The following is a 72,089-nucleotide window of genomic DNA, read 5'->3' on the forward strand; positions in this document are numbered from 1 at the left end:
AACATGACATTCGCAATTCATAGGTTTGCATTAATTGACCTTATGATACTCACACACTAGTTAGAACTTCTGATTTTGGTTCTGGTTCTGAAGGAGGGTCGCTGGACCTGAAATGTTAACTCTGATTTCTCTGCACAGCTATAATCAGACCTGCTGAGCTTTTCCAGCAATTTCTGATTTTGTTTCTGGTTTTGATCCCTTCCTTGAGGATGAATGTAGTTACATTGCAGGCAGTTCAGAGAAGCTTGACTACATTAACTCCGGCAATGAAAGTCTTGCATTATGAGGAACTATAGAACAGTTTAGGCTTCACTCGGTAGAGTTTAGAAGGATGAGAGGAGATCTAACTGAGGTACATGAGAAGCTAATGAGGATAGAGTCAACATAGAGTCAATGTTCTGGATCAGTGGTGCTGGAAGAGCACAGCAATTCAGGCAGCATCCAAGGACGGGCAAAATCGACGTTTCGGGCAAAAAAGGGCTTTTGCCCGAAACGTCGATTTTGCCTGTCCTCGGATGCTGCCTGAACTGCTGTGCTCTTCCAGCACCACTGATCCAGAATCTGATTTCCAGCATCTGCAGTCATTATTTTTACCTCATAGAGTCAATGTTGCCCCTTGTGGGGCAATCCAGAGTGCAAGGTCATAGCTTTAGGAAAAGGGGCAACAGAGAGGAAGAGAAATAACTTCTATCCATGGAATTCACTTCTCCAGATTGTGGTGGATGCTGGGCCATATATATATATGGAGGAGATAAATTAATAGGTTGAAGAATTATGGAGAGCAGGCAGGAAAGTAGAGTTGAGGTCAAGATGCTATGAACCAGCATCATATTGAATGGCAGAGCAGGCTAGAAGGGCTGAATGGCCTACACTTGTTCCTAATTCTTATGTCCTTATTACCTAAGATATTTGTGAATGCTGCCACCAATCCGCTTAGACAGGAAAATCAAACGGTATTGAGTTTTAACAAAATATAACCTACTGCAGGATAAGAATTAGCTACAAGTTATGTGAGTGAGTTAGACATTTTTCATTCATTTATGAATATGGGTATCACTGTTTATGCTGGGCTTTATTGTCCACAACCATCCATTATCACAGTGGGGAGACTTCAATTTCACAGTTTGATTGGCAACTATAAATGGTGACAGACTCCATGAAGTAGGGTAATAAATAAGTTCCAATGCATGTTGTTTCAAGGGAGTGTGCACTTCACTGAAATACTTGTTGTTAAGATTAGATTCCCTACAGTATAGAAACAGGCCCTTCGGCCCAACAAGTCCACACCGACCCCTCCAAAAAGTACCTACCCAGACTCACTTCCCTACGTTTGTGGGTGGCACGGTGGCACAGTGGTTAGCACTGCTGCCTCACAGCGCCAGAGACCCGGGTTCAATTCCCGACTCAGGCACTCCAATTGGGTGCTCCAATTCCTTTGGGTGCTCCGGTTTCCTCCCACAGTCCAAAGATGTGCGGGTCAGGTGAATTGGCCATGCTAAATTGCCCGTAGTGTTAGGTTAGGGGTATGGGTGGGTTACGCTTCGGCGGGGCGGTGTGGAGTTGTTGGGCTGAATGGCCTGTTTCCACACTGTAAGTAATCTAATTTACCCCTGACTAATGCACTTCACACCATGGAAAATTTAGCTTGGCCAATTCACCTAAGCTGCACATCTTTGGACTGTGGGAGGAAATTGGGGCACCCAAAGGAAACCCACACAGACACGGGGGAGAATGTGGAAACTCCACACAGGCAGTCGCCTGAGGTGGGACTCATACTCAGGGCCCTGGTGCTGTGAGCCACTGTGCCGCCTGCTTGTTGAAGGAATGTAAATATTGTAAATAGGTTTCCATGAATGTTTTTATTTAACAGACTTGAAATCTTTAATACACAATCAAACATTTACTAAATAAAACTCATTTTTATTGCAGCTCTGCATGGCTGCTGAGGTCTGTTCATGGTGGATGCTCAGTGAATTGACTTTTACTGGAAAGACAAAAGTGGTACATGTGTTGGCATAAAGGGCCATATGTGTGTGTGAGTAGAGGAGCGTTGATAGACACAGAGGACATGAGGTACCATGGGGGTGGTATAAGGGTATGAGGTGGTATGATTAGGTGTGGGCGGGGCATGCAGAGTGTCTGGCAGCATCAGGGGGTTGGAGGTGGGGGGTGCATCAGGGCTGACAACTGGATGTCGGTTTTATACTTTATTCATTTTCACTTGAGACTTCAATGCAGTACTAGCGCATGGGGGAGGCAGGTTTTCCACAGAGGCCACTGTGGGTGGCATGGTGGCTCAGTGGTTAGCACTGCTGCTTCAGAGCGGCAGATTCCAGCCTCGGGAACTGTCTGTGTGAAGTTGAGAAATTCTTCCATGTCTGTGTGGAGAATTTAAATCTGCCGTTCCTTTTCCCCCAATCCCAAAGATGTGCAGGTTTGGTGAACTGGCCGTGCTAAATTGCCCATGGTGTTAGGTGCATTAGTCAGGGGTAAATGCAGGGTAAGGGAATGGTTGTGGGTGGGTTACTCTTCAGAGGGTTGGTGTGGACTTGTTGGGCCAAAGGGCCTGTCTCCATACTGAAGGGAATCTAATCTAATCTGTGCGTGATATCCTACAGCCCCACATTGGGCCTGTCAGTCCTGACTTCCAAAATAGCGTGGTATAACTCCTGGTACCTTGTGAATTTTGCCAGTGATATCAATATATAGCAGAGGTTAAAGTTTGAGATACTTTGCCTTGAAGTAATTGATTGCCACCATGTCTTCTTAATCTTTGCTTGTCTTTGGCTTATCTAGTGATTAGTTGAAAAGTCACATGACACCAGCTTATAGTCCAACAGGTTTATCTGAAATAGAACATAGAACATAGAAGAATACAGCGCAGTACAGGCCCTTTGGCCCTCGATGTTGCGCCGATCCAAGCCCACCTAACCTATACTAACCCACTATCCTCCATATACCTATCCAATGCCCGCTTAAATGCCCATAAAGAGGGAGAGTCCACCACTGCTACTGGCAGGGCATTCCATGAACTTACGACTCGCTGAGTGAAGAACCTACCCCTAACTTCAGTCCTATATCTACCCCCCCTTAATTTAAAGCTATGCCCCCTTGTAATACCCGACTCCATACGCGGGAAAAGGTTCACACTGTCAACCCTATCTAACCCCCTAATCATCTTGTACACCTCAATCAAGTCACCCCTAAACCTTCTTTTCTCTAATGAAAACAGCCCCAAGTGTCTCAGTCTTTCCTCATACGATCTTCCTTCCATACCAGGCAACATCCTGGTAAACCTCCTCTGCACCCGTTCCAGTGCCTGCACATCCTTCCTATAGTATGGCGACCAAAACTGCACACAATATTCCAGATGCGGCCGCACCAGAGTCTTATACAACTGCATCATGACCTCAGGACTCCGGAACTCAATTCCTCTACCAATAAAAGCCAGTACGCCATATGCCTTCCTCACCGCACTATTTACCTGGGTGGCAACTTTCAGAGATCTGTGTACATGGACACCAAGATCCCTCTGCTCATCCACACTACCAAGTATCCGACCATTAGCCCAGTACCCCATCTTTTTGTTATTCTTCCCAAAGTGAATCACCTCACACTTAGCTACATTGAATTCCATTTGCCACCTTTCTGCCCAGCTCTGCAGCTTCTCTATATCCTGCTGTAACCTGCCACATCCTTCCTCACTGTCAACAACTCCTCCGACTTTCGTATCATCCGCAAACTTGCTCACCCAACCTTCTAACCCCTCTTCCAGGTCATTTATAAAAATGACAAACAGCAATGGTCCCAAAACAGATCCTTGCGGAACACCGCTAGTGATGGCACTCCATGAAGAAACTTTGCCATCAACTACTACCCTCTGTCTTCTTCCATCCAGCCAATTCCTAATCCAAACCTCCAACTCACCCTCAATGCCATATCTCCGTATTTTCTGCAGTAGCCTACCATGGGGAACCTTATCAAACGCCTTACTAAAATCCATATATACCACATCTACCGCTTTCCCCTCATCAACCTCCTTCGTCACCTTTTCAAATCACAAGCTTCACCTGACGAAGGAGCAGTGCTTTGAAAGCTTGTGATTTCAAATAAACCTGTTGGACTGTAACCTGCTGCTGTGTGATTTCTGACCTTGCCCACCCCAGTCCAACACCGGCACCTCCACATCACGGCTAGCAATTAATGATAACATATGCACCAACATAGAGTATCTATAGAAGAGGATCTCTTCATAGATAACAAACAGGTTTCTTGCCATGATGGCAGTCGATACAACTACATTTGGTCAAGGGTAATTGCCAGGGCCTGAGGGAGCTATTGCAAAATACTTCTGCTCCCTCCAAAAGCTAGAGTCGAACTCCCTGTGTCCACTACCGACTGTATGTGACCTCAGTAGAATGGGTGGATCTAATGTAACATGAACTTTAACTCTCATTTGCCACAGTGATGTTGATTTCTATCTTCAGCAGGTTATTCACATGGATGAGGCAATACTTACGAAAGCTCCTATAACATAAGAATTAGATACGGGGGGGGTAACATACGACTGAAATATTCATAGATGCTTGTTGCTGCATCTGGCATAAATAAATATTACAGCCACAGGAACGTCAAGACCTCGGCTAATACTCAGCTCTTGACTACAACCTGCAGCACATTTCCATCAGTATGCTCAGCTTCAAGTGGCCCCGTTTAAGATGGAGACTGAGATCCTGATACCAGCAGGTCGCACGGTGATGATATTGTGGGCAGGTCTCTCAAAGGAATACTGCACACTAGCTCTGAGGAAAGAGAATGTACTATAGCCAGGTTTATGGATGGCGCAAAATAATTAGGGGGTGAGGTGGTGAGGATGATGCAAAGAGTTTGCACAGGGATATAGACAGGTTAAGTGAGTGGACAAGAACTTGGCAGATGGAATATAGCATGGGGAACTGTGAGGTAATGCACTTTGGCAGGAAGAATAAAGGAACTGAGTATTATTATAATGGAGAAAGGCTGCAGAAAGCTACAGAAAAGAGGATTGCGGGAGTCCTCATCCACGAATCACAAGAAGTTAGCATCCAAGTTGGACTGATTTGGCTAAAGGTGTTTCCAAGGTGGATGACTCAATGAATCTAGGTTCAGCTAACAATGGGGAAGGCAAATGGGTGTGGCACGGTGGCTCAGTAGTTAGCAATGCTGCCTCACAGTGCCGGGGGCCATGTTCAATCCCTGCCTCGGGCAACTGCCTACTAGAGTTTGCACGTTCTCCCCATGTCTATGTGGGTTTCCTCCGGATGCTCTGGTTTTCTCCCACAGTCCAAAGATGTGCAGGTCAGGTGAGTTGGCCATGCTAAATTTCCTGTAGAGGAATGGGTCTGGGTGGGTTACTCTTCGGGGGGTCAGTGTGGACTTGTTGGGCCGAAGGGCCTGTTTCCATACAGTAGGGAATCTAATCAAATGGAATAGTGGCCTTTATTTAAAAGGGAATGGAATATAAAATAGTGAGGTTTTGCCAAAATTATATACGACACTAATCAGACTGCATCTGAAATATGATGAACAGATTTAGGTCGCTTATCTAAATAAATATGTACTAGCAGTGGAGGCAGTCCAGAGAAAGTCCATGAGGTTGATACCACATATGGGCTGCCTGTCCTTTAAGGAGAGGCTGAGTCAATTGGGCCTGTAGTCATTGGAATGTTGAAGAATGAGACATACCTTATTGAAACATGGAAGATTCTTAGGGGACTTGACAGGGGAGATGCAGTAAGGTTGCTTTCCTTGTGAGATTAGATTAGATTCCCTACACTGTGGAAACAGGCCCTTTGACCCAACAAGTCCGCACCCATCCTGCAAAGAGCAACCCACCCAGACCCATTCCCCCGAACTAATACACCTAACTCTATGGGCAATTCAGCATGGCCAATTCACCTGACCTGCACATCTTTGGAGAAAACCTGAGCACCCAGAGGCAACCCACACAGACACGGGGAGAACGTGCAAATTCCACACAGACAGTTGCCTGAGGCTGGAATCGAACGTGGGTCCCTGCTGCTGTGAGGCAGCAGTGCTAACCACTGAGCCACCGTGACCAGAGGCAGTCATTACAGAAAACGTGGTCACACATTTAAATCAGAGATGAGGAGGAATTTCTTCTTTTAGATGGTAGTGAACCTGTTTAACGCAGAGGGCTGTGAGATTGGGTCCTCAAGTATATTCAAGGCTGAGACAGACAGAGTGTTAATCAGTAAGGGGAATCAAGGCTACGGGGAAAAGGCAGGAGAGTGGTTTTGAGGATGGTGAGATCAGCCACGATCTCATTGAATAACAAAGTAGACTCAGTGGACTGCACGTCAAAGAGTGTGGTGCTGGAAAAGCACAGGGGTCAGGCAGCATCCGAGGAGCAGGAGAGTCGACGTTTCGAGCATAAGCCCTTCATCAGGAATGAGGCTTGTGGGCCGGGGGGCTGAGAAATAAATAGGGGGTGGGGCTGGGGGAAGGCAGCTGCGAATGTAATAGGGAGATGGAGGTGGGGATGACAGTGATAGGTTGGACAGGAGGGTGGAGCAGATAGATGAGATGGAAGATGAACAGGTAGGACAGTTCAAGAACGTGGTGCCAAGTTGGAAGTTTGGGATTGGAATAAGGTGGGGGGAGAGGAAATGAGGAAACTGGTGAAACCAACATTGATCCCGCGTGGTTGGGGGGTCCCAAGGTGGAAGATAAGGCGTTCTTTCTCCAGGCATCTGGTCGTTAGAGTTTGGCGATGGAGGAGGCCCAGGACCTACATGTCCTTGGTGGAGTGGGAGGGGGAGTTAAAGTGTTCAGCCGCCAGTGGGGTTGGCTAGTGTGGGTGTCCCAGAGATGTTCTCAAAAACAATCTGCAACGCCTCATCTTCCACCTGTGACCCCCCAACCACACAGGATCAATGTGGATTTCACTAGTTTCCTTTCCTCCCCCCACCTTATCCCAATCCCAATGTTCCAACTCGGCACTGGCCTCTTGAATGGTCCTACCTGTCCATCTTCCTTCCCACCTGTCTGCTCCACCCTCCTCTCTGACCTATCACCTTCACCCTCACCTCCATCTACCTATTGAACTCTCAGCTATCTTCCCCCTCCCAGCCCCACCCCCCTCCCATTTACCTCTCAGCCCCCTTGGCCCACAAGCCTCATTTCTGATGAAGGGTTTACGCTTGAAACATCAATTGTCCTGCTCCTCGGATGCTGCCTGACCGGCTGTGCTTTTCCAGCACTACACTGTTTCACTCTGATCTTCAGCATCTGCAGTCCTCACTTTCTCCTCCTTAATATGGCCTACTGCTGCTTCCATGTTGCGTGGTCTGATGGTCTCAGTACAACTAATCCTTTCAGACCAATTACTTGGTTCAGCACCTGCAAACTATCAGCCTGAAAGCTTGAGCAGCCTTTTAAAACATTATGTTTGTGGAGCCAGAGATTCTTCTGAATGTACACAAGCAACATGCACTCAGAATGTAGAGGTGTTGGCCTCATGATATTATCGCTTGACTATCAATCCTGAGACCCAAATAATGTTCTGGGGAGTTTGGGTTCAAATCCCACCATAGCAAATGGTGTAGTTCAAATCTAGTAAAACTCACCAATTAAAAGCCTAACAAAGGTCATGAAATGACTGGGGAGGAGAATGTCCATTTGGTTTTGAAAAAGAGTCACATGTCTTGGAATGTTAACTCTCTCCACAGATGCTGCCAATCCTGCTGAGTTTCTCCAGAAGCTTCTATTTTTGTTCCATCCGGTTTACTCACGTCCTTTAGGGAAGGAAACATCCCATCTTCACCCACTCTGGCCCAAACGTGACTCCAGACCCACAGCAATACAACTGACTCTTAACTCCCTTCCGGGCAATTAGGGATGAGCAATAAATGCTGGCCTAGCCAATGAGGCCCTCATCCTGTGAATGATTTTAAGAAAAACTAAAAGTCTAATTCCTTCCATGGAATGCAGCCTCATTAATTCTTTCATTTTCAGTTTTTTTATTTCAGAATTGCAGCATCAATGGTGCTTTGCTTTCTTTAGGAGACGCTTTATACCTAGTGAAGGCCAACCTTTCAATCATTTGTAAAAAATTCTATCTTACAGCATACAATTTATTGTCAGTTGCAGAGTGAATAAGAGGTGGGAGACACATCATCTTAAATTTGTCTATTTGGCAGCACATTGTGAATTATTCATTTGCACGCCTACCTGCTTATTATATGTAATATGTAATAACATTGCTCTTTGAAACAATTTTCCTTTCACTCTGTATTCATAGAGTCATAGAGCTGTACAGTATGGGAACAGACCCTTCGGTTCAACTTGTCCATGCCGACCAGATATCCTAAATTAATTGAGTCCCATTTGCCAGCATTTGATTCATATCCCTCTAAACATTTTCTTTTCATGTAGCCATCCAGATGTCTTTTAAATTTTGCAATTCGCATTGTATTCACCAAATAGAAGTTTATAAAATCGTGAGGGGCATGGATAGGATGAATAACCATGTATTTTTCCCAGGGTAGGGGAGTCCAAAACTAGAGGGCATAGTTTGAGGTGAGAGGGAAAGATTTGAAAAGAATTTGAGGGCAAACTTTTTCACACAGAGGGTAGTACGTGTATGGATTGAGCTGCCAGAGGAGGTGGTGGAGGCTGGTACAATTACAACATTTAAAGGGCATCATAAATAGGAAGTTTCTTAGAGGGATATGGACCAAATGCTGGCAAATGGAAGTAGCTCAGTTTAGGATATCTGATTGGTGCAGATGAGTTGGACCAAAGGGTCTGTTTCAATGCTGTACAATTCTATGACTCTATGTTTTATTCTATGATTCTATGTTTTTCAGCAAATGGTCATCACTGACATCTCCAATCATGGTTTTCCAACTGGGAGCACAGTTACAGAATGAACCTGAACTTTTGGGAGGGTCATTGATAATATTCCTGAATGCCCAGCCAGCTTTAAGTGTCATCTGTTGCCCAATATCACAAAGTCTTGTAAATTTACACAGCACACCGTTAAGGTATAGCACTAACGTTTGATTAACAGGGACGTGAAGTACAAGACCAAGACATTTACGGGGTTAAACTTGGATAATGTGACTCTAACTGGAGTCTTGTGTCTAATTCTGGGCTATACACTGTGAGAATGAAATTAGAGAGAGTGCAGAAATGATTCACAAGAATGATTATAAGGATGAGGAACTTTATTGAGGCCGATAGACCCGAGAAGTTGGACACTTGAAGAAATTGAGGGGAGACTTGATTGAGGTGAAGGAGGAGGTGTGGTTTTTCAGGTAATTGGCAAGTGAAACAATGTTGGCATGAGGAGAAACAATGAAAGTAACTGAGGGCTGGAATGCACTGTCTGAGAGAATGGTGGGGGCAGATGCAAATGAGGCATTCAAAAAAGAATTGGACTGTTATCTGAAAAAGGAGGAACATGCAGGGTCACAGCAGAATTTCCCCAGGGCAGGATTGACTGGTACACGGAGTCATATTTTGAAGATATTAGGTGGAAAGTATAAAGGAGACATCAGAGGTAGGTTCTATACGCAGAGAGTTGTGAATGCATGGAATGCATTGCCAGCTGTGGTGGTGGAAACGAAGTCATTGGGGACATTTAAGCGACTGCTGGACGTGCACATAGATAGCAGTGAGTTGAGGGGTGTGTAGGTTAAGTTATTATATTTTACGTTAGGATTAAGTCTCGGCACAACATCGTGGGCCTAACGGCCTGTTCTGTGCTGTACTTTTCTATGTTCTAGAATTTGGGAGAGTTGCTCTGGATAGATGACTTAGTCAGAGAGATGGTGCAGGCATGATGGGCCGAACAGACTCTTTGGCCCTGCAACCATTCTGTGAAGTGAACAAAACTCAGCACACAATGCTCAGCGCATCACGGACTCCCAACACGGTCACTCCTTCATCTTCCCTGTGCATCAAAAGCCTACACACTCCCCTTCGATAATATCTGAAACGGCATTCCCTGCAGACTGAGTGTGTTCCATCACTCCGAGATTCCATGTGCGGCGACTGGTATCAGCAAACCGATCGCGGCGTTGGCTTCCGATTCCGGAAGTCTCTGCTGCCCACTGTCACTGGACATCCGTGAAGAAGATTAGTGGGAATCCTTAAGCTGTACCCTGACTGTTCCCTGCTGATCAGTTACACTGTGTACTTTGCAAACCTGCTGAAATATAGTGGGGTTTTGAGTTTGTGCCTCACCATGACTGTGGATAATATGACAATGTGATGCACTGCTAAGGTTTCCTGCTTCAGTGAAGGATTTAGCCAGGATGAAAAAGACTTACACCCACAAATACTGGAAACAGCGAAGTAAGTTTTGTATCTCAATGAAATGTGTAATGACTCAGCGTGGCCTGTATTTTCTCAGCTCTCTTTACTCCATCCTCCCCTGACATGACAAGTTCCAGGTCACTTGCTCCACTGAACTGAGCAGGCCTCTGTGACAGTGGGTTCTTTCACAAGAGAAGCCCCTGTCTTCAGTCTTACATTTGCTTCATGTGTTACATTTCACTTTCACCAGACAGTCTGAAACGAGTAAGATATACGTCAGGAGTCAAGCACCAACTAAACGAGAAACAAAACAAAGGAGTCAGTCAGAAAGTCACAAAAAAAATGGTGGTCTTTAGTACAACACAAAGTCACAATTTCCACCTTTCTCCTCCCCCCACTGCCAGCAACTCTGGTGTCTCCAAAAGGCATTGTGTAGCTAGAACATAAGCACAAAGCAAAATAGACATTAGAGCACGCTTTTCTGTTCCTTTAGTCTGATCTGGCATTCAAAATCATCAATGGTTAATCTACTCCCTCAGTTCCACTTCCGACTCAAGTTAATCTTTTGTCTTACTTCCGTCACAAGACTGTCAATGAAATCCATATTGAAAGGAAGCCACAGAAATGGGCCTGAATCTGTTCATCAGTGGTCTCATCGTTTAGACCAGCTTCGTGGATAACAGTGCACTCTCAGAACTAACACCATGTGATTGGTGTTGGAGATCGATTGGTTAAGATGGAGGGCTCTTGTAGCTTTGGGACCACCCACCCTTCCTCTTCCCACGAGTCCAGGTTGAATGAACCTCAGACGAGGGGCGGTATTCTGTGCAATTGTGCTTCTGAACGCCTCCATTTCTGCCCCTGCCGTTTACTTTGGAAAGGGGAAGTGGACACTGTACTCCTTATGAAGGAATTAAGGTAAGCATCAGAAAACTATCTGAAAGCTGACAGATTTCCAAAACAGATTCAAGCTGACAACCTCCAAGAAGAAGCGAGGAGACAAGAATTAGATTAAACAAAAGTGAAAACAGCGAGAAATAATCTTTCCTGCATCTCATCTTAAGCTAAATCCTATTCATTCTCTTCTAATATTATCCTTTACAATACTGTCAGCCACACAACGTTCCAGACATCAGCATAGTTGTCCAGTGATGGTACATTAGCATTCAGTTGTTCAGTGTGTGATTATGTCAGTTTGGCACTGATCAGTGTGCTAAATAGATTATACTTGGGAGAATAGAAGTGAAGAAACTAGAAAAAGTTAGCAAAGAACATAGAACATTACAGCGCAGTACAGGCCCTTCGGCCCTCGATGTTGCGCCGACCTGTCATACCAATCTGAAGCCCATCCCACCTACACTATTCCATGTACGTCCATATGCTTGTCCAATGACGACTTAAATGTATTTAAAGTTGGCGAATCTACTACCGTCGCAGGCAAAGCATTCCATACCCTTCCTACTCTCTGAGTAAAGCAGCGTGAGCTGAAGTATGGAGCAGACATTTCAAAGCCTTATGAACAGAAACACTGACCTACGTAGAAACCTGACTCATTGCTGCAGAGATGTGAGATAAAAAATATACAACTTGTGCCTAATTATTTGTCTTAGTGACGTGGAGAACTGCTCCAGATTGCCAAGCCCTAGGCTGCTATGTGCAACTATGTTGGGTTCTGGCAATTTGTGTCTCCCAGGTTCTCAGAGCATGGCCTTGCTGATTTTCATTGTTGCAATAAAATGGATAAATAAATACTAATTTGATTTCTACTTTAGTGCCAGGAAGAAAAAGGATTTTGCAAAAAGAAGCATAAACTTTGAGGCCACCCCATGATATAAAGATTGAGAATCTCAAAAACCTGAATCGTCTTTTCTTTAGTTCCCTCATTATCAGAAGATGTCAGTTTCATAGAATCCCTACAGTGTGGAAGCAGGCCATTCAGTCCTTCGAGACCACACCTGACCATCCAAACAGCATTCCACACCCTCCTTGTAATCCTGCATTTCCCATGGCAAATCCCCCTGACCTACACATCTTTAGATTGAGGGAGGAAACTGGAGCATCCAGAGGAAGCTCACAGGGACAGCCTGAAAATTCCACACAGACTGTTGCCTGAGGGTAGTATTGAACTGGGTCCTGGTGCTGTAAGACAGCAGTGCGAACCACCAAGGGCTGTGCTGCCTTCATCCAAAGGTTAGGTGGATTAGACACATGTGAGGTTTCACGGATAGGTTTGAGGGTCTGGGTGGGATGCTCTTTGGTGGGTCAGTGCAAAATGATGGGCCAAGTGGCCTCTTACCTCACTGTAGGTATTCTACGATTACTATGTATAAAATATTAAGATGGCATAAACAAGATAAATGCATATATTTTGTTCAAAGCAGGGCAGGGCAATAGCGACAGCAGAAATAAAAGAATCCCTACAGTGTGGAAACAGGCCCTTTGGCCCAACAAGTCCACACCAACCCTCTGAAGAGTAACCCACCCAGACCAATTCCCCCTACCTTAACATAGACATCCCTGAACACTACAGGCAATTTATCATGGCCAATTCAACTAACCTGCACATCTTTAGACTGTGGGAGGAAGCCAGAGTAAACCCACTCAGACACAGAGAGAATGTGCAAACTCCACACAGACAGTCCCCTGAGGCTGGGATTGAACCCAGGCCTCTGGCGCTGTGAGGCAACAGTGCTAACCACTGAGCCACTGTGCCCGTGCTGTAATGATGAAAAGCAAATTAGAAACTGGTTCCCAGGTGAATATTTTCGATGAATCTATCAAGTAACAAAGGCAAAGAACATGTATTAGTTTGTTTGTCGGTGTCATCTTCCTTCTAGATGTTGAGCTGGTGAACAGCTACCTCTGACTGCCCTGTGTTGTCATGACACAATTTCCATAGATCAACCACATCAGGTCCATAATACCCTCCATCCATTTTTGTTCTGCTGCGGTCTCCTATTTTATCTGTGGCTCCATTACAACATTCAAAAGACATTTGGATAAATACATGGACAGGAAAGGTTTGGAGCGATATGGCCCAGGAGCAGGCAGCTGGGACTAGTTTAGTTTGGGATTATGGTCGGCATGGACTGGTTGGACTGAGGGGCCTGTTTCCGTGCTGGATGACTCTATGACCTTATGTTGACTATTCTCTTTTGTGTTCACATTGTGAATGCAGTTAGCTTATCAAGTCTCTTTGTTCGTTGTCTCTGTCTCCAAGGCAGACAACATGGATAACAAAACGTCCTATCCCGGCATTCATTTCCTCAGATACAGCTTCAGTTTCTTTGATGTTAACACATGGTTTGTTTTGACAAAAAAAAATTGCAGTGTTTAAAAATATGTTTGAATATAGCGATGGCTCTGATTCATTTAGATGTTTGAGAGGTCTACCCTCCAGCCCTCGAGGAAACTAGAGCTCTCAAAAACCAAATGGAAGGTTTGAGCTACAGGAAGAGGCTGAATAGGCTGGGGCTGTTTTTCCTGGAGCATCAGAGACTGAGGGTGACCTTATAGAGGTTTATAAAATCATGAGGGGAATGGATAGGATAAATAGCTGAAGGGAGGACTGCAGATCAGAGTCACGATTAGAGTGGTGCTGGAAAGGCACAATGGGTCAGGCAGCATCCAAGGAGCAGGAAAATCGACGATTTGGGCAAAAGCCCTTCATCAAAAGCCCTTCACCACTCTAATCTTGACACAAAATACCTGAAGTGTTTTCCCCAGAGTAGGGGAGTCCAAAACTAGAGGGCATAGGTTTAAGGTGAGAGAGGAAAGGGACCTGAGGGGAATGGTGCATGTATGGAATGAGCTGCAAGAGGAAGTTACAACATTTAAAAGGCATTTAGACAGGTAGATGAATAGGAGAGATTTAGAGGGACATGCACCAAATGCAGGAAAGTGGGACTGGTTCAGTTTAGGGATCCTGGTCGGCGTGGACAAGTTGGGTGAAGGATCTGTTTCCATGCTGTATGACTCTAAGAATCCTTGCACTGAGATTGCCGACTTGCTTGGTGCATTTTGAAATCATAGTCATAGAGTCATAGAGTTTTGCAGCTTGGTAAGAGCTGGTCCATCCTTATGACAGAGGTTCCTTTACCATCTCTTCAGACAGTGAGCATCAGAAATCCTGTTCCTCCTCCCCCAACCAGCAAATGCTGACACTCATGCATCCTGATGACAGATTAACAGATTCAGTCTGCTCCCACTCTCTCAATTGCATTGCATTCCAAAGTCTGACAATACACTGCCTCATTAACATTTTTGTACCTAGCCAATTCTTTCATCGTTTACCTTAAGTCAACTTCCCTGTGTTACTGAGTCAGCTGACAGGATAGATAGTTTGCAATTACTTACCTTACTAAATGCCCTCATAATTTTCACACGATCACCAGATAAAGGTCCAAGAGCAGGCCATTAGGATTATAACATTGAGAATGAGGTTCAGCCATGATCATATTGAATGGCAGTATGCTTTCCTTTATTGGACAGAGCATTGAGTATGGAGTTGGGAGGTCATGTTGCAGCTGTACAGGACATTGGTTAGGCCACTTCTGGAATATTGTGTGCAATTCGGGTCTCCCTCCTATAGGATGGATGGTGTGAAACTTGAAAGGGTTCAGAAAAGATTTACAAGGATGTTGCCAGGGTTGGAGGGTTTGAGCTATAGGGAGAGGCTGAACAGGCTGAGGCTGTTTTCCCTGGAGCCTCAGAGGCTGAGAGGTGACTTTACTGTCAGAGGTTCATAAAATCATGAGGGACATGGATAGAGTAAATAGACAAGCTCTTTTCCCTGGGTTGGGGGAGTCCAAAACTAGAGGCTATAGGTGTAAGGTGAGAGGGGAAAGATATAAAAGGGACCTAAGGGGCAACATTTTCATGCAGAGGGTGGTGCGTGTATGGGATGAGCTGCCAGAGGAAGTGGTGGAGGCTGGTACAATTGTAACATTTAAAAGGCATTTGGATGGGTATATGAATAGGAAGGGTTTAGAGGAATATGGGCCAGGTGCTGGAAAATGGGACTAGATTAGGTTAGGATATCTGGTTGGCATGGACGGGTTGGACCGAAGGGTCTGTTTCTGTGCTGTACGTCTCTATATCTCTATGATTCTAATCGATTGAAAGGGCCTCCTCTTGGCTTCTGTGTTTCCATACACACCTCCCCATCTTCCCTCCGATTCCCATTGTTGTGTTTGGCAAGCATCCAGCTGCTGATTTATGTCCAATCATATACAGCAGCCTCTGCGCCTGCTTGGAAATCATCTCCCAGCAGCAGAGCGGATTTTCATTCTGAATGACTGCAGGGGAAACCCAAACCTCTCCTTAAACCACTAGCGTCAGAGATTTCATTTTGTTCTCGGCTGGTGGCGATTTATGAGGGGATTGTTACTCCGGTAAGTAGGAGTGAAAGCAATGTCTGGCTGGGATTCATGCACTAAAGGGTATATTTAATAATTCCCCCCCACCCGCAATGGATCGTGGTGGTTGCCAATTCTTTACAGCTCAGATTGAGTTGCAAAGAAAGTGGGCAAAGTACTTTGCGTTCTCAGTCAATCGTCATACAACTCTATTCTTTGATCAAACAGAATTAGTTTGCAAATTTAAGGATATGTTTAGATCTACACGCACCTGAGCCTTTCAAGGAAATACCATGAGAGAGCAGGATACAAATGTCAGTGGAATTGAGTGGTGCTCAGTCCTACTTTCTTGAAACAGTGCCACATTCAATCTTTTGCTCTCCTTTACGCTACGGTTGCAACCGAATTTAAATCCGTTTAATCCTGCTCTACCAGTGGGGATGGGCTGTGGAGCAGCTTTCACATTGGAAGGTTGTTGGGTTAGTCCTGTAGGCCCCAGCTCAGCCCGTGTTCTCTTTGTACTAACAGGTTGCCTGGCAGATGGATTCACCTTATGAGAATGCCATTGGTTAATCTTGGAAAGCTGACCCAGAGTTCTGAAAGTCTTTCATTTTCAATTCGCAGCTCAGCTCCCACAGTGATGTCCTCTATACAAGCAGATTCTTTTTGTATTCTCTTGTTGGATAGTGTTGGCTGGGTCAGCATTTATTGCTCATCCCTAGCTGCCCTTGAGAGGGGGGTGGTGAGCTGTCTTCTTAAACTGTTTTAACCTTGCTGAAAAACTATTTTAAATGAAATATCCATACTTGGGTCATCAATTGTTAAAGCTGAAAAATGTGTTGCTGGAAAAGTGCAGCAGGTCAGGCAGCATCCAAGGAGCAGGAGAATCGACGTTTCGGGCATAAGCCCTTCTTCAGGGAGGCTTATGCCCGAAACGTCGATTCTCCTGCTCCTTGGATGCTGCCTGACCTGCTGCGCTTTTCCAGCAACACATTTTTCAGCTCTGATCTCCAGCATCTGCAGTCCTCACTTTCTCCTCATCAATTGTTAAAACCTGTTTCAATTTGAGATGCGCGAGTAGGACCTTGACTTTCCTGTAGCTGGTCATTGTAACAGTGTCCTGCCCATGTGCCCATGTGTCTGTCCTCGGCATGCTGCTGTGTTCCAGTGAATCACAGCGCAACCTGGAGGAACAACATCTCATCTTCAAACTAGTCACTTTTACAGCATTCTGGACTTAATATTGAGTTCAACACCTTCAGATTGTGAACCCAGTCCCATTCCTTCCCTTTCTTGTTACATTCTCTGTCACCATACCATCTCCCCCCTCCCCGAACCCCAGTGGGACTGTCTGTCCTTTCCAGTCTGGCAGTTAGACACACCATTATTCTGCCATTCTCACATTCTGATCACTTAACCCGAACTATCAATATCTTTTGTCCAACAGCACTCCAACTCCACCCCACCCGCAACAATCACATAAATGCTGCCCCCGTCACACTTCACATCAGCTCTGATGAAGGGTCATCTCAACTTGAAACGTTAGCTTGCTCTCTCTCTGTGGATGCTGTGTGACCCGCTGTGATCTCCAGCATTTGTTTTTTTTCAGGACAGATTTGCTTTGGATGCTGCCTGACCTGCTGTGCTTTTCCAGCACCACTCTAATCCAGACTCGGATTTCCAGCATCTGCAGTCCTCGTTTTTACCTAATAATTTGTTTTTCCCTCATCTCAAGATCTGCTTGTTTGCATATCTCAAAGAACTAATTAAAAAATGGAATGAATTTCTCCTTCAATATTACTCACACAGGCAATTCCATACAACCCAAATGACTCAGCTAATTACTGTTATTATAGACTAGAACAAGATGCCTTCAAAATATATTAAGGAGAGAACCTAGAACTTCACCTTTTCTTAAAGACAAGTGCCAGGTGTTTCTTTCCAAATGCAATTCAATTGGTTGAACTACCAGACTTGAAGCAAAACACCCTTTATTCAAACACTATAGTTAAAACACAATGAAAGAAAAAAAAAATTGGTTTAGCTGTAACTCTATTGAAAAAGTTAACGGAATAATAGACTATTGTACGACTAAACTGTAACTGTTCCAGTTTGGTAAGGCCTTTTCTGGAATACTGTGTCCAGTTCTGGGTTGTCCAGTTATTATGGACTAGGCCAGACCACTCAAAACATTCTTAAGCAGGAAGCCCCAGACCATACTTTTGCAACTTATTTTGTTAAGTGTACCATGAAAATTACCCAAAGTAAGTTAGCAAGGTTGACTGTTGAAACTTTATTGCTGGAACAGCACAGCAGGTCAGGCAGCATCCAGGGAACAGGAGATTCGACATTTCGGGCACAGGCCCTTCTTCAGGAATGAGGAAAGTGTGTCCAGCAGGCTAAGATAAAAGGTAGGGAGGAGGGACTTGGGGGAGGGGCGTTAGAAATGCGATAGGTGGAAGGAGGTCAAGGTGAGGGTGATAGGCCGGAGTGGGGGTGGGGGCGGAGAGGTCAGGAAGAAGATTGCAGGTTAGGAAGACGGTGTTGAGTTCGAGGGATTTGACTGAGACAAGGTGGGGGGAGGGGAAATGAGGAAACTGGAGAAATCTGAGTTCATCCCTTGTGGTTGGAGGGTTCCTAGGCGGAAGATGAGGCGCTCTTCCTCCAACCGTCGTGTTGCCATGGTCTGGCGATGGAGGAGTCCAAGGACCTGCATGTCCTTGGTGGAGTGGGAGGGGGAGTTGAAGTGTTGAGCCACGGGGTGGTTGGGTTGGTTGGTCCGGGTGTCCCAGAAGTGTTCTCTGAAACATTCAGCAAGTAGGCGGCCTGTCTCCCCAATATAGAGGAGGCCACATCGGGTGCAGCGGATGCAATAAATGGTGTGTGTGGAGGTGCAGGTGAATTTGTGGCGGATATGGAATGATCCCTTGGGGCCTTGGAGGGAAGTAAGGGGGGAGGTGTGGGCGCAAGTTTTGCATTTCTTGCGGTTGCAGGGGAAGATGCCGGGAGTGGAGGTTGGGTTGGTGGGGGGTGTGGACCTGATGTAGGAGTCACGGAGGGAGTGGTCTTTTCGGTACGTTGATAGGGGAGGGGAGGGAAATATATCCCAAGTGGTGGGGTCCATTTGGAGGTGGCAGAAATGACGACGGATGATACGCTGTATATGGAGGTTGGTGGGGTGGTAGGTGAGGACTAGTGGGGTTCTGTCCTGGTGGCGATTGGAGGGGCGGGGCTCAAGGGCAGAGGAGTGGGAAGTGGAGGAGATGCGGTGGAGATTTTAAACCAGGTTTTAAACCAGACAAAAATTTATTCACAAAATTACACAATGAAACACAAAGAACAGAATAAGGAACCCCTACAGAACACAGTCTATCCAAACTAGACTTAACTATGCTGTTCTGAATACACACCACAGTCCCACTAAGCAAACTACCTTAAAATACAGTAAAAAAGATGGAACGGATGCTTACAGGTTGAAGTTGGAAGGGCAGAAAGAGAGAGAGCCTCTTGACCCAGTCCACGGCTGAGCTTCTAACTGGTTCTGGACTGAACTGCTCAGCTAGACAGCTGACCACTCCCCTTCCATTATACTTGTCACTTCTAAAACATGACCACTGTGGCCTGAAGTCTCATCTGTTTACATATAAACAAAAGGCCCCTCAAAATCCTTTTCATCTCTGCACCAAGCTACTCTAATTGGAGCCCAGCCCGTTTACAACCCTCCTGAAAAATAATCAAGGACACAGCATCCTTGAGAAAAGGAACAGCTTTTGGCAAAAAAGGTCCAGCTTTGTGACACAGTTATCGGAAGGATAATATTAGGTAGGAGAGGCTTCAGAAGAGATTTTCCAGGATGTTTCCAGGTATGAAAGCCTGGTAGGCTGGGACTTTTTTCACTGGAGCCTAGGAGGTGAGAGGTGACTTTATAGAGGTTTATAAAGTCATGAGAGGTAAAGGTGAATGTTCCATTAGATGTCTTTTCCTTAGTTTGGGGGATTCAGGACTAGGAGGTACATTTTAAAAGTGACCAGACAGATACTTAAAAAGGACATGAGGGGCAAATCTTTTACATAGAGGATGGAATGAACTTCCAGAAGAAGTGGTGGATGTGGGCATAATCATATTTAAAAGACACTTGGATAAGTACATAAATAGGAAACGTTTGGAGGGATCTGGGTCAGGAGGAGGCAGGTGGGACTAGTTTAGTTTGGGATTATGTTTGGCATGGACTGGTTGGATCGAAGGGTCTGTTCCTGTGCTGTATGACAATATAATAACATCCCATACGTGCACCCTTGTCAAAGGCAAATTCAGAAACGTCTCACATACAACACCAGCAGCTGAAAGAGTTTCCCTAGGTTTTAGCTGTAACTAAAGAGAAAAAAAAAGCTTCCACTGCTACTGAAATGAAAAAGTTCTGATTCTATGGGAGCTTGACCCCATCCATTCAGTCTGCTTCTATTGTTCCAACTTTTATTTTTAAAAAACCCAATGCCTCAGAAGTTGTTTACTCTAGTGGGCCTTGTGCAGACTGCTTGGCACTTCTGCTTTAAAGGCTGTCTTAAAAAAAAAGAACAAAATACACCTCTTTAAGCCATAGTATCTTCACACTGTGTATGGTGCTGTTTGTATTTTGCCCACGTTTGTCCACATGAGAGACAGCAAAATGAAAAGCAAAATACTGCAGAAGCTGGAAATCTGAAACAAACAGGAAGCATGCCAGAGAAACTCAGTAGGTGTGGCAGTATTTGTAGAGAGAGAAAAACAGAGGTGATGTTGCAAGTCCAATATGACACTTGCTATAAAAGGGTCAAAGCTAGGGTTTAGGGTTAGGTTTGGACAAAAAACATTAACTCAGTTTCTCTCTCCTCAGATGCTGTTAGACCTGCTGAGTTTCTCCAGCAATCTCTGTGTGGATATCCCACAAGTATTCAGGTTCTTTGTGAGTAAGATATCTGAAGTTTATTTACAACACTATCTCTAAGGCTACAAGACTTACTGCACATTGTCTGGGTCCTATGTTTCCTGATACTATTGCACATTATAAACCCATATGATTAACTGAATACACTCAGTCCATTAGATAACAATCAAGACTAGATGTTGCTATGTCATGTGACTGTCTTAAAGGTACAGGTCTGTCTGCTCTGTGACCTATGCCACAATACAACAGCTCATATGGAATCTTCCTGTGTACAGAAATGACTGTCTTGTTTTCCATGCAAGTTGGCTGTTGCTGGTCTAACATTTATTGCTCATCTCTAACTACCCCTTCCGGAGGTGGTGGTGCACATGCCCTCTTGAACTGCTGCAGTCTATGTGGATGATAATGACCTTTGCAGCGGTTTTGATGGGATTGAGTGGCTAGGTAGGCCAATGATCAACTCTCCTGCTCCTCGGATGCTGCCTGACCGGCTGTGCTTTTTCCAGTGCCACACTTCATCGACTCTGCCCTCTGCCATGGCCCAGCGAGTCACCCAGTTGTATCAAATTGCCGACAAAGTTGAAACAATGAACTCAGAGAACCCGGCATTAACCATGGCATCAGAAACGCCAACAGCAAGCTCAGCTCTGTTGATACTACAAAGTCCATTTAGCCGGTAACTGAGGACTTGTGCCAAAACTTAGAGAGCTGCCCAATAGACCAATCAGGCAACATGAATGGAAAATGGTGATCTCTGTGAGGATATCTGAATCGCTCTAAAATAGAAAACATCGAGTATAGAGTCGGAAGAACAACACAACTTCGATTTTTTTCCTATTAATTAAACTGCTGCAGTCCATTAGCTTAAACAAAATAACGTAGGGACATTGGGCTGCAGTGAAAGTATTTGGAGTGGAATAAGGTCCCTTTAGTATTCTTTAGAGGGAGTAATATGAGATTACTCAAACGGGAAGTCACGGTAGCAGAGCTCACACCTGTGATATTTCCAAGGTCCCTGCTGCGCACATGTCCAGGAGCTGCAGATACTGACTGACCCTGGCGATGGAGCTGGATCTCACTGTGGGAGCATCCACAATGCTGAGATCATCATGGGCAACACCTTCGGCGTGGTACTCACAGCACGGCTAGAGACTGAAAAGGTACAATGGGAATGGGTGACCACGGGCAGATTAGAGGAAGGCAGGGAATTCAGGAGTCCCCTGTGGCTGTCCACCTCTCCAACAGATATACCAATGTAGATACTGCTGAGGGAGGTGACCTCTCAGGTACAACAGTGGGAGCCAGGTCCCTGCATCGTGGTGGCTCAGATACACTAGACGGGAAGAAGAAGAATGGCAGGACTATAGTGATAGGGGGGTTCAATATTCACGGGAACAAGGAAGTATCTCTAATGGCACAAAGGAGATTCCTGTACATTATGTTACCTCCCTGGTCCAGGGTAACTTAAACAGGTCATTCTGAAGGGGAAAGTGAACAGCCAGTGGCCGAGGTACATGTCAGTACCAACGGCATTAATTAAAAATAGGATAGAGGTCCAATAAATAGAGTTTAGGGAGTTAGGATCTAAATTAGAAAGTAGAACCTTAAAGGTAGGAATCTCAGTATTACTCCAAGTGCCGTGATCTGACAACCATTAAAGTAACAGGAGATACAGCTGATAAATAGATTAGATTACTTACAGTGTGGGAACAGGCGCTTCGGCCCAGCAAGTCCACGCCAAAGTGCAACCCACCCCCTACACCTAACACTACAGGCAATTTAGCATGGCCAATTCACCTAACCTGTACATTTTTGGATTTTTTTAGATTAGATTAGATTACTTACAGTGTGGAAACAGGCCCTTCGGCCCAACAAGTCCACACCGACCCGCCGAAGCGCAACCCACCCATACCCCTACATTTACCCTTTTAACCTAACACTACGGGCAATTTAGCATGGCCAATTCACCTAACCCGCACATCTTTGTGACTGTGGGAGGAAACCGGAGCACCCGGAGGAAACCCACGCAGACACGGGGAGAATGTGCAAACTCCACACAGTCAGTCGCCTGAGTCGGGAATTGAACCCGGGTCTCTGGCGCTGTGAGGCAGCAGTGCTAACCACTGTGCCACTGTGCCACCCACGATTGTGGGAGGAAACCTACGCAGACACAGGGAGAATGTGAAAACTCCATACAGAGGCGGGAATTGAACGCGGGTCTCTGGCACGGTGAGACAACAGTGCTAACCACTGTGCCGCACAGCTGGCTGCATATTATACAGGGGAGGAGTTCACTTTCCTGGGACTGATCCTGGGGATGATGACATTGGAACAGGCAAAGGGATTGGGATCCTGAGAAAGATGATGGGGGAAGCGAGGATAGAAACAACAGATAGAAAAGTAAGAAGCACCCCATAGTAATAAAGAAAGTGGGCCTTGGAAATATTATGTTGACCGACGATAGTCTATTGCGCACAGTTCTGTGTTCTTATCTATGAACGGATATGCTTGCCAAAGAGAGAGTGCAGCATTGTGGGTCTATCTACAGCACATGGACTGAAGAGATTCAGAAAGGCAGCTCACCACCACCTTCTCAAGGGGCAATTAGGGATGGGCAGATGTCCATCAAGTGTCTGGACCAGCAAGTGACACCCATGTCCCATGAGTGAACATTTTAAAAATACACATACTCACATATACATGCACTTGCTCCCAACAATGCCCATGCAAGTATATACACACATACAACCCCATTTAACAAATACACAGAAGGCCATGGATGCACACACATACAAAAATGAAGGCTCATGTGTGATCATACAGTTACGTGCACACATAAGGAGGGAGTGGTATAAAGATTTTATCACTGGAGGAGGATCTAAAACCCCAGGGCAATGTTCTGCTGATGTAGGTTTTGAAAAACACCATGATACATTGTGAAATTTGAATTCAATAATAATCTGGAATAAATAGCTAATCTAATGATGACTGTGTTAACCACACTTCATTGTCATAAAAATCAATCAGACTCAGTTACATTCTTTAGGGAAGAAAATCTGCCATCCTTACCTGTCTATATGTGACACTAGATTCACAAGAATTTTAACCACCCGATAAACAATTAGAGATGGGGAATAAATATTAACAATGCTCACGTTCTGTGAATGTGAATCGCTGGCAATTCTCCTGCTCCTCGGATGCTGCCTGACCTGCTGTGCTTTTCCAATGCCTCACTTTTCGACAAAGTCATGAGAGTTCTACTGGACTGCTCGCTCATCAAAGAGAGAGAAGTGGTTTAGCCCATGGGTCACCATGACTCTGGTGAGGGGAGAGGTTGAGAAGGAGAGTCCTTCATAGTAACCTCAGACATTGCTGGCATTGAACCCACACATTGGCATTACTCTGCGCCGCAAACCAGCTGCTCAACCCCACCCCACTCCTCCTTTAGACAATGGTAGACAAGTTGGGGGAGAATGATGGTTATATCAAACAAGAAATATCCTTTTTTGATTGTGAACACTTTTGAGAGTTATGCTGTGCATGAGGAAAAAGAAAGACATGGCCTCAGTTATATTTTACATAATGTATGAATACTTTGCATTCATTGTCAATTAGAAATTTTCTTTGCAACATTAAGGGTACTCTATGGATCGAGTTTATGGGAAGATTGCTAATGTAATAATACTGGCCTCAACCATCCCCCAGTCAGCAGCTCACAGTTGGACACAGTGCAGCAGTGAACAGAAGTTTTGAGAACATACCAGCTTGGGCAGTCAAAGTTGATTTTTGTTTTAATGACTTGTTCGAAGAGTGCTGCTATTCTCGGCTGCTGCGTATTACCTGTCCAAATGAGCTGCATATGTGGGCAGGTTATGAGGTGTCCTTGTAGCTTCCAGTCTAAAGAGCAGGGACATGCAGCTCCTGATAAACTATATCACTACTGGTTGAACATGGCGAGCAACTGGGACTTGCTGAGAACAATTTGCACGAGAACAGATTGGCAAAGGCATTTTCAAAGCCCCTGATCTATAGGCATGGCCATTGCATTGATCCATTGAGAAGACAAGACATCTGCTGCAGAGTACTAACCAAAGGAAACAGCATGCAGGGAGAGGAGCACAGCTGGTTGTAAAGCTCCACATCACACTGACCGGGATGTAGGAGTGCTCAAATGTGGGCTTAATTCCAGAAGGTGGGCAGTTGGGAGGGGGAGTGCAGATTTATCCCCCTTCCTGAAGTATTGCAAATTCCACCAGTAGCCAGTTCATAGAATTTGAGCTTTATTCACCATACTGAGTAAGTGCTGCAGTGTTGGAAGCGCTGTTTTTCTCTGATGAGACAGTGAAACAGATCTGCCCTCTCACATGCTAATACAAATATCCCACGCCACTATCTTGAAGGACCACGAATTCCTCTCATCGTCCCAGTCAATATTTATTGCTAAGGAACAGAGGGACAAGTATGAAGGAGGAACTGAAAGAAATCCTTATTAGTCAGGAAATTATATTCAGTAAATTGATGGGATTAAAACCCGCTAAGTCCCAAGTGCATCCCAGAGCACTTAAGGAAGTGGCCCGAGAAACAGTGGATACATTTGTGATCATGTTACAGCATTCTGTAGACTCTGGAAGAGTTCCAATGGACTGGAGGGTAACTAATGTAACCCCATTCTTGAAAAAAGGAGGGAGAGAGAAAATGGGGAATTATAGGCCGGCTAGCCTGACATCAGTGTTGGGGAAAATGCCGGAGTCACTCATAAAGGATGATGTAATAACTGAGCATTTGGAAAGTGGGGACAGAATCGGTCCTAGTCAGCACAAATTCACTAAAGGGAAATCATACTTGACAAATCTTCTGGAATTTTTTGAGAATGTAACCAGGAGAGTAGACAATGGTGAATCAGTAGCTATTGTGTATCTGGACTTACAAAAGGCTTTTGACAAGGTTCCACACAAGAGGTTAGTGAGGACAATTACAGCTCATAGTGTCAGAGCTAATGGATGGAAATGGATAGAAAATTGATTGGCAGACAGGAAGCAGCGAGGTGGAGTAAACGAGTCCTTTTCAGAGTGGCAGGCAGTGATGAGTGGAGTACGGCAGGGTTGAGTTTTGGGACTCCAGTTGTTCACAATATACATTAACGTTTTGGATGAAAGAATTGAATGCAATAGCTCTGAATTTGTAGATGACACTGAACTGGGTGGCAGTGTGTGCTGTGGCGAGGATGCTAAGAGGCTGTAGGGAGACTTGGACAGATTGGCTAAGTGGGCAAATACTTAGCAAATGTAGTATAATGCAGATAAATGTGAGGTTATCCATTTTGGCCACAAAAACAGGAAAGCAGGTTCTTATCTGAATGGTGGCAGTTTAGGAGAAGGTGAGGTGCAACAAGACCTGGGTGTCATGGTGATACAATCACTGAAGGTTGGCATTCAGGTGCAGCAGGCAGTGAGGAAAGCTAATGGCATGTTGGTCTTCATAGTGAGAGGGTTGGAGTATCAGAGTAAGGATGTCTTGCTGCAGTTATACAAGGCCTTGGTGAGGCCACACCATGAGCTTGGTGTGCAGTTTTGGTCTCCTAGTCTGAGGATGGACACTTTTGCTAATGAGGGAGTTCAGCGAAGGTTCACCAGACTGATTCCTGGGAAGGCAGAGCTGACAGATGAGGAAAGACTGGGTCGACTGGGCTTGTACTTGCTGGAATTTAACAGAATGAGGGGATCTCATAGAAATATGTAAAACTGTGATGGGACTAGAAAGGCTAGATGTGGGAAGAATGTTGGGGAAGTCTGGAACAAGGGGTCATAGTCTAAGAATAAGGGGTAAGCAAGCCTGGACTGAAGAATTTCTTCACTCAGAGATTTGTGAATCTGTAGAATTGTCTCCCACAGGAAGCTGGTGGGGCCAGTTCATTAGATATATTCAAGGGGGAACTGGACATGGCCCTTGTGGATAAAGGGATCAAAGGGCATGGGGAGAGGGCGGCAATGGGATACTGAGATTGCAGGATCATCCATGATCATTTAGAATCATGGTGCAGGTTCGAAGGGCCGAATGGCCTACTCATACACCTATTTTCTATGTCTCTATGTTATCCATTAGCCAACATTGCAAGGACAGCATGGTGGCTGAGAGGTTAGCATTGCTGCCTCACAGTGTCAGGGACACGGGCTCAATTCCACCCTGGGTTGACAGTCTATGCATTTGTATGTTCTCCCCGTGTCTGTGCGGGTTTCCTCTGCGTACTCTGGTTTCTTCCCGCAGTCCAAACAATAGGCAGATTAGGAGAATTGGTTACACTAAATTGCTCATAGTGTGAAGGGTTGTGTAGGCCAGTTGGACAAGACATGGGAAATGCAGGGATGAGGTGGGTCTGGATGGGATGCTCTTCAGAGGGTCGGTGTGGACTTAATGGGTCGAATGGTCTGCTTTCACACAATAAGGATTCTATGAACAGTGATTCTATGGTCACAAGCACATTAGCATTACATGGGATCTTGCTGTGCACTGTTTGGCGGCTGCGTTTCTTACATTACAACAGTCACCGTCCTTCAGAAGTGCTTCATTGGCTGTGAAGCACATCTGGAGGCTGTGAAAGTGCCACATAAATTCAGTCTGTCTTTCAATCCATGCCTGGTGCTTTTCCCCACCTCATCCTGGAAATGTTTCACATTTTAAGAATGCATCCAGTCCCCTTTGTGAATTATTATCGAATTGACTCCTGTCACTCCAACTCAGTTATTACAGCGCAAACACCGCCGGTCAAAACCTGTCTTTGGAGAAATGTTGGCCCTCTTGCCCATTAAATAATTCCTGTTTGAGATTCGAGCAGGAAGGGAAATGCAGCCTGTTGAGAGCTGGCCTTAATTGGTAATGAGCAGATAAACAATCAGCTTCCTTCTCTTTATTATGAAAGCTTCAGCATTCCCAATCTCAGGCAGTAACTGGATCCTGATATAATAGGGGGCAGTTCTGCACCATCACTGCCTTCCATTGTTCCTTTGCAGGGCTAGAATTTGCCCGCACAGGTCAAAGGTGAGTCTGCCTTCACATTTGGGCTTTTTCTTTGTACACAATGCTGTTTTTCATCAGGGCTCGCACAGAAATAAAACATTACATCTGATTCTTAATGGTCACACTAATGAATACTTGAACATATTATTCTGTGGTAAGCCCAACAGGAACATCCATAATCCTTTAATTATGGTTAAGAAGGTAACAATGAAATTGTTCCTTTTTAAGTACACGTCTCCTTCCCCCACTGAGCTCTATCCCTCCCCCCCACTCCCTCTTTAATTGGTTCGATGGAATGTGGATTCTAATATGCTTCATAGATTGAAGGAGGATTTAGGTTTCTCAGTAGCTGCTATTTTGTTTCCATACTTCAGATAACCACAGACCCCTGATCTTTAAGATTAGATTACTTTTTTAGATTAGATTAGATTAGATTACATTGCAGTGTGGAAATAGGCCCTTCGGCCCAACAAGTCCACACCGACCCGCCGAAGCGCAACCCACCCATTCCCCTACATTTACCCCTTACCTAACACTGCGGGCAATTTAGCATGGCCAATTCACCTGACCTGCACATCTTTGGACTGTGGGAGGAAACCGGAGCACCCGGAGGAAACCCACACAGACACGGGGAGAATGTGCAAACTCCACACAGTCAATTGCCTGTGGAGATTTGTTTTCTTCATAATTCCATTAGTTTTTCTGCTTCCCAAGACAAGAACTGCTTCATTTATTCCCTTGTTTCTAGCAAGGATGGTTCATCCCTAATTATTTAAGGCCCATCCCTAATTATCCTTGAACTGAGGTCATTCCAGAGCGTGGTTATTGAGACAACCGCACTGCTGATGTGTTTTAAGTCACAATCCAGCCAGGCCAGGTAAGGACAGCAGATTTCATAGAACATAGAACATAGAACATAGAAGAATACAGCGCAGTACAGGCCCTTTGGCCCTCGATGTTGCACCGATCCAAGCCCACCTAACCTATACTAACCCACTATCCTCCATATACCTATCCAATGCCCGCTTAAATGCCCATAAAGAGGGAGAGTCCACCACTGCTACTGGCAGGGCATTCCATGAACTTACGACTCGCTGAGTGAAGAACCTACCCCTAACTTCAGTCCTATATCTACCCCCCCTTAATTTAAAGCTATGCCCCCTTGTAATACCCGACTCCATACGCGGGAAAAGGTTCACACTGTCAACCCTATCTAACCCCCTAATCATCTTGTACACCTCAATCAAGTCACCCCTAAACCTTCTTTTCTCTAATGAAAACAGCCCCAAGTGTCTCGGTCTTTCCTCATACGATCTTCCTTCCATACCAGGCAACATCCTGGTAAACCTCCTCTGCACCCGTTCCAGTGCCTCCACATCCTTCCTATAGTATGGCGACCAAAACTGCACACAATATTCCAGATGCGGCCGCACCAGAGTCTTATACAACTGCATCATGACCTCAGGACTCCGGAACTCAATTCCTCTACCAATAAAAGCCAGTACGCCATATGCCTTCCTCACCGCACTATTTACTATTTTCCTTCCTGAAAAGACATTGGTGAAGCACGTGGGTTTTTGCAATAATTGATGATATTTTGATTGCCACCAATAGTTTTCAGTTAGACTAGTTTACCATACCCAAATGTATTAAGAAAGTTTAAATCTATCACATGCTGCAGCAGGATTTGAACCCATGTCCACAAAGGCATTAAAAACAAAAAAAAAACTAGGAGCAAGAGCAGGCAAGTCAGCCCTTTGAGTCTGCTCCGTTATTTGATATGCTTGTGGATGATTTCATCTCGGTCTCAACTCCACTTTCCTTCCTGTTCCCCACAAACATTCGACACAATACTCATTAAACATTTGTCTCCTCCTTAAACTTGCCCAATGTCCTGGTGTCCACCAAACTCTGGGGGAGTGAAGTTCACAGATCCATGAACATTTGAAAAAGGTAATTTCTCTGCGTCTCTGTTTTAAGTCTGTTACTCATTATCCTAAAACAATAATCTCTCGTTCCAGATTGCCCCATGTCCTCTCTACATCTACATTGTTAATGTCCTTTAGCATCTTACACACCTCAATTACACACCTCATTCTTCTAAACTCCAGAGAGAATATGCCTAAACCACTCAATCGCCCTTCATCTTTGGAATCAATCTAGTGAACCTCCTCTTAACTTCCGTCAATGCAACTGTATCCCTCCTTAAGCGAGGGAACACAACTTTTAATGTAATACTCGAAGCACGATCTCACTATGTAATTGTACAGCTGCAGCAACACTTTTATATTCACTTTTATATCCTATTCCTTTAGCAATAATTGCCAATTCCATTTGTCTTCCTTATTACCTTCAGACTAGTTTCCTGCCATTCATACACAAGGACACCCAGATCCCTCTGCACCAAAGCACTCTGAAGTATCTCTCCATTAAGGTAATAAATTTGGCTTTTTATTCCTCCAGCCAAAGTGGATAACCTTACATTTAGAACATAGAACATGGAACAAAGTTAAAAATCACAAACACCAGGTTATAGTCCAATTGGTTCATTTGGAAGCACTAGCTTTCAGAGCGCTGCTCCTTCATCAGGTGATTGTGGAGAATAAGATTGTAAGACATGGAATTTATAGCAAAAGTTTACAGTGTGATGTAACTGAAATTATATATTGAAAAAGACCTGGATTGTTTGTTAAGTCTCTCATCCTTTAGAATGATCATGTTCGTTTAAGTTCTTCCATATGTAAATCACAAAACTTTTTAAAAAAATGTTACATTCTCAAGTTTTGGGATTTGCATATGCAAGAACTGAAACCAACATGGTCATTCTAAAGGATGAGAGACTTAACAAACAATCCAGGTCTTTTTCAATATATAATTTCAGTTACATCACACTGGAAACTTTTGCTATAAATTCTGTTTCTTACAATCTTATTCTCCACAACCACCTGATGAAGGAGCAGCACTCTGAAAGCTAGTGCTTCCAATTAAACCTGTTGGACTATAACCTGGTGTTGTGTGATTTTTAATTTTGTACACCCCAGTCCAACACCAGCATCTCCACATCAGAACATCAAACAGTAGAGCACAGTACAGGCCCTTCAGCCCTTGATGTTGTGCCAACCTTTATCCTTCTCTAAGATCAAGCCCTAACCTACATAGTCTTCATTTTACTATCATCCATGTGCCTATCCAAGAGTCGCTTGCATGTCTCTAATGTCTCTGACTCTACACCATCAATGGCAGTGCATTCCACACATCCACCACTCTCTGTGTAAAGAGTATCCACTTTAAATATAAATTTCAGCCTATTCACCTAACCTACCCATATTCATTTATAAATTTCTTACTTCTTCATTTCTACCTTTCCACCTATTTTAACGTCATCTGAAAGTTTGTCTGTTTATTTTAGCATCCAAGTTATTGGATGGATTGTAAATAGTTGGATTCTGAGGACCAAACCCGATGACTCCCCATGATTATTTACAAACGAGAGGGATCGTATTGTTGAAGAGGAGAGTGTGAAATGGACTGGTAAGCTAGAGGAGATACTTGTTAGGAAGGAAGATGTGTTGGACATTTTGAATAACTTGAGGATAGACAAGCCCCCCGGGCCTGACGGGATATATCCTAGGATTATGTTGGAAGCAAGAGAGGAAATTGCAGAGCCGTTGGCAATAATCTTTTCGTCTTCACTGTCAACAGGGGTGGTACCAGGGGACTGGAGAGTGGCGAATGTTGTGCCTCTGTCCAAAAATGGAATAGGGATAACCCCGGGAATTACAGGCTAGTTAGTCTTACTTCGGTCGTAGGCAAAGTAATGGAAAGCGTACTGAGGGATAGGATTTATGAGTATCTGGAAAGACACTGCTTGATTAGGGACAGCCAGCACGGATTTGTGAAAGGTAGATCTTGCCTTACAAGTCTTATTGAATTCTTTGAGGAGGTGACCAAGCATGTGGATGAGGGTAGAGCAGTGGATGTAGTATACATGGATTTTAGTAAGGCATTTGATAAGGTTCCCCATGGTAGGCTTATGCAGAAAGTCAGGAGGCATGGGATAGAGGGAAATTTGACCAGTTGGATAGAAAACTGGCTAACTGGTCGAAGTCAGAGAGTGGTGGTAGATGGTAAATATTCAGCCTGGAGCCCAGTTACAAGTGGAGTTCCGCAGGGATCAGTTCTGGGTCCTCTGCTGTTTGTAATTTTTATTAATGACTTGGAAGAGGGAGTCGAAGGGTGGGTCAGTAAATTTGCAGACGATACGAAGATTGGTGGAGTTGTGGATAGTGAGGAGGGCTGTTGTCGGCTGCAAAGGGACTTAGATATGATGCAGAGCTGGGCTGAGGAGTGGCAGATGGAGTTCAACCCTGCCAAGTGTGAGGTTGTCCATTTTGGAAGGACAAATAAGAATGCGGAATACAGGGTTAACGGTAGGGTTCTTAGTGAGGTGGAGGAGCAGAGGGATCTTGGGGTCTATGTTCATAGATCTTTGAAAGTTGCCACTCAGGTGGATAGAGCTTGTAAGAAGGCCTATGGTGTATTAGTGTTCATTAGCAGAGGGATTGAATTCAAGAGTCGTGAAGTGATGTTACAGCTGTACAGGACTTTGGTTAGGCCACATTTGGAGTACTGTGTGCAGTTCTGGTCGCCTCACTTTAGGAAAGATGTGGAAGCTTTGGAGAGGGTGCAGAGAAGATTTACCAGGATGTTGCCTGGAATGGAGAATAGGTCGTACGAGGATAGGTTGAGCGTGCTAGGCCTTTTCTTATTGGAACGGAGAAGGATGAGGGGTGACTTGATAGAGGTGTATAAGATGATCAGGGGAATAGATAGAGTAGACAATCAGAAACTTTTTCCCCAGGTACAACAGAGTGTTACAATGGGACATAAATTTAAGATGAAGGGTGGAAGGTATAGGGGAGATATCAGGGGTAGGTTCTTTACCCAGAGAGTGGTGGGGGCATGGAATGCGCTGCCTGTGGGAGTGGCAGAGTCAGAATCATTGGCGAACTTTAAGTGGCAATTGGATAGGTACATGGATGGGTGCTTAAGCTCGGACAAATGTTCGGCACAACATCGTGGGCCGAAGGGCCTGTTCTGTGCTGTATTGTTCTATGTTCTATGTTCTATGTTCGATCAGTTAAGTTAACCTTGCCAACTAGAGAAAGACTCATTTATCCAGACTTCCTGCTTTCTGTTGATTAGACATACCTCTTTCCAAGTTAACTGATTATCCCTCATCTAGCCCACGAGAGCAGCCTCTGGTCCTTGTTGGTACTTTCAATATGAAGGCATGCAGAAGCAGCAGTATAATTCCAGAATATTGAGCTGGCTTAGGTCATAGTGAAGGGTACTAGGAGACGAAATCTATTGCACCTACCTTGTCCTTTCCCAATGTCCCACCTATTTTGAGAACACTTTCTAAAACTTATTTCTTTGGCTAATCTTTTTGTCATCTTTTAAAAATATCTCTTTCTCGGGCATCATGTCAATTTCTGTTTGACTGAATTTCTGTTTGGATGTTTACTCCGTTATTGCTGCCAAACAAATGAACCTGAAAGTATAGAATGCTTTTAAATGTTTTAAACCTCTATAAGATCATCCCTCAGCCTCCGATACTCGACGGAAAACAGCCCCAGCCTATTCAGCCTCTTCCCTACAGGTCAAACCCTCAAACCCTGGCAACATCCCTGTAAATCTTTTCTGAACCCCTTCAAGTTTCACAACATCCTTCCCATAGCAGGGAGACCAGAATTACATGATTTATTTTAAAACTGCATGTTATTTACAATCTGTCTAAGTGATCTGCAAGCAGGGACAGAGTGCGATATAGAAAAGTTCATGTATGGTCCTAAAATAGATCAGAAAGTGGCCAGTGATGAGGAGATAAAGAGTTTACAGATAGATTTTTAAAATTCATTCATGGGATGAGGGCATCACTGGCCAGGCCAGCATTTATTGCCCATCCCTGATTGCCCACAGGGCAGCTAAGAGTCAACCACATTGGGTCACATGTAGGCCAGGCCAGGTAAGGGATAGTAAATTTCCTTCCCTAAAGGGCATTAGTGAACCAGATGGATTTTTCCAGACAATGGATTCAAGGTAATCGTTTATACCCTTAATTCCAGATATTTATAAATGGCATATATTTTAATGCCATGTTGGGATTTGAACCCGGGGCCCCAGAATATTATCTGGGTTTCTGGGTTACTCGCAGTACTAGTCCAACACCTGCCCGTGATATCCAAATGCGAGGAGAATGGGCCAGAATTTGGCAAGTGGAGTTTAACTTGGATAAGTGCAAGGTTTGTCCATTTTGGGCAGAAAAGCAAAAGGACAAATTATTATTTAAATGGGAAGCAGATTCAAAGTATGCCATGCAGAGGGATCTGGGTATCTTTGAGTGTGGATCGTGGGTGTGAAGGTACAACATATAATAAGAAAGGCAAATAGAATCCTGGCATTAATCGCAAAGAATTGTGAAAATAAAGAAATGTTGTTACAATTATATGAGGTGTTGGTGAGATCACACCTGAAGTATTGTGTCCAGTTTTGGTCTCCTTACATGAGGAAGGATGTGGTGGCACAGGAGGCAGTTCAGAGGAGGGTCACCAGATTGATTCCAGGAATGAAAGGGATGTCACACAAGGAGCAGTTGCATAGCTTGGGTGTGTACCCAATGCAGTTCAGAAGAATGAGGGGGAATCTGATTGAGGGATGGAGAATGCTAAAGGGGATTGATAAAGTGGACATTGGACTGATGCTCCCTGTTGTGGGACAGTCTTGAACAGGAGGGCATGGATATAGAGTGAGAGGTGGTAGGTTCAAAGCTGAGGAGAAAGTGAGGACTGCAGATGCTGGAGATCAGAGACAAGAGCTGGAAAAGCACAGCAGGTCAGGTAGCATCCGAGGAGCAGGAGAGTCAATGTTTTGGGCAAAAGCTGTACATCAGGAATGAGGCTTGTGAGCCAAGGGGGTGGAGAGATGAAGGTTCAAAGTTGAGTTGAGGAGAAACATCTTCTGTCAGAGGTTTGTGAATCTGTGGGACTCACTGCCCCACATTGACTGGAGGCAGAATGATAAAGTCCTTACAGAGTGGAGGCAGGCCATTCGGCCCATCAAGTCCACACCATCCCTCCAAAGAGCACCCCACCTCCACCCACCCCTCTACCCCATCCCTGTAACCCTTCTTTTCACATGGCTAATCCACCTAGGCCACACATCTCTGGATACTATTGGGCAATTTAGTATGGCCAATCCACCTGATCTGTACATCTTAGGACTGTGGGAAGAAACTGGAAGAAACCCAAAATAAAGAAAGAAATAGATATATTTCTGATGAAAGGTGGGATAAAGAGCTATAAGAGGCAGGCAGGAAAGTGGAGTTGAGACCAGGATAAGATCTGTCACAAACATGTTAAATGGCAGACTGGGCTGGAAGGGCCAAATTGCCTATTCCCCCTCCAAACTAGTATGTATGTTTCTATTTAATCAAATCACTCATAAACCCCAGTTGCCCTGTCTGACAAACCCATATTACAGTAAATGTTGATCAGGTTTACATACTTAAAAAGAACTCCTAGTCATTACAAAGAAATCAGCTCTGAACACAGACAAATACAACGATGAAAGACTGTTGTAAAATTCTATTGGCTGAAACCCTTCTGAAATGCCTAACAAACATAAAGGCTGAACACAGACAGACAAACAAACATGATATGGACGGAGAAGAAAATACAGTCGGTTCTGCTGTAACCCGCGTTTGTTCAACACGAATTAGTTTTAACACGATTGAAGAATTTAGACAGTTATTCGTGGAGTGTAAAATTTCCTTCCCTGTATTGGCTATAACGCGATTCTGCCCCATTGGTTTAACTGGTGCAGCCATTGCACAATTTTCTTATAACGTGAGATCTCATGAGAACAGAGCTATCGTGTTATAACAGAACCGACAGTATTGGGGAAACACAGTTCCATTGCACCAGTCCACAAGTTTTGATAAGGCATCCCTTTTGTGTCCCAACTCTATCTGATCTACCTTTTTATCCTGTCCAAGTTTTTAAAATTATTTACTGTCGACACAGGGAAACTGCCACATTAATTGTTCAGATCAGTGTGGTGCTGGAAAAGCACAGCAGGTCAGGCAGCATCTGACGAGCAGGAAAATCGAAGTTTCAGACAAAAGCCCTTCGTCGGGGCTGATGAAGGTTTTTTGCCCGAAGTGTCAATTTTCCTACTCCACGGATGCTGCCTGACCTGCTGTGCTTTTCCAGCACCACTCTAATCTAGACTCTGACTTCCAGCATCTGCAGTCCTCACATTTGCCACATTAATTGTTCAGTTTTTCTTCAGTCACTGATTAGAAGCAACAGTTTTTGTAAATGATGGAAGGCAGTAGCTGGTTACTTTTCTTGATTTGGACTCAAACTTATCAGTACTCTCTAACCAACAGAACCAAGAACAGATGAAAGTATTAGCTGTTTTCTATAACAATCCATTGCAAAACTTACTCAGCCAGGATCAGCAATGAGTATTGCTTCGATTGATCCCTTTACGCAGAATCACCTACTCCTCACCTCTGTTTAACACCCGGTCTGGAGCCTGTCTGAGCTCTAGCATTTTCACTCCAGCTTGTCAGAGAAAAGCCATTTTCTCTGTCTAAACCATGCACCAACTCTGAAGTTTAAAAGGCCTGTCTGTCTCAGTAAGGCAGATGTAACTGTGACAGATTGCTCACTTTATTGAACATTCATAGTCCATTTACATTACACATTTTGTGTTGATGTTAAAAGAGTTTCCACTGCACATCAAGGGAAAATGTGTGTCATAACTCAGCTGTCTATTCTGATTTGAACAGGTAGATTTGTGACTTCTTTGAAGAGGTATTCGAATGTGTCTCAGGCCACCTTGCTGTTTACGATGAAGAAGGCCCAACACCCCACCTTCCTCGTGGAAACTCGGGATACTCGATAAAATCTGGCCTGGACACATCTTCAAAAATGAATTCAAGAAATATTCCAGTGACCAGAGATTCATTTAGAGCAGAAGAACCCCATTTGGTTCATCAATCCTGTGTCAACTCTGTGACAAAGCTAACTCATTAAAGCTAATTTCTCAACTTTTCTCAAGAGACCATTCTACAGAGAAGAGTTAGTCAGGACCTGTACCTAGGAGGTGATGGCTAGTGGCATCATTGTTGAGCTGTTAAATCAGAGACCCAGATATGGTCCTGGGGACTTAGGTTCAAATCCTGCTATGGCAGATGATGGAATTTGAATTCAATAAAATATCTGGAATTAAGAGTCTAACAACGGCCATGAATTGATTGTTGGTTCACTCGTATCCTTGAGGGAAGAAAGTTGTCAGGCCTACATGTGACTTGAGACCCACAGCAATGTGGTTGACACTTAACTGCTCTCTGGGCAATTTAGGGATGGTTAATAATGGCTGACTTAGCCAGCAAGGCCCTCATCCTGTGAATGAATAAAGGGGAAAAAAAGCCTCTCTTTTCCCATTGGACATTGAACCACAAGCTTCCAGAGCGCTGTGCTAATAGATGCCAGTTAGCCTTTGGGATTCCAGCATTCCCTCTCTTGGCCAAATTCATTAGGAATAAGAGTAGGCCATTCAGCCCATCGATGCAATCATGGCAATCGTTTTTTCGAACGGCATCCCCACTGTCATGCACATTCCTGATAATCAGAAATCTATCAACTGCTAACATGAATACATCCAATGTCTGACCGTCCGCAGCCCTCTATGATACAGAATTTCAAAGGTTCAAAATGCTCTGAGTAAATTAATTTCTCCTTATTTCTGACCTTAAGTGGAATGCCTGTTATTTTAAAATTTTCTTCCTGGTTTTAGACTCCCAGCTAAGGAAAACATCTTAAGTCCATCTAACCTTTTTAGTATTTTGAAGGTTTCAGTCAGATCACTTCTCAATCTTTGAAGCTTTAGAGAATACAGGCCCATTTTGCCCAATGTCTCTGCCAATATTCCGCCAATCTTGTGAAAAACATCAGAGTCATCCTACCATCCAAATTGTTTGCAAAAGATTAAATTACCTGCCCTCATAAAACTGATGAAAATTCATTATCAGCTAAGGTTGACATAGGGATAAATAACAAAATATTACCGCTGCAAATCATATAAAAGACATGTACCCACAAACATTATATAAAAAAAGGTAAAGTCACTACAGTCTTACTAGACCACTCTCTCATCAGTGAGGGAGATAACTGGTGGTGGCTTCACTTGACGGTGACCACATCTTAGTGAGGGGAGTGTTTGAGAACGACATTTCTTCACAGGAACCTCAGCTGGAGTAAAAATTGAATTGGCAATTGCTGGTGGCATCCTCCCTATGTTGCACACTACTTGCCAAGCCAACTGCTTTAGCCAACTCCATGGGAAGGCAAAACGAAACCTATGAATTCTGTGTGCAAGATCCATATTGCTGGAGTTCAAATACAGTCCATCCATCTGGAGTTTGTAGATATTCCAATTTGTAGGCAGAATTGCAGGACCAGCAATTGTAGGTCTACCGGCATAACATGACTCTACACTAGACAAAAGTGAGGACTGCAGATGCTGGAGATCAGAGTCAAGATTAGAGTGATGCTGGAAAAGCACAGCAGGTCAGGCAGCATCCGAAGAGCAGGAAAATCAACATTTTGGGCAAAAGGCCTTCGTTCCTTATGAAGGGCTTTTGCCCGATTTTCCTGCTCCTCGGATGCTGCCTGACCTACTCTGCTTTTCCAGCACCGCTCTAATCTAGACTCTGCACTTGACTCAATTCATAGAATCTTTCATCATTAGAGATTACAGCTGACTATTCAAGAAATACTTAAAGGACTGAATATGAAAGAAGATTAGAATGCTTCGTTCTCTTTGGAATTATCAGAGCTAATATCTCAACCTTCTGATTGATTGAGAAAGACAGATTTTCAGTTTGAAAAGGCTGAACTATCTCAGGACAAATCCAGACTTGAGAGTCCAGTCCAAGGTGATGAAGTTGTTAGGAGATAATTCAACTCACAAAGATAAATGAAGAGCTGAAAGGGTTTAGAAGAAAGTAGTCTGTAAGCCGTATTAAATCAATCCAACAAAAAATATTCCAACCTGCAGGAAGGTCTGGAGCAACTCACAGGTAAAACAGGTCAGGCTCAGCAGGAACAGATGCTGAAACATCAGTTTTAGCTGAAAGCAATGCTAAAGAAAATTACAGACCTCAAAGAACAGCTGGAGATACATGGTGTACACAAAAAAGTGCTGCAAATCACTGATGTAACAGCCCTTTCACAAGTAAATGTCAACAATAATGTGCTGGTGAAAGAACATAGGAGTTGGGATGTCATGCTGTCTAGGGTGTTGGTGAAGCCTCTTCTGGGGCATTGTGTGTGGTTCTGGTCACCCTGTTAGAGGAAAGATATTATCAAACTGCAGAGGGTTCAGATGTACTATGATGTTACTGGGAATGCAGGGTTGAGATATAAGAATAGGGTGGATTGGCTGGGACTTTTTTGCATTGGAGTGTCGGATTGAGGGGAGACCTTTTGGAAGTTTATAAAATCATGAGTAGCATAGATAAGATGAATAGCAAAGAAATTTTCCCTACAGTGGGGGAGTTTGAAACTAGGGAGCATATTTTTAAGGTGAGAGGAGACAGCTTTAAAAGGTACACAAGGGACAACTTTTTTACACATATAGTGGTTTGAGTGTAGAGTGATCTACCAGAGGAAGTGGTGTATGCAGATACAGCTACAACGTTTCAAAGACATTTGGATAGGTACATGAATAAGAAAGGTTTGGGGGGAAATGAGCCAGGTGCAGGCAGGTGGGACTAGTTTAGTTTGGGAATATGGTCGGTGTGGACTGGTTGGATTGGGGGTGGGGCGGGGGGCAGTTGCAGGGGGAGGAAGATTTCTGTTTCGTGCTGTTTGACTCTGTAACTCAAGCAGGACATGGAATACACCAACCAATGAAGCAACAAGTGGGGAGAGGTCCATTCTTTCCGGAAAGTAAAAGAAAAAGAAATGGGAAAGGTTGGACAATTTTTACTGCATGTTATTAGGGCGGAAATATCTGGGACCAATACGAGGGTCAAAATTTGATTGATTTGTTGTGTGCACAGCCCAGACCATTGCAGAAGCCAATCTCCCATTCCTGGACTCCATTTACACTTCATATTGCTGTGGCACTCCAGACTGCCAACATCATCAAAGACCCCTCCCACCCGAGTAATGCTCTCCCACAACCTCTTCCATCAGACAGAAGATACAGAAGCTTGAACACACACACTAACAGGTTCACGAACAGCTACTTCCTGCCTGTTATTAGACTGATGAATAGAAGTTCCAGCCTCAAATAATGTTGATCTTGCCTAGCGCACGTCCCATGTGACATAACTGGTGTGCCTCTATCGAGTCTTTTTCACCCTGTGATCTGTATGCCTTTGCTTACTATCATCTGCCTGTACTGCTCACAAACAAAAGTTTTTCAATGTACTTTTGGCTCACATGACAATAAATCAATCAATCAATTCCAAAAATTGAGTTGGACCTTCTTAAGGAACCAAACAGTAACTTGAATGAAGGTTTGAACCACTTGAGGAACGAGAGCAGTCTGGGGATAATTTGAAACAAAACTCAGCTGCGGTGCCTCAGGATAAACAAGTTCTGGACCTGTTCGAGAAAGCAAACTACATCAACACAAACAGGAATGACAGACAATGTCACGGAAGATTCCGGAAAACAACAGCATCCCCAGCCAAAGGCACTGGTATGAGATCAGCAACTTATTTACACATTATAGAGACACACAGGCTGAGATGTTTTGTCAGTAGTTCAACTTTCTTTTGGAAAGGAGGCATTTGTTGGCTCCATATCTTTGCCTTTATGAGGTTTCACCGTTAAGTCTCTATGTGCTGTGTGCATGCAATGGGGTGGCACAGTGGCTAGAGTCTAGATTAGAGTGGTGCTGGAAAAGCACAGCAGATCAGGCAGCATCCGGGGAGCAGAAAAAAAGTCAATATTTTGAACAAAAGTCCTTCAGGGCTAATCTCCAGCACCCTGTAGTACCCACTTCTGCCTGGCACAGTGGTTAGCACTGCTGCCTCATAGCATTTGGGACCCAGGTTCGAGTCCAGCCTCGGGCGACTCTCTGTGTGGAATTTGCACATTCTCCCCGTGTCTGCGTGGGTTCCCTCAAACAGTCCAAAGATGTGCAGGTTAGGTGGATTGGCCATGCCCAATTGTCTGTTGTGTCCAGTGATGTGTGGGCTATCCATGGGAAGTACAGGGATGGTTCTAGGTGGAACCATCTTCAGAGGGGTCAGTATGAGGGGCCAAATTTTTTCCATCCAAATGGATTGTTTCCATATGGTAAGGATTCTTGTGGCTGTGCCTGCCTTTTAGCATGTTGAAGATTTGCAAGCTGTGTACATACTGTGCATAAATTACTTTTTATTTTACACTCTCCCCTTGCATCTATGTTCCCTTTGCGAGATGGAGGATAGAATTGTGCTTGGCAGGAAGAACACTCCACTGCAGGCTTATGAAGCAACTCTCTCTGTCCCAGCGATGCAAATACTCAGGGCCCTGGACTGCCAAGAATCAATTTGGCTCCTCAACACCTTCAAGTTCTTCAGCGCGAGCTGTGAACTATTGATTGGAGCACATGAGTTATTGATACAAATCAATGAGTTTATCTGTTAGCAACCGCAGCGATTAAATAAATTGCAGTTATTTGCGATTCCCAGGTTTCTGATTGGGTTTTTAAGAGGCCGGTATTTGCTTGTTTGGTATTAAAATATTCGGAGCATAAAATGGATCCAAAGCTTGACGTGGGGAGGGAGGAGGTGGTTGGGGAACATGCTGAGAATTTACAAAACTATTGCAAAAAGTAATGATCTATGTAAGTTCCATAGTTTCACTTCTGAAGAAGATGAATTCAGAGCTCATTAACAGACTGCAGCTGTCTGCCTCTCATCTGATATCTCTGCTGGACAACACCAGGTGTAAGAAAGCTGCTAGAAAATTTTGACAGAAAAATCCATATGTCATCAGAACCCTTCCGAGACCGTCCCTTCATGGATTAAAAGAGTCAAATCTCACACTTTTCATGCCAACATTTTTCTTCCTGTCTTTCCTCTGTTCTTAATATCCACTTGTCTTTTGTGTAATACTTAAACAATATGTTTTGATGCCCCTTCACTCACAGTGAAGATGTACACATTAGGACAATTTAAACCATCTGTTTCATTGAAGTCTCAGTCTTAAAACATCTTCAGTCACCGCTCGGAACTGTCAGCCCGTCACATCTGTTCAAATGAAAGTTGTGCTGCATGTAGGTTTGTCACTAAAACGGATAAATTAGGAAGAGATAGAAGACAAAAGAAGACAAAAAGGTTCAAAACAGCAAAGCCCTTTCCAGCAGGTCACCCTAAATTTAATTTTTTTACCATTGGAAGAGACATTCCTGAAAGCAGTAGAAAGATTCCCACCAGAATGTGTGTTTATTTGACATTATGTGTGTGTGTGTGCATTGTGTCTCACTATAAACACAGCAAACCTATTCCCTCTGGTTTGTATGTGTCTGACTGTATTTTTATGTTAGCAGTTTTGAGAAGGTTTGTAGTTCAGGTTGAGGTTCTGGACGTAGGTTTGCTCACTGAGTTGGAATGTTCGGTTTCAGATGTTTTGTCACCACACTAAGTAACATCATCAGTGAGCCTCCGGTGAGGCGCTGGTGGTATAGTCCCCTTTTTAGTTATGTGTTTAGGTTTCCTTGGGTTGGTGATATCATTTCCTGTGGTGATGTCATTTCCTGTGTTTTTATATATGTGTGTGTGTCTTTTTGACTGTGTGCATGTGGGAGACATTATAAACACGGCAGGAAGATTCCCGCTAGAGTGTGTGTATATTTGACATTGCATATGTCTGTGTGGAACTATAAACATAGCAACTTTATTCCCTCTGGTTTGTTTGTGTTTGACTGTGTTTTCATGCGTGTGTCTTTTTGACTGTGTATATGTGGGAGACATTATAAACACAAAAGGAAGATTCCCTCTGGTTTGTGTGTGTGGGTGTGAGTGTGTGTGTATATAAAATCATAAAAAATGGGAAGAGGAGCAGGCCATTCAGCCCCTCAAATCTTCCCTGCTACTCTATAACATCAATTACTCACCAGCCAAAGATCTCGACGACTCCTTTCTGCTTGCTTGATAGTGTGACTGGCCAAGGCCTTTTCCCTGGGGTGGGGGGGGGGAATCCAAAATTAGAGGGCATTGGTTTAGGGTGAGAGGAGAAAGATATAAACAAGACCTGGGGGGCAACTTTTTCACGTAGAGGGTGGTGTGTGTATGGAATGAGCTGCCAGAGGAAGTGGTGGAGGCTGGTACAATTACAGCATTTATAAAGCATCTGGATGGGAATATGAATAGGAAGGGATTAGAGGGATGTTGCCCAAGTTATGGAAAAAAGGATTGGGTTAATATAGGATCTCTAAATGGACGAGTTGGACCGAAGGGTCTGTTTCAATGTTGTACAAGTCTACGATTCTATAACTCCTCATAGCCCTCAACTTTGCTATTTCAAAAATCTACTGACCTCCTCTTTAAATACTGTCAGTGATCTAGCCTCCACAACTGACTGGGGATGCAGAATTCCAGGTTTTCACAATTATCTGTGAGAAGAAAATCTGTTGCAGCTCAATTTTAAACGAGCATCCTCTCATTCTTTAGCTGTGTCCACGTGTTGAAATTCTCCCCCGGGTGGACACAACCTCTCAACCCTGTCAAGCCCTCTCAGAATCTTGTACATTTCAGTGAGATCATCGCTCACTCTTCCAAGCTCTAATGAACAAAGGCGTAACCCGTTTAACCATTCTTGATCCGTCAGGCCCTTCACCCCAGGAATTAAAGGAGGGAGTATCTTTCAAACTGCCTCTACTGGCTTGTACTTTAAGATGGGGACAAAGCTGTACTGAGCTTGTGTCACAGGGACACTGTAAAGAGAGCAGGACCGTTCCCTCCAGTGTGTTGTTTGTGACATTGACATGGTAAATATTATCTGGACTCGACCTCTTTTGCTGACAGTGATAGCAGAGTTGGTTTCATCCATGCACAAATATTTTGCACACCAATCATTTCCTTTGCAGCTTAACCAAGCAAGTTTGTCTGTTTACAAGTAAACATATCAGTTCCTCATTTTTGAAAATATTTTCATGGGGTGTGAGTGTTCCTGGTAAGATCAGTATTTATTACTCAGCTCTCAAATTCCTTACGACGCAATTTCACGGGAGTGCCAAGAGTCATTCACTTTGCTCTGGGGTTGGAAATGCACACAGGCCAGAGCTGGTAACCAAAATATTAGAATTCTAGTTAGGATTAGAATGAAGTTTATTGTCACGTGTACTCAAGGACAGGAATATAGTGAAACATTGATAATGTCACCACTCACGAAGCCAACAAAGGTACAAAGTATCTGGATATGGTCCTTTGATACAAAATGCAGAAATAAACAACAAAATGTTACATTACCGTACGGTGATTCACACTATATGTTGGAAAAAATAAGAAATAAAGTTAAAAGGACAAACATGACTGTCAGAAAAACAGATGACAGGTTGACATTCACACACACTGCTGACCACCCTCACCAGTCTACAGCCAACAATAGTCACCACTCCACTCCCAGGTACACTGACTGTCTCACTCCGGGTACACTGACTGTCCCACTCTGGGTACACTGACTGTCCCACTCTGCTCTGGGTACACTAACTGTCCCACTCCGGGTACACTGACTGTCCCACTCTGCTCCGGGTACTCTGACTGTCCCACTCTGGGTACACTGACAGTCCCACTTCACTTCCAGGTACATTGTCTGTCCAACTCTGGGTACACTGACTGTCCCACTCTGCTCCAGGTACACTGACTGTCCCACGCAGCTCCGGGTACACTGACCGTCCCAATCTGGGTACAGTGACTGTTCCACTTTGGGTACACTGACTGTCCCACTCTGCTCTGGGTACACTGACTGTCCCACTCTGCTCCAGGTACACTGACTGTCCCACTCTGCTCCAGGTACACTGACTGTCCCACTCTGCTCTGTGTACACTGAATGTCACACTATGGGTACACTGGCTGTCCCACTCTGCTCTGGGTACACTGACTGTCCCACTCTGCTCCAGGTACACTGACTGTCCCACTCTGCTCCAGGTACACTGACTGTCCCACTCTGCTCTGTGTACACTGAATGTCACACTATGGGTACACTGACTGTCCCACTCTGCTCTGGGTACACTGACTGTCCCACTCTGCTCCAGGTACACTGACTGTCCCACTCTGCTCTGTGTACACTGAATGCCACACTATGGGTACACTGACTGTCCCACTCTGCTCTGTGTACACTGACGGTCCCACTCTGGGTACACTGACTGTCCCACTCTGCTCTGAGTACACTGAATGTCACACTATGGGTGCACTGACTGTCCCACTCTGCTCTGTGTACACTGACGGTCCCACTCAGCTCCGGGTACACTGACTGTCCCACTCTGCTCTGGGTACACTGACTGTCATACTCTGCTCATGGTACACTGACTGTCCCACTCTGCACTGGGTAGACTGACTGTCCCACTCTGCACTGGGTAGACTGACTGTCCCACACTGTTCTGGATACAGGGACTGACCCACTCCAGGTACACTGAATGACCCATTCTGCTCTGGGTACACTGACTGTCCACTCCGGGTACATTGACTTTCCCACTCCGGGTATGCTGACAGTCCCACTCCGGGTACACTGACTGCCCCACTCTGCCCTGGGTACACTGACTGTCCCACTCTGTGCACACTGACTGTCCCGCTCCGGATACACTGACTGTCCCACTCTGGGTACACTGACTGTCCCACTCCGGTACGCTGTCTGTACCAATCTGGGTACACGGACTGTCCCACTCTGCTCTGGGTACACTGACTGTCCCACTCTGGGTATACTGACTGTACCACTCTGGGTATACTGACTGTCCAACTCTGAGTACACTGACTATCCCACTCCAAGTACAATGTCTGTCCACTTTAAGTATACTGACTGTCCCAATCCGGGTACCCCGACTGTCCTACTCTGGGTACACTGACTGTCCCACTCTGGGTATACTGACTGTCCCACTCTTCCCTGGGTACACTGACTGTCAAACCCTCGGTACACTGACTGTCCCGCTCCGGGGAAACTGACTGTGCCACTCCATGTATACTGACTGTCCCACTCTGGGTAAACTGACTGTCCCACTCTGCTCTGGGTACACTGACTGTCCCACTCTGCTCTGGGTATACTGACTGTCCCGCTCCGGGTACACTGTCTGTCCCACTCTGCTCTGGGTACACTGACTGTCCCCTGCCGGGTACACTGACTGTCCCACTCTGCTCTGGGTACACGGTCTATCCCACTCTGCTCTGGGTACACTGACTGTCCCGCTCCGGGTACACTGTCTGTCCCACTCTGCTCTGGGTACACTGACTGTCCCCTGCCGGGTACACTGACTGTCCCACTCTACTCTGGGTACACGGTCTATCCCACTCTGTCTGGGTACACTGACTGTCTCACGCTGGGTACACAGACTGTCCCACTTCAGGTACACTGACTGTCCCACTCTGGGTACACAGACTGTCCCACTCCGGGTACACTGACTGCCACACTCTGGGTACACTGACTGTCCCACTCCACTCTGCGTACACTGACTGTCCCACTCTGGATACACTGACTGTCCCACTCCAGGTACACTTACTGTCTCACTCTGCTCCGGGTACACTGACTGCCCCACGCTGCTCTGGGTATACTGACTGTCCCACTCCACTCCGTGTACACTGACTGCCCCACGCTGCTCTGGGTATACTGACTGTCCCACTCCGGTACACTGTCTGTACCACTCTGGGTATACTGACTGTCCCATTCCGGTACACTGTCTGTACCACTCTGGGTATACTGACTGTCCCACTCTGGGTACACTGACTGTCCCACTCTGCTCTGAGTACGATGTCTGCCCCACTCTGGCTACACTGACTCTGCTCTGAGTACACTGACTGTCCCGCTCTGGGTACACTGTCTGTCCCACTCTGCTCTGCGTACACTGACTGTCTCACACTTGGTACACTGACTGTCCCACTTCAGGTACACTGACTGTCCCACTCTGGGTACACTGACTGTCCCACTCTGGGTACATTGACTGTCCCACTCCGCTCTGGGTACACTGACTGTCTCACGCTGGGTACACTGATTGTCCCACTCCGGGTACACTGACTGTCCTACTCTGCTCTGGGTACACTGACTGTCCCACTCTGGGTACACAGACTGTCCCACTCTGCTCTGGGTACACAGACTGTCCCACTCTGGGTACACTGACTGTCCCACTCTGGGTACACTGACTGTCCCACTCCGCTCCGGGTACACTGACTGTCCTACTCTGCTCTGGGTACACTGACTGTCCCACTCTGGGTACACAGACTGTCCCACTCTGCTCTGGGTACACAGACTGTCCCACTCTGGGTACACTGACTGTCCCACTCTGCTCTGGGTAAAAAGACTGTCCCACTCTGGGTACACTGACAGTCCCACTCTGGGTACACAGACTGTCCCACTCCAGGTACACTGACTGTCCCACTCTGCTCTGGGTACACTGACTCTCCCACTCCGTGTACACTGACTGTCCCACTCTGGGCATACTGACTGTCCCACTCCGGGTATACTGTCTGTATCACTCTGGGTGTACTGACTGTCCCACTCCGGTACACTGTCTGTACCACTCTGGGTACACTGTCCCGCTCTACTTCATGGACACTGACTCTCTCGCTCTGTGTACACTGACTGCCCCATCCGGATACACTGACTGTCTCACTCTGGGTATACTGACTGTCCCACTCCGGTACACTGTCTGTACCAATCTGGGTACACGGACTGTCCCACTCCGGGTACACTGACTGTCCCACTCTGCTCCTGGAACACTGACTGTCCCACTCCGGGTACACTGACTGTCCCACTCTGGGTATACTGACTGTACCACTCTGGGTATACTGACTGTCCAACTCTGAGTACACTGACTATCCCACTCCAAGTACAATGTCTGTCCACTTTGAGTATACTGACTTTCCCACTCCGGGTACCCCGACTGTCCTACTCTTGGTACACTGACTGTCCCACTCTGGGTATACTGACTGTCCCACTCTGCCCTGAGTACACTGACTGTCAAACTCTAGGTACACTGACTGTCCCGCTCCGGGTAAACTGACTTTCCCACTCCATATACACTGACTGTCCCACTCCGGGTAAACAGACTGTCCCACTCCATGTACACTGACTGTCCCACTCTGGGTCCACTGACTGTCCCACTCTGGGTATACTGACTGTCCCACTCCGGGTACACTGACTGTCCCACTCTGCTCTGGGTACACTGACTGTCCCGCTCCGGGTCCACTGACTGCCCCATTCCGGGTACACTGACTGTCCCACTCTGCTCTGGGTACACTGACTGTCCCCTGCCGGGTACACTGACTCTCCCACTCTGCTCTGGGTACACTGACTGTCCCGCTCTGGGTACACTGTCTGTCCCACTCTGCTCTGGGTACACTGTCTGTCTCACTCTAGGTACACTGACTGTCCCACTCCACTCTGCGTACACTGACTGTCCCACTCCACTCTGCGTACACTGACTGTCCCACTCTGGGTACACTGACTGTCCCACTCCGCTCTGGGTACACTGACTGTCCCACTCTGCTCTGGGTACACTGACTGTCCCACTCTGGTTACACTGACTGTCCCACTCCACTCTGCGTACACTGACTGTCCCACTCTGGGTACACTGACTGTCCCACTCCGCTCTGGGTACACTGACTGTCCCACTCTGCTCTGGGTACACTGACTGTCCCACTCTGGTTACACTGACTGTCCCACTCCACTCTGGGTACACAGACTTTCCCACTCCAGGTACACTGACTGTCCCACTCTGCTCTGGGTACACTGACTCTCCCACTCCGTGTACACTGACTGTCCTACTCTGGGCATACTGACTGTCCCACTCCGGTACAGTGTCTGTACCACTCTGGGTACACTGTCCCGCTCTGCTTCATGGAAACTGACTCTCGCTCTGTGTACACTGACCGTCCCACTCCGCTCCGGGTACACTGACTGTCCCACTCCGGACACTGTCTGTACCACTCTGGGTATACTGACTGTCCCACTCTGCTCTGGGTACACTGACTCTCCCACTCCGTGTACACTGACTGTCCCACTCTGGACATACTGACTGTTCCACTCCGGGTACACTGACTGTCCCACTCCGGTACACTGTCTGTCCCACTCTGGGTGTACTGACTGTCCCACTCCGGTACACTGTCTGTACCACTCTGGGTGTACTGACTGTCCCACTCTGGTACACTGTCTGTACCACTCTGGGTACACTGTCCCGCTCTGCTTCATGGACACTGACTCTCTCGCTCTGTGTACACTGACCGTCCCACTCCGCTCCGGGTACACTGACTGCCCCACTCCGGATACACTGACTGTCCCACTCTGGGAACACTGACTGTCCCACTCTGCTCTGGGTACACTGACTCTCCCAATCCGTGTACACTGACTGTCCCACTCTGGGCATACTGACTGTCCCACTCCGGGTACACTGACTGTCCCACTCCGGGTACACTGACTGTAGCACTCTGGATATACTGACTGTCCCACTCCGGTACACTGTCTGTACCAATCTGGGTACATGGAGTATCCCACTCCGGGTACACTGTCTGTGCCACTCTGGGTATACTGACTAACCACTCTGGCTACACTAACTGTCCCACTCTGCTCTGGGTACGATGTCTGCCCCACTCTGGCTACCCTGACTCTGCTCTGAGTACACTGACTGTCCCACTTCATGTACACTGACTGTCCCACTCTGGGTACACTGACTGTCTCACGCTGGGTACACTGACTGTCCCACTTCAGGTACACTGACTGTCCACTCTGGGTACACTGACGATCCCACTCCGCTCCAGTACTCTGACTGTCCCACTTCACTCCGGGTACACTGACTGTCCCGCTCCGGGTACACTGACTGTCCCTTTCTAGGTACACAGACTGTCCTACTCTGCTCTGGGTACACTGACTGTCCCACTCTGGGTACACAGACTGTCCCACTTCACTCTGGGTACACTGACTGTCCCGCTCCGGGTACACTGACTGTCCTACTCTGCTCTGGGTACACAGACTGTCCCACTCTGGGTACACTGACTGTCCCACTCCGGGTACACTGACTGTCCCACTCTGCTCTGGGTACACTGACCGTCCCACTCTGGGTACACAGACGGTCCCACTCTGCTCTGGGTACACAGACTGTCCCATTCTGGGTACACAGACTGTCCCACTCTGCTCTGGGTACACAGACTGTCCCATTCTGGGTACACTGACTGTCCCACTCTGCTCTGGGTAAAAAGACTGTCCCACTCTGGGTACACTGACTGTCCCACTCTGCTCTGGGTACACTGACTCACCCACTCCGTGTACACTGACTGTCCCACTCTGGGCATATTGACTGTCCCACTCCGGTACACTGTCTGTACCACTCTGGGTGTACTGACTGTCCCACTCCGGTACACTGTCTGTACCACTCTGGGTACACTGTCCCGCTCTGCTTCATGGACACTGACTCTCTCGCTCTGTGTACACTGACCGTCCCACTCCGCTCCGGGTACACTGACTGTCTCACTCTGCTCTGGGTACACTGACTCTCCCACTCCGTGTACACTGACTGTCCCACTCTGTGCACACTGACTGTCCCACTCTGTGCATACTGACTGTCCCACTCTGGGAACACTGACTGTCCCACTCCAGACACTGTCTGTACCACTCTGGGTATACTGACTGTCCCACTCCGGGTACACTGACTGTCCCACTCTGCTCTGGGTACACTGACTCTCCCATTCCGTGTACACTCACTGTCCCACTCTGTGCACACTGACTGTCCCAATCTGTGCATACTGACTGTCCCACTCTGGGAACACTGACTGTCCCACTCCAGACACTGTCTGTACCACTCTGGGTACACTGACTGTCCCACTCCGGGTACACTGACTGTACCACTCTGGGTATACTGACTGTCCCACTCCGGTACACTGTCTGTACCAATCTGGGTACACGGACTGTCCCACTCCGGGTACACTGACTGTCCCACTCTGCTCCTGGAACACTGACTGTCCCACTCCGGGTACACTGACTGTCCCACTCTGAGTATACTGACTGTACCACTCTGGGTATACTGACTGTGATACTCTGAGTACACTGACTATCCTACTCCAAGTACAATGTCTGTCCACTTTGAGTACACTGACTGTCCCACTCCGGGTACCCCGACTGTCCTACTCTGGGTAGACTGACTGTCCCACTCTGGGTACACTGACTGTCCCACTCTGCCCTGAGTACACTGACTGTCAAACTCTAGGTACACTGACTGTCCCGCTCCGGGTAAACTGACTGTCCCACTCCGGGTAAACTGACTGTCCCACTCCGGGTAAACTGACTGTCCCGCTCCGGGTAAACTGACTGTCCCACTCTGCTCTGGGTACACTGACTGTCCCCTGCTGGGTACACTGACTGTCCCACTCTGCTCTGGGTACACTGACTGTCCCCTGCTGGGTACACTGACTGTCCCACTCTGCTCCGGGTACACTGACTGTCCCACTCTGCTCTGGGTACACTGACTGTCCCGCTCTGGGTACACTGTCTGTCCCACTCTGCTCTGAGTACACTGTCTGTCCCACTCTGCTCTGGGTACACTGACTGTCTCACGCTGGGTACACTGACTGTCCCACTCCGGGTACACTGACTGTCCCACTCTGGGTACACTGACTGTCCCACTCTGGGTACACTGACTGTCCCACTCTGCTCTGGGTACACTGACTGTCCCACTCTGGATACACTGACTGTCCTACTCCACTCTGGGTACACAGACTGTCCCACTCCAGGTACACTGACTGTCTCACTCTGCTCCGGGTACACTGACTGTCCCTCTGCACTCTGGGTACACTGACTGTCCCACTCCGCTCCGGGTACACAGACTGTCCCACTCCGCTCCGAGTACACTGTCTGTCCCACTCCGGTACACTAACTGCCCCACGCTGCTCTGGGTACATTGACTGTCCCTCTCCGTGTACCCTGACTGTCCCACTCTGGGTATACTGACTGTCCCACTCCGGTACACTGTCTGTACCACTCTGGGTATACTGACTGTCCCACTCTGGTACACTGACTATCCCACTCCACTCTGGATCCACTGACTGTCCCACTCTGCTCTGTGTACACTGAATGTCCCACTCTGGGTATAATGATTGGTAAACTCTGTGTACACTGACTGCCAAACTCTCAGTACACTGTCCCACTCTGCTCAGGGTACACTGACTGTCAAACTCTGGGTACACTGACTGTCCCACTCCGCTCCGGGTACACTGACTGCCCCACTCCACTCTGGGTACACTGACTGTCCCACTCTGCTCTGGGTATACTGATTGTCCCACTCTGCTCTGGGTACACTGACTGTCCCACTCTGGATACACTGACTGTCCTACTCCACTCTGGGCTCACAGACTGTCCCACTCCAGGTACACTGACTGTCTCACTCTGCTCCGGGTACACTGACTGTCCCTCTGCACTCTGGGTACACTGACTGTCCCACTCCGCTCCGGGTACACTGACTGTCCCACTCCGCTCCGAGTACACTGTCTGTCCCACTCCGGTACACTGACTGCCCCACGCTGCTCTGGGTACATTGACTGTCCCTCTCCGTGTACACTGACTGTCCCACTCTGGGTATACTGACTGTCCCACTCCGGTACACTGTCTGTACCACTCTGGGTATACTGACTGTCCCACTCTGGTACACTGACTGTCCCACTCTGGGTACACTGACTGTCCCACTCCACTCTGGATCCACTGACTGTCCCACTCTGCTCTGTGTACACTGACTGTCCCACTCTGGGTATAATGATTGGTAAACTCTGTGTACACTGACTGTCAAACTCTCAGTACACTGTCCCACTCTGCTCAGGGTACACTGACTGTCAAACTCTGGGTACACTGACTGTCCCACTCCGCTCCGGGTACACTGACTGCCCCACTCCACTCTGGGTACACTGACTGTCCCACTCCGGGTACACTGTACCATTCTGGGTACACTGACTGTCCCATTTTGGGTGTACTGACTGTCCTACTCCATGTATACTGACTGCCCCACTCTGCTCCAGCCCTCAGCCACTCTTTGGGACTCAGATGGGATTTGAATAACAATCAGTAATAAATTCATGGTCAGCATTACCAGCACAGGCTCCTCATGCCAGTTCTATTAATTGGGTCAACATCCTTTTCAACGTCCATGTTTCGATTCAAAATCGTGTCCTCTGAGAATTCGCCTGTGCCTCTTTAACTTTTAGCCAAGCGATGTCCCTATGGCTTTCCCAAAACAGACAGAGAAATTTAATTTGCAAAGCTTGAAAACCAGCCTCCATAATAATGTGAAACAATGAACTGCAGATGGTGGAGTTCTGAAACAAATAAAAAATAGAAATTGCTGGAGAAACTCATCAGACCTGCCAGCATCTTTTGAGAGAGAAAGAAAGTCAATGTTTCAATCCGTTATTGCTTCTTCATCTCTGGACATGTGATGTTAATTTTGTTTTCTCTCCACAGATACTTCCACTACTGTTGTGTTTCTCCAGTAATTTCTACTCTTCAACAACGTCCAGTATTTCTCTGTCTAACGTTCCTCAGTTTTGCAGTGCAAATTGAATATTAATCGATGCACTTAATGCTACTCCCCATCAGTGTATAGGGATCTGCAAGGACAGAGAAAGACCCTTTAGCCCATTGGCACACAGGCAGGTCAAGAGAAAGCACCTAACCATCTGAATTCTAATACCTTTGTGCACCTTGTGATGGTTTTGCAATTCTATCTTAAATAGGATGTATGGAATCATTGCACAATACTGTATCGAAAACAGCAAATTCCCTTTTGATTCCTGAACATATTGTTTCAGAAAATTCTCCTCGACTGTATTCTATAAACTCAGGTAAAAACAATGACTGCAGATGCTGGAAACCAGATTCTGGATCAGTGGTGCTGGAAGAGCACAGCAATTCAGGCAGTGTCCGAGGACAGGCAAAATCGATGTTTCGGGCAAAAGCCCTTCATCAGGAATAAAGCCTGATGAAGGGCTTTTGCCCGAAACGTCGATTTTGCCTGTTCTCGGATGCTGCCTGAATTGCTGTGCTCTTCTATAAACTCATGCTCAATGATAATTTTGCCGATTTTGCTTCCTTGGTCCAGAGATTGAATTTGCCCGTAATCATTGCCCTTGCTTCTCGGATTTCCTGACTCATACTCGGTACAGCATGATGATTACATTTAAAAGTTTCTATAAATTATCCTGATTGGTCTTTTTTAAAATATCCATTCAGAGGATGAGGCCGGTTGCATCCGAGAACATTGAAGGAAGCAGCTGCAAAATAATGTTAGTAATTGTCCAAAAATGCTTAGACTCTGGAAAACTCACAAAAGAGCAAAGAACAAAAGAGAAGTGCAGCACAGGAACAGGCCCTTCGGCCTTCCAAGCTCATGCTGATCTTCGTGCCCTAACTGAACTAAAAAAACAAACCTTCTGCCCTTACATGGTCCATGTCCCTCTATTCCCTCCTTCTTCATGTCACCATCCAGATGCCTCTTAAATGTGGCCAATGTGCACCACCCCTTCTGACAGTGCGTTCCAGGCTCCCACCATGCTCTGTGTGAAAAACTTCCTTCACACATCTCCCTTAAACTTATCCCCGCTCACCCTGAACCTGTCACAGAGGATTTTCTTTTCATGAAAAAGAGACAATAGACAGATAAGTGTATACATCTCATGAATAAAATGTTAGGGTATATTATAAAGGATGTTGTTGTGAAACCCGAAAGTGTTCAGAAAAGATTTACAAGGATGTTGCCAGGGGTGGAGGATTTGAGCTACAGAGAGAGGCTGAACAGGCTGCGGCTGTTTTCCCTGGAGCGTCGGAGGCTGAGGGGTGACCTTATAGAGGTTTAAAAAATTATGAGGGGCATGGATAAGATGAATAGGCAGGCAGGAGGTTGGAAGAACACAGCAAGCCAGGCAGCATCAGGAGGTGGAGAAGTCGACATTTGGGTATAACACTTCTTCAGGACTGGGGAGGAGGGGAGGAGCTGCAGGGCAGGTTGGTGAGGTGGGGATTGATGAAGGCAGGTAGAGGGTACGACCTGGTTGGTCAATGAGATGACTGAACGGAGTCGGGAGATGGGAGGGGAGGTTATTTGAAATTGGAGGACTCAGTGTTGAGTCCTCCGGGCTGTAGGCTGCCCAGGTGGAAGATGAGGTGTTATTCCTCCAATTTGTGGTGTGGTTCGTTGTGGCAATGGAGGAGGCCAAGGATGGTCATGTCGGAAAGGAAGTGGGAAGGGGAATTAAAACAGGCGGTGACTGGGAGGTCCGGTCACCCCTGCGGGCCCAGCTGAGATGCTCGGTGAGCCGTTCCCTAATTTTACGTTTGGTCTCCCCAACATAGAGAAGACCACATCAGGAGCACCTGATGCAGTTGGAGAGGCAGGTGACCATCTGTCTCACCTGGAAGAACCTTTGGGGCTTTGGATGGAGGTGACAGGGGTGGGTTACTGACAGGTTTTGCATTTTTTCCAGTTACTACTTTGTTAGACAGGGTCAAGATTAGAGTGTAGTGCTGGAAAAGCACAGCAGGTCAGGCAGCATCCGAGGAGCAGGAATACAGACTTGGCTCTTCATATTAGATTAGATTAGATTAGATTAGATTACTTACAGTGTGGAAACAGGCCCTTCTGCCCAACAAGTCCACACCGACCCGCCGAAGCGCAACCCATCCAGACCCATTCCCCTACATTTACCCCTGCACTTAACACTGCTGGCAATTTAGCGTGGCCAATTCACCTGACCTGCACATTTTTGGACTGTGGGAAGAAACCGGAGCACCCGGGGGAAACCCGCTCAGACACGTGGAATATGTTCATCTTTTCCTGGACCCTCTTTCCCTGTTTTAAACCTCATTGTCTGCTCCCAAAAAATTAGAATCACCAGAACAGTGGGCCAAGCGCAGTTTAAATAAATTTTGTAAAGCAGGTCTTTCACCTGGGACAGTGGCTCAGTGGGTTAGCACTGCTGTCTCACGGGACCTCGGTTCAATTCCACCCTTGGGTCACTGTCTGGGTCAAGTTTACATGTTTCCCCCTGTGTCTATTGGTTTTGCTCCAGTTTCTTCACCCAGTTCAAAAATATGCAGGTTAGGTGGATTGGCCATGGGAGCTGCAGAGATCGGGTGGGATACCCTTCAGAAGGTTGGTATGAGCTGCTTCCACATTCTAAGGCTTCCATGATGGAACCATATGTTTATTCCACCCTACTGTATCTTGCATCTACACATTTCAACCTCCAATCTGTTTATCCCTATCCTAACATGCATGTGGTGACATCCATAGATTATAACCTTTGACGTTTTACTTTTTAATTTGTGCCCCAGCTTCTTCACCTGTGTCAGAAAAGTCTCATGTTCAGTTCTACCAACGTCACCAGTTCCCGTGTGGATCCTCCTCCTCCACCTTCCTCAAGTTCGTCCCCAACCTTTGAAATTATATTAAAAAAGAATCAAACAATCAAGTTTTGATCTGCTGTTTGAAGGTTTAATTTTCCCCGCTAGTGCATTGTTCAGCATTTTTGTGTCAAATTTGCTTTGCCTGCTGTTTTAATGCAGTAGTTAACGCATCTGTTTAATGGCTTTATTAAAGTTTTATTTTCCGAAGCCAATCATTAGATCACAAAAGAGAAATATCGACCGCTGGTTTTTAAATTGCTCTAATTGTGGTTTATATTCTCAACATAGCAATGGCAGGATGGCATTGATTGTCTGATTATGTGTGTTTGCAAAGTAGTTTAATATGCTTTTAGGTTGGGGCCTGTGGAACATTAGTTAAGGCTGGAATGACACACGGGAATACAGTTATACAGGGCGACCATTCTTATTGGGATGTTGGTTAGCTTACTCTTCCTATACAGATTTTAATTGTCTGTCTGGTCTCATCAATGCCTTCATTACGTCTAGACTTAAGTACTCTAATGCACTGCTAGCTGGCCTCTCACATTGTAGACGCCATAAATCCAACATCAGCCTGTGTTGCCTGTTCTAAATCATCCCAATTCACAACCACCTATTGTCCTTGTGCTCACTGACTTACACTGGCTCCTGGTTAAGGCCTTGGTTTTAAAAATTTCCATTCCTGTTGTCATACCACTGTGCTGTACATCTCTATGACGCTATGACCACTGCAAGGAATCACCCCTTCCAGCAATCTGGGGGGGGAGATGGGCAGTCAGCGGTGAGATCACATTGGTGTCCCCTGTGCTGGTCAGCTGAGGAGAGCCCATGGACAGAAGCTGTGATGTTTATCTTTTTAAATTAAATTAGATTACATTACAGTGTGGAAACAGGCCCTTCAGCCCAACAAGTCCACACCGACCCGCCGAAGCTCAACCCACCCATACCCCCCCCTACATTTGCCCCTTACCTAACACTACGGGCAATTTAGCATGGCCAATTCACCTGACCTGCACATCTTTGGACTGTGGGAGGAAACCGGAGCACCTGGAGGAAACCCAAGCAGACACGGGGAGAATGTGCAAACTCCACACAGACAGTTGCCTGAGGCAGGAACTGAACCTGGGTCTCTGGCGCTGTGAGGCAGCAGTGCTAACCACTGTGCCACCGCGCCGCCCACTAAATTTAATTTTGCTTCTTGTTTCTCTGACCTATGTTTAGACTGTGTATAGCTGGAATGTAACCTTTTCTCTTCAGTTCTCCTTTCTGGAAATAAGGATTGTTGGTGGGTACTCTGTACGTAAGAAGGCAGGTTGGTGCTATTGTTACGCTGTAACTAACCTGTAACTGAAGAAACTGCACTGAGAGAAAGCAGACCTGAATGGATCGATAGATACATTGAGTTTAGACTCTTTGGAACAAAAAGGCTTCGCGTATATTCAATGAAAAGAATATATTCAATGTGTCCATTGATCCCTTTGGGTCAGCTTTCTCTATGCCTCTATGGGACAGCACAGTTGCATAGTGGTTAGCACTGCTGCCTCACAGCGCCAGAGACCTGGGTTCAATTCCCGCCTCAGGCAACTGCCTGTGTGGAGTTTGCACATTCACCCCGTGTCTGCGTGGGTTTCGTCCGGGTGCTCTGGTTTCCTCCCACAGTCCAAAAAAAGTGCAGGTTAGGTGAGTTGGCCATGCTAAATTTCCCGTAGTGTTAGATGTAGGGGAATGTATCTGGGTGGGTTGCTCTTTGGAGGGTCAGTAAGGCCTTGTTGGGCCGAAGGGCTTGTTTCCACACTGTGAGTAATCTAATCATTACCTAACATACCAATAATCTGGGGACCTGGGTTTGGAAATGAATTCAATAAGTATCTGGGATTAAGAATCTAATGAATTTTAAAAGCATTTGTTCATGGGATAAGGGTATTGCTGGGTGGACCAACACTTACTGTCCACCCCTAATTGCCCAGAGGGCAGTTAAGAGTCAACCACATGGCTGTGAGTCTGGAGTCACATGCAGACCAGACCAGGTAAGAATGGCAGTGTCCTTCCCTAAAGGACATTAGTGAACCAGATGGACTTTTCCCAACAATCAGTTCATGATCATCATTCGACCCTTAACTTAAGATTTTTGTTGAATTCAAATCCCACCATCTGCCATGGCCTGCTTCAAACCCAGGTCCCCAGAACATTACCTGGGTCTCTGGATTAACAGTGCAGCGATAATACCACTAGGCCACCACCTTCCCCTAAGCCATTAGGGGACCACTATGACCATACAGATTTGACCGTTACTTTGGAGGAGATTTCTCGTTCCAAAAAATGAAAACATCCTTTTGCCAAAAACCAGTCTTCAGGATTCCTGACCTGCAAAAACAAATGCAGGAGCAGATCCAGGGCTCAGGATGAACAGGGAGTGCATCCAACATACATTCCATGGTGACATGGAGATGAAAAGACATGACAAGTGGTCAGCACTGTAATAGTCCAGCCATCAGCATCAGTACAGGGGACCCCACCCCCGTACCCGTGGGGGATACATTCCAAGACCTACCGCAGAAACCGGAATCCGCGGATAGTCACAAACCCATTCATTTAAGCGGGAAATTTACCTTCCCAGAAGCCCCGTGGTCCCTGCTTCTGGAATGTTCCCTGTAATATGTTCGGGCCACGGTAAACCACGGGTAACTGAAACCACGGAAAATGATTCCCCGGTCACCCTGTATGAGAGAAAGATTTAACACAATCAGAATTAAAGCACCCTTTATGGATCTACCTGATATATCAGAATAGTTTTGGAGTTACCATCATGGGAGAATGGATCCCATTTGTTGCTGCCATTTGCTGTTGAACTGTCAAAGTGTCACCAACTATAGAAAGTAAAGAAAGTTCCTTGAAGTAAACAAAATGAAGAGAATTCCATGGTCAAGGATGTAGATAATGATGAATCTGAATACATTGTTTCCTCTGGTCAGGGAATCCAGAACTAAAGGGCCCGGTTTAAGTTTAAGACGGCGATGGGAAGAAGGTTCTTCTCTCAGAAGGTCATTAGTGAGTGGACTTCTCTTCCTCAGAGAACATGGGACTCACTGAAATGTACCCAAGGCTGAAATAGCTCCAGGCAACATCAACACAAACTGCATCCCATTTTCCACTTGGGAGTCTCGCAGAGGATTGAGATCTTTTCCCCCTGCTTTCCCCCATTCCCACACACTAAACCTTGCCAACATATAGGCTGCTATCACCCAATACCCATTGGCAGTCACTAATAGTCCCCATTAGCAGCTAACCATTCCTTCAGACTGACCTTTAAGCACTCCTTTGTTTGTCCAATTATTCTTCTGTCTTTTTTGGTTCTATCTCCACCCAATGTTTACTCTTCCTCTCCCACCCCCCACTCCCCACCCCCACCCCATCCCATCTTTTGTGTAAAATCCATCTTTTCCCCAGTTCTGAGAAAGAGGGTCACTCACCCAAAATCTTAATTCTGATTTCTCTCCACAGATGCTGCCAGACCTTTTTAGATTACATTTTTTTTAGATTACATTACAGTGTAGAAACAGGCCCTTCGGCCCAACAAGTCCACACCGACCCGCCGAAGCGCAACCCACCCATACCCCTACACTTACCCCTTACCTAACACTAGGGGCAATTTAGCATGGCCAATTCACCTGACCTGCACATCTTTGGACTGTGGGAGGAAACCGGAGCACCTGGAGGAAACCCACGCAGACACGGGGAGAACGTGCAAACTCCACACAGACAGTCGCCTGAGGCGGGAATTGAACCCGGGTCTCAGGAGCTGTGAGGCAGCAGTGCTGACCACTGTGCCACCGTGCCACCTGCTGAGCTTTTCCAGCAGTTTCTGTTCTTTGTTCCAGCATCAGCTGTTCTTTCAGTTTTTTTTAAAATAGATCAGTTTTTGATTGATAAAGAAGTCAAAGGTTATGGGAAGAAAGTGCTGCTTAGTTTTGAAAAAGGTGCAGAGGAGATTTCAGGAATTTGCCAGGTTGAAAGGAAGGTCTCATGAGGAAAGGCTGAGGGACTTGGGTCTGTTCTCATTGGAGAGAAGAAGACAAAGAGGGGATTTAATAAATACACACAAGATGATCAGAGATATGATAGACAATGAGATTCTTTTTCCTAGGATGATGACATCTGCTTGTACGAGGGGGAATAGCTGCAAATTGAGAGGTGATAGGTTTAAGACAGATGTCAGAGGCAGGTTCTTACTCAGAGAGTGGTAAGGGCGTGGAATGCCCTACCTGCCAATGTAGTTAATTCAGCCACATCAGGGAGATTTAAACAGTCCTTGGATAAGCACATGGATGAAGATGGGATATTGTAGGGGGATGGGCTTAGATTAGTTCACAGGTGGGTGCAACACTGAGGGCCGAAGGGCCTGTTCTGCGCTGCATGTTCTACGTTCTAGGTTAGGACAAAACCAGCTCTGCCATGATCTTACTGAATCACAGAGAAGGCTCAATGGGCTGAGTGGTTCACTCCCACTCCCATGATCCTCTGGTGTTAGCACTCCTGGAAGTACTCTGAGCCATGGAAGGACAACAACAGGCCCAGGAATGGTAAAACTGGAACAAAAAATGCTTCACTGAAAGGACTGAGGAATGCCAAATAGAATTTAATTAGATAAATGTGACATGCTGCACTTTGATAACGCAAATCAGGGCAGGGCTTAGACCCTTGGTGTCCAAATCGCTGTGTTACACATCAATTTGGAGACCATCCACTATCCTCTGAGAAAAAGAACAGGAAATGGCATCACCAACATAGGAAATGACATCACCACCCAAGGAAACCTAAACACATAAATAGAAAGCGGGTCACTAACATCAACACTTCACTGGAGGCTCACTGATGATGTTACCTAGTATGGTGATGAAACGTCTGAAAACGAACCTTCCAGCTCAGTGAGCTAAGTTACATTCAGAGCCTCAACCTGAGCGACAAATCTTCTCAAAACTCATTAAATATAGTACTGTTTCAGATTTTCATACAAGCTGGTGTTCAGTACATTATGTTGTGGGCATCATTGCTAACGCTGTGTTAGCTCGGCACGGGGTTGATGTTGAAATTAATTACAGTCATTCAACTCATAATTCAAAGTTTATCAAAATTTAATTATTGATTTGTTAAAGTGTAATGAAGGAAACAAAAACTAAATGAAATCATGAATTAGTTTATTAATTAGTGTTGGGCATATTGGCTAGCAGAGAACCGCACTTCAAGAATTTGAAAGGAAGAGGCAATTCACAACCAGATTATTGTCAGGGTTTTAGAGAGGACTTTATTAGATCTCTGGCAGCTTAGAGGTGATTTAGCACTGGAGAAAACTGATCAAACATGAGAAAACAGAAGCACTCTTCCAAAGCCTCAAGAGAATGTAATGCACTGGAATCCCAAACAGTGTGATGTCTGACAATGGGCAAATGAGCAGCATTAAATTCTCACAAAATCGCTTTACCATTTCAACTCCCTCTCCCCAAGCAAATGGAAAGGAGGAAAGAGCGGTTGACAAATATTTAAATCTGTATTGAAGTAAAATGATAACTTAAACCTCCCTCTTAAAAAATCCATAAGACCATCAGCGACAGGGACAAAGACATACAGGGAGAGGTGGAGTAATGGGCTAGCATCAGGAACATACATGAAAATGATGTAACAATGACGTCCAAGAAACATGACTAGTTCCCTAAAAGAGATCTGACAGGAGACAAAATCCCCCACCTCATGCAAATGTTTTTCTTTGCTTTTAAATAAAAGGTTCTTGCATTGAACACCATAGACTCAAGCAGTGTGTGGTAATCAGAAATCACTGTTAAAACTCAACAGGTCTGGCAGCCCTGTGGAGGGAAAACAGAATTAACATTTCGGGTCCCCAGTGACCCTTCTTCAGAACTGGAAAACCAGACAACTTCAAATAATTCTTCACAATTATTTGGCAAAACATTGAAACAGAACTCTGGGATTCCCTCCTGAAGTCTCCCTTTTCCTTTAAGATGCTTCTTAAGACCTACCTGTCTGTTTCAGCTTTTGCTTACCTGTCCTATTCTCCCTTATACATGGCTTAGTGCCAAATCTTTCCTGATAAGCCTGAGGATGTTTTCAACACCTGAACCTCCCAGTACGACATCAGTTCAAGTTGTTGTTGTGGATGTTGAGGCTGTCTTTAACAATATTGCGTTTGTGTTTTCTAACTGAATATAAGGGGCAATTCGAGAAGTGATCTATGTGGAGATTGTAAAAGGACAGTGATTCTCCTGGGTGACAATGAGTAAAGAATTTGCTTAGAGCCATTTGACCTCTATGACCCTTACTTTGCTTGAGGCCAGGCAAAGACAGAAGATTGGGAACGTGTCTAAGGGACACAAGAACATAATAATAGGAAGAGGTCCTTCAAGATATTTACCAGGATGTGGCCTGGGCTGGAGAGTTTCAGAGATGATGAGTGATTGAACAGACTGTGATTGTCTTCCTTAGTATGGGGGAAATTGAGAGGGGACATGATTGAGATGTATAAAGTTACAGTGGGGGGGCATAGAGAGGGTAGATAGCAAAAAACGTACCCCTTGATGGGACCAATGACCATGGAAAATAGATTTAAGGGAAGGGACAGGAGGGGATGTGAGGAAGATGGTGGGAATGTGGAACTCACTGCCTGTAAGAGTGGTAGACGCAGAAACCCTCATAACATTGAAGAAGTATTTGGATGTGCATTTGCAATGCCAGGGCATGTAAGAAAATGAGCCAAATGATTAGAATAGTTAGGTGGCTGTTTTTGACTGGCATGGACACAATGGACTGAAGGGCCTTCGTTTGTGCTGCAGACCTCTATGACTCTAAGCCTGTTCCACCATTCCAAGAGGTCATATCTGATCAGTGACCTAACTCCATACACTCACATTTGCCTGATAAGTCATAATACCCATGAATAACAAAAGCATAACAGCTTCATGCTTAAAACTAATAATTCATCCAGCATCAGATATCATGTGTGCCATGTAGAGGGTTCTAAATTTCTATCACCCACTGTATGTAGAAGAGCTTGCAGACCAGGTATCCTGGTAACATTCCTCTGACAAGTAAGAACAATTATAAACAAGAACATTACCAAAAATCAGTGAAGGGTCAATTTCAGTGAGTTTCATGGAGGGTTCCTCTCCACTGATTGGGTTTTCTCACATGTTTACTCCGCACACCTACTTATGTATGAACAACGTTGGTACAACACTCTCCCACACTAACCTGCACCTACCAGGGACAGAGATATTCACCAAGACCCTACTGAGATTTCTACTGTTGGCACTGTGATTAAATCTCAGTTGTCAACCAGCTCAATTGCTGCCAGACGGGATTTAATTTGATTTAGTATTGGCACATAGATTAGGGTTGGGATATCTGGTCGGCATGGACGGTTGGACCGAAGGGTCTGCTTCCATGCTGTACATCTCTATGACTCTATGTACTGAGATACTATGAAAAGTATTGTGTGCTAGCCAGACAAATCATAGCTTACATAAATACATCAGGGCAACTGAACATAATGCAGAATATGGTCTGACAGCTGCAGAGAAGGTTCACAGAAAGATCAACTAGAATGTATGGGATGTCCATTCATACGTCTGATAACAGCGGGGAAGAAGCTGTTCTTGAATCTGTTGGTACGTGTTTTCAAACTTTTGTATTTTCTGCCTGACAGAAGAGGGTGGAAGGAGTATAACCAGAGTGGGAGGGGTCTTTGATGATGTTGGTTGCTTTCATGAGGCAGTGGGAAGTATAGACAGAGTCAATGGAAGGAAGGCTGCTTTGCGTGATGTTCATAACTCTCTGTAATTTTATGCAGTCTTGGGCAGAGCACTTGCCATACCAAGGTGAAAAGTGAGGACTGCAGATGCTGGAGATCAGAGTCTAGATTAGAGTGGTGCTGGAAAAGCACAGCAGGTCAGGCAGCATCCGAGGAGCAGGAAAGTCGGCGATTCGGGCAAAAGCGCTTCATCTGGAATGAGCTTTTGCCCAAAACGTCGATTTTCCTGCTCCTCGGATGCTGCCTGACCTGCTGTGCTTTTCCAGCACCACTCTAATCTAGGCACTTGCCATACCAAACTGTGATACATCTGGATGGGATGCTTTCTGTGGTGCATCCATAAAAATTGGGAAGAGTCATTGTGGTCATGCTGAATTTCCTTAGCACTTGGAGGAAGTAGAGGCATTGGTGTGCTTTCTTGACTCGTCATCACAGGAAACGTGGTAGCAAGGAAACTGATGACAGCTGCTTCAGAGGGTAAAGAACTGGCCCAGCTGATGCTTCATTACAAACAGAAACCCCCATTTCTAAATGGTTTGGTATTTTGGGGAGAAAGCAGAACAGGGCACAGAGTTGGATGATTGGCAGTGATCACACTGCATGGGGTAAGCAGAACCGAAGTGCCAAATGGCCTGCTGTGTCCCTATTGCCCACGCATTTGCACCGTCACCTGCCTGATCGACTGCCAGTTTAACAACAGCGCCAGGAATCAAGCTGCCCTAAGGGTTAAAGCATGTTTGAACTTTGTCTGAGGGAGGGCTATTCTCGTCCTACGCCCAGCTGAGCATAACATCCCATCATTGTTGAAGACTGATCATGGGCAATTCCCTGACCCACTTAGAAGGACCACACTGACTGATGAATGACTAGGCCCCTGACTCATCTCTGTTGAAGCTGCTGATTAACCACTAATGCCCAAGTAGTTACATGGGATGTGCAGGACTGATAATGGCCCACTTTCCTGGGGAGTGTAATAAGACAGAAACCTGGCTTTGAATAACACAATCATCTCAACAGCTCTTCCTAAGCTCATGGACAGATATTGGACAATATGCTTCATTTACTGTGCTGGTACCCCCCACTGGTGACATCCTAATCAATCTGGTAGAGGCCTAATCCCCTCAAACATTGAGATATGCTCGCTTCACATGCAGTGTACTTGCTCGCACACGTTGTAGGTCTGAGCTCGATGTGCTGTAAATACTCTTTCACTGTTCACTATTGACAAACGTGACAAGTTTCCAGAATTTGTGCCTGAGCTCAGAGGCACTGTAAGACAGAATGACAGTGAGCCACTAAGTTTTGAGTGAGGCAGCAATGTGCAAAAAGGCAAAGCAAGGCAGAGATGATGTGAGCATGAGAACTCTGAGATGTTCTGATGGTTGAGATAGGTTGTGTGCCCGTTCCTGTGCGCCTGTGGCCCAACATTTCAACTCCCCCTCCCACTCTGCCGAGGACATGGAGGTCCTGGGCCTCCTTCACAGCCGCTCCCTCACCAGCAGACACCTGGAGGAAGAACGCCTCATATACCGCCTCGGAACACTTCAACCCCAGGGCATCAATGTGGACTTCAACAGTTTCCTCATTTCCCCTTCCCACACCTCACCCTAGTTCCAAACTTCCAGCTCAGCACTGTCCCCATGACTTGTCCGGACTTGTCCTACCTGCCTATCTCCTTTTCCACCTATCCACTCCACCCTCCACCCCCCGACCTATCACCTTCATCCCCTCCCCCACTCACCTATTGTACTCTCTACTACTTTCTCCCCACCCCCACCCTCCTCTAGCTTATCTCTCACGCTTCAGGCTCACTGCCTTTATTCCTGATGAAGGGCTTTTGCCCCAAACGTCAATTTTACTGCTCCTCGGATACTGCCTGAACTGCTGTGCTCTTCCAGCACCACTAATCCAGAATCTGGTTTCCAGCATCTGCAGTCATTGTTTTTACCCTGTGCACAAAGCAGCCTGGTGAGAGTATTGCAATGCAAAGCATCAACCCACTCCAAACCGCAGTGCCGAAGTGTTGAACTCCTTTGCAAATACCATGCTGATGAGTTGAGGCTTGATGCCAGTCTTTGTGGGTGGAGTGGGGGTGGTTGTTGGTGGTGGGTGGGTGGGGGATGGAATGCTGGTCACTGTCCATGGAACTGCCTGCAAAGATATGGAGGCACAGAAGAGGAAGCGGTGAGCTGGAATCACCAGGTAACGTGGGCGGCACGGTGGCACAGTGGTTAGCACTGCTGCCTCACAGCGCCAGAGACCCGGGTCCAATTCCCGCCTCAGGCGACTGATGTGTGGAGTTTGCACGTTCTCCCCGTGTCTGCGTGGGTTTCCTCCGGGTGCTCCGGTTTCCTCCCACAGTCCAAAAATGTGCAGGTCAGGTGAATTGGCCATGCTAAATTGCCCGTAGTGTTAGGTAAGGGGCAAATGTAGGGATATGGGTGGGTTGCGCTTCGGTGGGTCGGTGTGGACTTGTTGGACCGAAGGGCCTGTTTCCACACTGTAATGTAATCTAATCTAATGTAATCTAAAAATCTAAATACCTCTTTGATTTTCAAGTCGCGAATGGTCACTACCTAGTTGTGACATGATGATTAGCACAGCTGCCTCACAGCGCTAGGGACCTGGGTTCGATCCCAGCCTCGGGTGACTGTGGAGTTTGCACATTCTCCCCGTTTCTGCGTGGGTTTCCTCCAGTTTCCTCCCACAGTCAGAAGATGCACAGGTTAGATGAACTGGTCATGCTAAATTGCCCATAGTGTGCAGGGATGTGTAGGTTAGGTGCATTAGTCAGGGGGAAATGTAGGACAGAATTGGAATGGGTCTGGGTGGGTACTCTTTGAACGGTCAGTGTGGACTTGCTGGGCAAAAAGGCCTGTTTCCACACCATAGAGATTCTATGTAATTCGAAGTTCATGTCCGCTGCATGGGAGAACAGGAAATTAGATACTAATGAGTTGTTAGTGCCTGCAACTGGGGTTCACATCACTCCCTTGTGAGATTCTCACCTCACTGACGGAATGATGGTAGAAAATCAGATTTGTTTTCCTCAGAATCGAGATTCTCATTGTTCCAACTAACTTCCCATCACCTATGTCATTCAGAGACTGGGAAAATTAAGTCCAGAGTAAATGTTTGTTACCTAGCCTTTCGTTATAAGATCTTCCTCTGTGTAAAATGGCTGCCACATATTCCTGCATAGCAATTAAGCAATTTCACAAGAGAACATTACAGATTTTTTTTCTGCAGCAGGTTGTTATATAAATATGAACCCAACTGTAGTTATTAAGTCATAAAGACTTATAGCGCAGAAACAGACCCTTCAGTCGAACTCATCCATGCCAGCTGGATATAGAGTCATAGCAGGTCAGGCAGCATCCAAGGAACAGGAGAATCGACGTTTCGGGCATAAGCCCTTCTTCAGGAAGAAAAAGGGCTTATGCCCGAAACGTCGATTCTCCTGCTCCTTGGATGCTGCCTGACCTTCTGCGCTTTTCCAGCAACACATTTTCAGCTCTGATCTCCAGCATCTGCAGTCCTCACTTTCTCCTAGGATATAGAGTCATAGTCATAGAGATGTACAACATGGAAACAGACCCTTCGGTCCAGCCCGTCCATGCCGACCAGATATCCCAACCCAATCTAGTCCCACCTGCCAGCACCCGGTCCATATCCCTCCAAACCCTTCCTGTTCATAACCCCATCCAAATGCCTCTTAAATGTGGATGAACTTCGGATCATTCGGGAGGCATAGGGGGTTATTGAGAGGAGTTACAGGGAGGTAGTCACTCCTAAGGTACAAGAAAAAGGCAAATGGGTTACAGTCAGGGGATGGAAAGGGAACTGGCAGGCGTGCAGGGATCCCCTGTGGCCATTCCCCTCAACAATAAGTATACCATTTTGGATAGTATTGGGGGCGGACGACTTACCAGGGGAAAGCAGTGGGGCACAGGGCTCTGGCACAGAGTCTGTCCCTGCTGCTCAGAAGGGAAAGGGGAAGAGGAACAGAGCAGTAGTCACTGGGGACTCCATAGTTAGGGGGACAGATAGGAGGTTCTGTGGGGATGAGAGAGACTCACGGGTTGGTGTGTTGCCTCACAGGTGACAGGGTTCATGATGTCTCTGATCGTGTTTTGGGGATCCTTAAGGGGGAGGGGGAGCAGACCCAAGTCGTGGTCCACATAGGGACCAACGACATAGGTAGGAAGAGAGGGGGCTTTAAGGCAGAAATTCAGGGATAGAAGATTAGAGCTAGGACGAACAGAGTTGTCTCTGGTTTGTTGCCCGTACCACGTGCTAGTGAGGCGAGGAATAGGGAGAGAGAGGAGTTGAACATGTGGCTACAGGGATAGTGCAGGAGGGAGGGTTTTGGATTCTTGGATAATTGGGGCTCTTTCTGGGGTAGGTGGGACCTCTACAAGCAGGGTGGTCTTCATCTGAACCAGAGGGGTACCAATATCCTGGGGGGGAAATTCGCTAAGGCTATTGGGGTGGGTTTAAACTAATCCAACAGGGGAATGGAAACCAAAATTGTAGTTTCAGTATAGAAAAGATTGAGAGTAGGGAGGTCCGAAATCAAGTTTCAGGGACACAAGATGGCACCGGCAAGCAAGAAGTTGGTTTGAAGTGTGTCTATTTCAACGCCAGGAGCATCCGGAAAAAGGTGGGTGAACTTGCAGCATGCGTTGGTACCTAGGACTTTGCTGGTGTGGCCATTTTGGAGACATGGATAGAAAAGGGACAGGAATGGTTGTTGCAGGTTCCAGGATTTAGATGTTTCAGTAAGAACAGAGAAGATGGTAAAAGAGGGGAGGTGTGGCATTGTTGGTCAGGGACAATATTACAGTTGTAGAAAGGATGTTTGGGGACTCACCAACTGAGGTAGTATGGGCTAAGGTTAGAAACAGGAAAGGAGAGGTCACCCTGTTGGGAGTTTTCTATAGGCCTCTGAATAGTTCCAAAGATGTAGAGGAAAGGATAGCAAAGGTGATTCTCGATAGGAGTGAGAGAGGCAGGGTAGTTGTCATGGGGGACTTCAACTATCCAAATATTGACTGGGATCACTACAGTACGAGTACTATAGATGGGTCAGTTTTTGTCCAGTGTGTGCAGGAGGGCTTCCTGACACAGTATGTAGACAGGCCAACAAGGTACTGGGTAATGAGCCTGGCCAGGTGTTAGATTTAGAAGTAGGTGAGCACTTTGGTGATAGTGATCACAATTCTGTTATGTTTACTTTAGTGATAGAAAGGGATAGGTGTATACCACTGGGCAAGAGTTACGGCTGAGAGAAAGGCAATCATGATGCGATTAGGTAAGATTTAGGAAGCATAGGATGGAGAAGGAAACTGCAGGGGATGGGCACATTAGAAATGTGGAGCTTATTCAAGGAAAAGCTACTGTGTGTCCTAGATAAGTATGTACCTGTCAGACAGGGAGGAAGCTGTAGAGCGCGGGAGCTGTGGTTTATGAAGGAAGTGGAATCTCTGGTCAAGAGGAAGAAGAAGGCTTATGTTAGGATGAGTTGTGAAGGCTCAGTTAGGGCGCTTGAGGGTTACAAGGTAGCTAGGAAAGATCTAAAGAAAGAGCTCCGAAGAGCCAGGAGAAGACATGAGAAGTTGTTGGCGGATAGGATCAGGGTAAACCCTAAGGCTTTCTTTAGCTATTTAAGGAATAAAAGAATGACGAGAGTAAGATAAGGGCCAATCAAAGACAGTAGTGGGAAGTTGTGTGTGGAGTCAGGGGAGTTAGGGGAAGCACTAAATGAATATTTTTCAACAGTATTCACTTTAGAAAACGACAATGTTGTCGAGGAGAATACTGAGATACAGGCTACTGGACTAGGTGGGATTGAGGTTCACAATGAAGAGGTATTAGAAATCCTGCAGAGTGTGAAAATAGATAAGTCCCCTGGGCCAGATGGGATTTATCCTAGGATCCTCTGGGAAGCCAGGGAGGAGATTGCTGAGCCTTTGGCATTGATCTTTAAATCGTCATTGTCTACAGGAATAGTGCCAGAAGACTGGAGGATAGCAAATGTAGTTCCCCTGTTCAAGAAGGGGAGTAGAGACAACCCCGGTAATTATAGACTAGTGAGCCTTACTTCAGTTGTTGGCAAAGTGTTGGAAAAGGTTATAAGAGATAGGATTTATAATCATCTGGAAAAGAATAATTTGATTAAGGATAGTCAGCACGGTTTTGTGAAGGGTAGGTCGTGCCTCACAAACCTTATTGAGTTCTTTGAGAAGGTGACCAAACAGGTAGATGAGAGTAAACTGGTTGATGTGGTGTATATGGATTTCAGCAAGGCGTTCGATAAGGTTCCCCACAGTAGGCTATTGTACAAAATGCGGAGGAATGGGATTGTGGGAGATATAGCAGTTTGAATCAGTAATTGGCTTGCTGAATGAAGACAGAGGGTGGTGGTTGATGGGAAATGTTCATCCTGGAGTCAGTTACCAGTGGTGTACTGCAAGGGTCGGTGTTGGGTCCACTGCTGTTTGTCATTTTTATAAACAACCTGGATGAGGGCATAGAAGGGTGGGTTAGTAAATTTGCAGACGACACTCAGGTTGGTGGAGTTGTGGATAGTGACGAAGGATGTTATAGGTTACAGAGAGACATAGATAAGCTGCAGAGCTGGGCTGAGAGGTGGCAAATGGAGTTTAATGTGGACAAGTGTGAGGTGATTCACTTTGGTCGGAGTAACCGGAATGCAAAGTACTGGGCTATTGGTAAGATTCTTGGTAGTGTAGATGAGCAGAGAGATCTCGGTGTCCAGGTACACAGATCCTTGAGAGTTGCCACCCAGGTTGACAGGGTTGTTAAGAAGGCATACAGTGTTTTAGCTTTCATTGATAGAGGGATTGGGTTCCGGATCCATGAGGTTATGCTACAGCTGTACAAAACTCTGGTGTGGCCGCACTTGGAGTATTGTGTGCAGTTCTGGTCACCGCATTATAAGAAGGATGTGGAAGCTCTGGAAAGGGTGCAGAGGAGATTTACTTGGATGTTGCCTGGTATGGAGGGAATGTCTTACAAGGAAAGGCTGAGGGACTTGAGGCTGTTTTCATTAGAGAGAAGAAGGTTGACAGGTGACTTAATAGAGACATATAAGATAATCAGAGGGTTAGGGAGGGTGGACGGGGGAGACTTTTTCCAAGAATGGGGATGGCGAACATGAGGGGGCATAGCTTTAAATTGAGAGGTGTTAGGTATAAGACAGATGTCCGAGGTAGTTTCTTTACTCAGAGAGTAGTAGGGGTATGGAATGCACTGCCTGCAATGGTAGTAGTTTCGCCAACTTTAAGTACATTTAAGTCATCATTGGACAGGTATATGGACGTACATGGAATAATGTAGGTTAGATGGGCTTCAGATTGGTATGACAGGTTGGTGCAACATCAAGGGCTGAAGGGCCTGTACTGCGCTGTAATGTTCTATGTTCTATGTTGTAATTGTACCAGCTTCCACCACATCCTCTCGCAGCTCATTCCATACACGTATCACCCTCTGTATAAAAAAGTTGCCGGGTAGGTCTCTTTTATATCTTTCCCCTCTCACCTCAAACCTATGCCCTCTAGTTCTAGACTCCCCAACCCCAGGGAAAAGACTTTGTCTATTTATTCTATCCATGCCCTTCATAATTTTGTAAACTTCTATAAGGTCACCCCTCAGCTTCCAACGCTCCAGGGAAAAAAAAAACCCAGCCTGTTCAGCCTCTCCCTGTAGCTCAAATCCTCCAACCCTGGCAACATCCTTGTAAATCTTTGCTGAACCCTTTCAAGTTTCACTACAACTTTCCGATAGGAAGGAGTCCAGAATTTCACGCAATATTCCAACAGTGGCCTAACCAATGTCCTATACAGTCACAACATGACCTCCCAACTCCTGTACTCAATACTCTGACCAATAAAGGAAAGCATACCAAACGCCTTCTTCACTATCCTATCTACCTGCGACTCCACTTTCAAGGAGCTATGAACCTGCACTCCAAG

This window comes from Chiloscyllium plagiosum, unplaced genomic scaffold (assembly GCF_037043375.1).
Source record: "Chiloscyllium plagiosum isolate Xiang-an unplaced genomic scaffold, Cpla_swu_hap1 HiC_scaffold_9, whole genome shotgun sequence".
Classification (NCBI taxonomy): domain Eukaryota; kingdom Metazoa; phylum Chordata; class Chondrichthyes; order Orectolobiformes; family Hemiscylliidae; genus Chiloscyllium; species Chiloscyllium plagiosum.